The sequence below is a fragment of the Pinus tabuliformis genome, chromosome 6 (genome assembly GCF_031772625.1).
Source record: "Pinus tabuliformis cultivar Carrire ecotype Pingquan chromosome 6, CPIR1, whole genome shotgun sequence".
NCBI lineage: Eukaryota > Viridiplantae > Streptophyta > Pinopsida > Pinales > Pinaceae > Pinus > Pinus tabuliformis.
This window is the reverse complement of record NC_142292.1, coordinates 848271236-848343324: the sequence shown is the minus strand read 5'-3', so window position 1 is coordinate 848343324 and position 72089 is coordinate 848271236. Positions and strand designations below refer to the sequence as shown.

Genomic DNA, 72089 nt, shown 5'->3' with positions numbered 1-72089 from the left:
TATTCTACATAGATTGTGAAGAGGAAGAAGAAAAGGAGCAAGAAAGGTCAAAAGAAGAGATATACTCCAGGAACAAAGCCTAGATGAAGAACAAATAAATCCGACCATATCTTGTAATGCAATGGCGGGAATTACCACTCCTCAAACCATCAAGATAGAAGGACAAATCAAGAAGAAAAAGGTAATAGTGTTGATTGATTCAGGAAGCACCCACAATTTTATTCATTGTAGGGTAGCAAAAGAATTGAATTGCTTCCTATATCCAGCACCAGAGTGTCAAGTGATGATTGCAAATGGAGGAACAATAAATTGTTCTGGAAGGTGCCATAATATCAAGCTATCCATGGGAGAATATGTATTGACTAGCCCAATGCTTGCCATTCCAATGGGAGGTGCTGATGTTGTACTAGGAGTCCAATGGCTACAATCCTTGGGTACAATAGCTTTTAATTTTCAAGAACTTTTCATCAAATTTTCTACGAAAGGAAAGGAAGTTGAATTAAGGGGTATTGCAGGGAAACTAGGAAAGATAATTAGCTCTAATGGTATGACAAAGCTTCTAAAAAATGAGCAAAGAGGTGTAATTGCACAATTATGTTCGCTAGATGTTTCCACATCGGAATCATCTATTTCTCCAGATCTCCAAAAAGTCTTGTACAATCATTCCAAGGTATTTGAGACTCCCAAAGGTCTCCCACCTATGCGTGATCATGATCATGCTATCCATCTGATTCCAGGAAGTGTTCCTCCAAACATCAGGCCGTATAGATATCCCTATGTCCAAAAAAGTGAAATTGAACGTATGGTTGCAGAAATGCTAGAGGCTGGTATAATTCAACCAAGTCAAAGTTCTTTCTCTGCTCCAGTAGTATTGGTGCACAAGAAGGATGGATCATGGCGCATGTGTCCGGATTATAGGGAGCTCAACAAGCTCACTATTAAAGATAAGTTCCCCATTCCTGTCATTGATGAATTACTGGATGAATTGCATGGATCAATTTACTTCACCAAGTTGGATCTTCGTTCGGGATATCATCAAATCAGAATGAAAATTGAAGACATTCCGAAAACGGCATTTAGAACTCATGAGGGTCATTATGAATTTTTGGTCATGCCTTTTGGCCTTACCAATGCACCTTCAACATTTCAAGGTTTGATGAATTCAATTTTCAAACCATTCCTTAGAAAATTTGTGTTAGTATTTTTTCATGATATACTAATCTACAGCAAGTCTTGGAAGGATCATGTTGAACATGTTGACAAGGTGCTACAACTATTGGAGGAGAAACAATTATATGCGAAAATATCCAAATGTTTCTTTGGAGTCCAAGAGGTGGAATATTTGGGTCATATTGTTAAGGTAGACCCTAGCAAAATTAAAGCCATTAAGGAATGGAAAATCCCCACATCCATAAAGCATCTACGAGGATTTCTTGGGTTGTGTTTAGTCAATTTAATGTCTTAAATTGCTCTACATAAATTATCAATCCGGGTATCGTAAGCTGATGAAGTGTGGTGCACTATATGTGCTTAGTTAACCTTTCTCTTACTTCGTTGTTTTATAGTTTATGTTGTTTTTGGGGTTTTGTTCTTACATGCAATAATCAAATAATGAGAGAATGACTATGAGACCCAGTATCCATGTTGCTGCAGCAAAAGGACAAGATGATTCTATCACGTCATTAGTTCATTAGAAGGCTATGTGCATCATTAATCTACAATCAACTTGAAAGCATGCAGTAATTCAAACTGTACATTAAACTTGCAAAGAAAGAGCTTGAAAGAAATAACTTGAAATGAAACTGAAAGCAAAGCATAAAAACCACTTTCTAATGGCACTAGTCACTACTCATGCTGCTGCAAAAAAGGTAAGAAAAACCACTTTAAAGACCAATTATAATGTTCATCTCTTCCTAACTCTCTGCTTCCAACATATAGTACTATGTGAAACACGATTAAGAAGTAGTTAGAAATAAGTCTAAAAAGTAATCAAGCTCTAAGATGACAAATTATAACACCACTTTGCCTTTCTCCAACATTCTGCTTCCAACATACATTGTAATGTGTAACAAGTGAAGAAAGAGTTAGTGATATAAGTCAAAAACTACTCAAAGCAAGCTGTGATTTATTAGTATTCTGATCTCTTAAAGATGAACAACTTATGATAAGGAGACCATCAATATGTTAGCATACAACTTGAGAAACTAAAATTAGAAATCAAGCTAGAAAAACAAAATAAAGGCAGCAACTTATGAATATGACAACTGAAAATACCATTAGAGATAAAGCAAATACAACAAAGACACACAATCCCGGGAGAAAATAAAATGCAGTAATTCAAACTGTACAAGGCAGGGGCCCCCTACTACCTATGAAATCAAAGCAAAATTAAACACACTTGCATAAATTAAAATTGCATGAATGAAAATCTAATCTACCTTACATTCTACAAAGCAATATTTACAAAATGAAATCTAATCTACTTACATCCTAATATGCTCCATGACATCTACTTCACATCTCCTTCCATGTTGAGAACATCAAAGCTTTATTCAATTTCTTCAAAAGTGCAAAGTACAACAAAGCTCTCCAAAGCTTTCAAAAGCCATGGGACTAACAAACTAAAAGGACTAAGAAAAAGACTAAAGGAAAAACCAGCAAATGAAGGAGAGAGATCTCCTATTTATACAAAAAGATGAGAGTCATCTCATTAATGAGAGTCCATGAATCTCTCCCTCTACCTCTAGAGTCCTAATCAAAATAGGAACTGATAAGACACATGTCTTTTTAGAGTTACAATACAATTAGGAGATGTGACACATATCCTCATGATCCCATGATTCTTTCCAACCAAATTCGAATTTTGCCTTAGAGTGCCACATAAGGGTCTTCTAGAAGCCTCCTTTCAACCTACACATGTCAACAATCTCAACCCATTTGTTAGGTATAAGCATATGCACATTATTTTCTAATGTTTAACCACAAATTCACTTCAAAGGCTTAGAAATAATAAATATTGGAAAAACATAAAGGTGGCCCAATGATAATGAAAGTGGGATGAATGTGGTGACATAGTAGTGAAATGGAGGTGAAATGGAGGTGATATAATGGACATAATAGTGAAAGTGTAATAGAAATGAATGACATTTTCAAGACTCAACATACCCCCCAACTGAAGCTATTGCATGTCCTCATGCAATATATATTACATTAACTCTTTTGATCCTTGAGCTTTGGCTTAACTTTGCATGATATCATTTGATAACTTCATATTTCTGCAAAGTGTTTCACTTGATTTGCAACATGGTTGGTTCTTGTGTTACAACCATTTTTTTTTCTTTTGTTGCCTTCTATTTTGATCTTTGAACTTTGCATAATGATATTTTGATTATTGTTGCAAAGTATATCTTTATTGGATTGCATGATGGTTGGTTCTTGTGTGACAACCATGATTGTTTTTTGTATCCAATTTATCCTTTAAGCACTTTTTCAAAAGCCATTGTATGCTCATAATAGCAATGTAATAATTAATATATGTTGGAAGTATGTGAGCTCCTGAATATGATATGGATATGGAAAGATATGAATATGAATGTATTCCCCCCCCCCCCCCAACTGATGGTATTGGCAATTTTATGAAATGAAGAAGAGAAATGTTTTTCCAACAATTATCATTCTACCTTTTTATAGAATTCTATGGTTAAAAGTTAGAAAATGCCGTACCTTCACTTACCCTTTGGAATGGATGAGTTGTATGTGTGGTGGCTGAAAACTTCTGATCATATTCTTCTTCAAGTGGCTGAACAAGAGGAGTCATGGATAGAGAGATAAGATGGCTTTTTATTGCTTCTACTAAAACTTGCTGAATCTGCTCCAAAATGTTGAAAATAATAGTCTTCATGTCTTCAAAACTCATTGGCACAATTCCTACTATGTGAAAAGATGTTCTGATGTCGAACATAGTAGGAAATTGTTGGCTTAGTGGCCATTAATGGATGCCACTAGTCAACACGAGAACTCTCACCATTGATGACAATGAGAGTCAAGATGCCCAAACACATCTTGCTAGGTACGAATGAATTTGCTGATGTCGAGTCACCTAGAAGATCTAAAGAACAAGGGACATTAATGTATTCCCATTGTTTGTCAGCATGAGGACTTGCCATTAAGGCATGCAAGCCTCAAGGTGTTTTTACAAAGAACTTAGGCTCAAAGGACTATGGACTCAATAATTTGCATTGAAGCAGGGCTTATTTGCAGAATGAAAATGACAAGGAATGGAAAATGGAAATGGAAAATGGCAATGGAGAACAGAAATGGCAATGGTAATAAGCATGTGAATGAGCCTCTTGCTTTTATTTGTGGGTTATGAATGGACAAAAAGAGATGGAAAGTGTATGTGAATGAAAATGGAAAATATGGAGTGGAATGAGGTGAATGGTTTATTATGAAGTATGGATGTGATGGATGGATGTGATGGAGACAATAGTATCTGAAAGTTTTTCAAGTGTTTGGATCTGATTTTGCATCAATCATATTTCCTCTTTGTTGCTGATCATCCTCTTATGAAACAAATTGGTCTCTTAGAGAGACACCATTCTCTTGTAGTCATTTGTCCTTCCTCCTGAAACCTGCAAAAAAACCTAATACTTCTTCTGCAATGGAATGTAAGATTATCAAAGGAGAGAGGTGATCAATCTCTCTAGTTATGATATTCACACACAAAACAAAGAATTTGTATTAATGAAACAAGTTCTCAAAGGAAAAATCAAAAGAATTTATACCTGCTTTGGAATTAGTGCCTCAAGTTGATGTTGCTTCTTTTCAGCAATTTATTTCATTATTTGCCATTTCAAACTCTAATGATATATTTCTCATTGTATAGATCTTGTTGAGATCTTTCCAATGGTACTTAAATCATCAAAATCTGATTTTGTATGAGAAAGATAGGCTGATTTGAACAATGAGGTTTTTCTGGCTGCGGAATTGGGGAACAACTCTGTAGCTAAAAATCTTGAATAAAAAGTTAGCCATTCATCTTTCATTATCAGTCCAAAATTAATCAATACCTTCAGAAAAGTGAGAAAATAACTTGTTCATTTCATTGATTCAAAATTATTATTTTTTTCTTGACATGCAGCGACTTAGTGTGGCGACTCAGTGTGGCGACTTTGTGATAACACCCAATTTGACTTCCCTTTGACCGGGGTCTTTTTCATCAAATTTGACCGAATGAATAGGACACCATCCATGTACTGACATTTCCCTAGCTACCCATGTGACTTGTTTTGCCTGATGACACCTGCAACCTAGAGTTTAACAAAACAGCTGCGGAATCTGGGATTGGCTGCGGAAACGCTGTATTGGCTGCGGAAAGTGCAGAGTGTAGAAAGTACTGTGAAATGGAGTGGCTTGAAACAGAGTGTAGTAATTACAACAAAAACCTCAGATCATATCAGGGGATCATATGACAAAAAGTCCATAGCAAAATTATTTTGATCCTTTGGAGTCCAAATCTTAATGTTTTGTTGTTTTTTTTTTTTGTGACATGAATTTCTTGTATGGGAAGATGACTGCATCATTCTCTGCTCTCTCAAGGGCAGCAACAACAGAGTATATCTCTCAAGGGCAGCAACAACAGATTTTGTAACAGCAAAAGCAGCAGCACATGGTGAAGAGGCAGGCATTATGGACATGGCTTTTCGTCAATAATATTGATGCAAGATTAATTTAGTAGGATAGCCCTAAACAGGTTGCCCATATGTAGCAGAGCCATAACCAAAAAAATTCATGTGAAGTGGCTATAAGATGGTTACAAATGACGGCATGTACAAGTTCAACCTGTTCTCGAACTTCATTTGACAATTCAAGTTCTACATAAGCCAATTCACTTAAAGCCTGCTCCAACTGAGGAGTTATATTGTGAAATTTGCCTGCGGCTTGCTATGAACAGCTTGCTGCTCTCGTGGCCAAACTTGAGGGTCTCCACAACATGTTTAAGAGCCAAGCGCAGAGATGTCAAGGCCTGCAGGGTATTATCCTTAAGCAGGGGATCCTTCAAACATGATTTTCTCCAAACATCTAACCGACAACGACTTCATGGGATTTAATGGCAGAGAGTCGTGTTCAATTGGAACACGTCTCTAAACAGGTTTGAATTGAATAAGAGGGAAGGCGTGTAAAGGCGTGTAATTGGTGTTATATGCCAGCTTGTAATTGATCCCAATTAGAATTCCTTCCCTCAGGCACGCGGAGTTAATCCATTAATCAAACTATCAGTTTAATAATTCAATTTTTTCACGCGGCGGCAAAAAAAGAGGCTCCAAAGAACCGAAGATTTCTCCCAGACTGCCATGAATTTTCTCAAACGGTTTCTGGGTTATCTAATTAACCCAACTGGAAAAAAAACCCATGTTTTATTTTTTTTAAATTCATCTCCATTTGGGCAAATCGAATGTTTGAAGTTTGACGTTTTTCCTGTGTTTACGCATTTTCCCTGAGTTAACAGTTCTGCATTCGGCTGTGCAATTGATTTTGAAAATTTTTTTATATGGAATACTTGGAAGAGAGGCGGCTGAAGGTTCTGATCAAGAAGCATTCCGAGTTCATTAGCTACCCCATTTATTTGTGGACTGAGAAGACCACCGAGAAGGAGGTCAGTGACGACGAAGAGGAGACAGAGGAGAAGAAGGAAGATGAAGGGGTGAGATGGGAATGAGAGGCTGAAGAAGATGGTGGTTGATCTGAAACGTTTCCAAACAATTGCTGTAGTGATTGTTTTTAATAATGATACCTTGCATTTTTTTTTTTTTAAAACAACGACTTAAGAATTTTGTTGAACTTACAGCTCAGGTTGTTTATATCACAGGTTTTGTAGGTGGCAGAAATCTAAGTGGCAGCAATTGAGCTTATTGATTCATTCTAACTCAGGTCAATCTCCAAATAATTATGGTGAATGCTGAACTCATCTCATGAAGTAGACCTGTAATCTGATGGATGTAATGGCAGAGGAAATTGGCTCCAACAGTAAGAGGATTTGACCCCTGAAATAAGATAAAATTCAGCTAACAAATTTGTCCTTTTGTCAGCAAATGTAATCAGCTTACATGCTCTTGCCTTTGGAGAAAAATGACTACTCTACCCTTAATAATTTAATGGATCACCAGAAGCTACCTTCAAGAATTCAACCCTCTGTTTCTAATCGATAATGTAGCTATCCAAAGGTGCAATCAACTCAGAAATCTGCCACTAAATGATGAATGCCTCCTATAGGAATCAACAGGTCAAAGCTTGAACAGGGAGGCATATTTTTTTATTGAAGCCACAGCGAAAACTAGGAATGGAGATAGCCATAGATTGTTTTTCTCTTTTTTTCTTCTCTGAAATTGTAAAATTTTATAAAAAGGATTAATGATTTTCAATTTCAGGCAGCAAATACTTCAAGAAAAATATGCTAAAAACAAGACTTTGACTGAGGTCCTAGGCTGGTTTTTCATCGATCTGAGCTGGGTGACTAGGATAGGATCCATGTCGGGACAATTCTGGAGATGCCCATGTGGTCGGTTTTTTCATTGGATGCCTGTAACCTGCTAAACCTTGAAACAGCTGCGGAATTGTCAGCTAGCTGCGGAATCAGGGCAGTTTCTACAGCTAAGTTGCAAAACCTTATTTAAACAGGATACAGTGTTTTGAAGACCACTACAAAGCAAAACCAGACAATTTTGGACAATTTGAACCTATCAAAGCAGTTGAGTTTTATTTTTTCATCATTTTTTTTTATTTTTTTTTTTGAATCAATTGAAATGTTTAAGTTTATTTTGTCTCCTTTATTTTTTATTTTTTTTTAACAATTCTTTTTCTGATCCTCCAGATCACACAAAGTGCAAGAGGAGAGCATACTCAAGAATTATTATTTTTCTTTTTTTTTTTTACTTAACAATCCTTTTTCTGATCCTCTAGATCACACAAAGTGTAAGAGGAGAGCATACTCAAGAATTATTAACCTTTTTTTTTTTTTCAGATGTAAGAAATAAGGTCTCCTAATTACACTTCCCCGGCAACGGCGCCAAAATGTTTAGTCAATTTAATGTCTTAAATTGCTCTACATAAATTATCAATCCGGGTATCGTAAGCTGATGAAGTGTGGTGCACTATATGTGCTTAGTTAACCTTTCTCTTACTTCGTTGTTTTATAGTTTATGTTGTTTTTGGGGTTTTGTTCTTACATGCAATAATCAAATAATGAGAGAATGACTATGAGACCCAGTATCCTTGTTGCTGCAGCAAAAGGACAAGATGATTCTATCACGTCATTAGTTCATTAGAAGGCTATGTGCATCATTAATCTACAATCAACTTGAAAGCATGCAGTAATTCAAATTGTACATTAAACTTGCAAAGAAAGAGCTTGAAAGAAATAACTTGAAATGAAACTGAAAGCAAAGCATAAAAACCACTTTCTAATGGCACTAGTCACTACTCATGCTGCTGCAAAAAAGGTAAGAAAAACCACTTTAAAGACCAATTATAATGTTCATCTCTTCCTAACTCTCTGCTTCCAACATATAGTACTATGTGAAACACGATTAAGAAGTAGTTAGAAATAAGTCTAAAAAGTAATCAAGCTCTAAGATGACAAATTATAACACCACTTTGCCTTTCTCCAACATTCTGCTTCCAACATACATTGTAATGTGTAACAAGTGAAGAAAGAGTTAGTGATATAAGTCAAAAACTACTCAAAGCAAGCTGTGATTTATTAGTATTCTGATCTCTTAAAGATGAACAACTTATGATAAGGAGACCATCAATATGTTAGCATACAACTTGAGAAACTAAAATTAGAAATCAAGCTAGAAAAACAAAATAAAGGCAGCAACTTATGAATATGACAACTGAAAATACCATTAGAGATAAAGCAAATACAACAAAGACACACAATCCCGGAGAAAATAAAATGCAGTAATTCAAACTGTACAAGGCAGGGGCCCCCTACTACCTATGAAATCAAAGCAAAATTAAACACACTTGCATAAATTAAAATTGCATGAATGAAAATCTAATCTACCTTACATTCTACAAAGCAATATTTACAAAATGAAATCTAATCTACTTACATCCTAATATGCTCCATGACATCTACTTCACATCTCCTTCCATGTTGAGAACATCAAAGCTTTATTCAATTTCTTCAAAAGTGCAAAGTACAACAAAGCTCTCCAAAGCTTTCAAAAGCCATGGGACTAACAAACTAAAAGGACTAAGAAAAAGACTAAAGGAAAAACCAGCAAATGAAGGAGAGAGATCTCCTATTTATACAAAAAGATGAGAGCCATCTCATTAATGAGAGTCCATGAATCTCTCCCTCTACCTCTAGAGTCCTAATCAAAATAGGAACTGATAAGACACATGTCTTTTTAGAGTTACAATACAATTAGGAGATGTGACACATATCCTCATGATCCCATGATTCTTTCCAACCAAATTCGAATTTTGCCTTAGAGTGCCACATAAGGGTCTTCTAGAAGCCTCCTTTCAACCTACACATGTCAACAATCTCAACCCATTTGTTAGGTATAAGCATATGCACATTATTTTCTAATGTTTAACCACAAATTCACTTCAAAGGCTTAGAAATAATAAATATTGGAAAAACATAAAGGTGGCCCAATGATAATGAAAGTGGGATGAATGTGGTGACATAGTAGTGAAATGGAGGTGATATAATGGACATAATAGTGAAAGTGTAATAGAAATGAATGACATTTTCAAGACTCAACAGGTTGACAGGGTATTATCGCAAATTTGTTAAGAATTATGGGAGAATAGCAGCACCTCTAACAACATTATTGAAGAAATATGCATTTTCATGGACTCCGGAGTCAACAAAGGCCTTTGAACATGTTAAAGAGGCAATGTGCCAAGCACCGGTCTTAGCTACACTGGACTTCACAAAAACCTTTATTGTGGAATGTGATGCTTCAGGAAATGGAATTGGTGCTGTTCTAATGCAAGATGAAAGACCCATTGCTTTTGAAAGTCATCCAATCAAGGGAAAGTTTTTAAGCAAAGCTATTTATGAGAAGGAAATATTGGCAATACTCCATGCACTTAAGAAATGGCAACCCTACCTAATGGGAAGACACTTCAAGGTAAAAACGGATCATGATAGCCTTAAATACTTTTTAGAACAAAGATTATCCTCTGAAGAGCAACAAAAGTGGGTCACAAAGATGTTGGGTTAAGACTTTGAAATCATCTACAAAAAGGGAAGAAAAATGTGGTGGCAAATGCACTCTCAAGAAAGGATGAGGATGTTGAAGCATTGTTGTGTGCCATTTCTATTATCCAACCAGATTGGATAAACGAAGCAAGGGAGGAATGGAAGAATGATGAAGAGGTGTGGGCACTTATTCGAAAGCTACAACAAGATTCCAGTACGTCTGGTACATTTAGCTGAAAAAATGATTCGTTATGGTACAAAGATCGATTATACCTCTGTAAGAATTCCCAGCTAAAACAAAAGATTCTTGTGGAATTGCACACTTCTCCCTTAGGAGGGCACTTAGGATTTTTAAAAACTTACCACAGGGTTAAGAAGGAATTTTTTTGGGATGGCCTTAAATCAGATATTCAAAAGTTTGTGGCGGAATGTTTGGTTTGCCAACAAAATAAAGTTGAAACAATTAAGACATCGGGTCTATTACAACCTTTATCCATTCCAAGCCAACATTGGGAGGAGGTTTAATGGATTTTATCACAGGTTTACCCAAGTCTGAGGGAAAGAGTGTAATCATGGTGGTAATTGACAGACTTACCAAGTATGCACACTTTTGTGCATTATCACATCCATTTAAAGCCAGTACAGTTTCTACTGCATTTATGGAAACAATTCAAAAGCTACATGGAAACCCAAAGATTATTGTAAGTGACAGAGATCCCATTTTCACTGGAAATTTTTGGATAGAATTATTTTCTTGTCTTGGTACTCAATTAGCTCATAGCTCATCTTATCATCCTCAATCTGACGGGCAAACTGAGATAGTAAACAAATGTTTGGAAGGATATCTTCGTTGCTTTGTATCTGATAAACAGACACAATGGGTCAAATAGTTGCCTCTGGCTAAATGGTGGTATAACACTTCCTTCCATACAGCAACAAAAATGACCCCATTTATGGCACTTTATGGGTATCGACCACCATCCATCAGATCATATTTAAGAGAAAATTCTAAGGTTCAGGCAGTGGAACATCACATCGAACATCAACAACAAGTCCTCCAACTCTTAAAGGATAACCTCGTGTTGGCAAAAAATAGAATGAAACAACAGGCAGATCAACATCGCAGTGAAAGAAGTTTTGATGTAGGTGATTGGGTATTCCTATGGCTACAACCATACAAGCAAATGTCCCTAAAGCAAGCTAAGAAGGATAATAAATTATCACCAAAGTATTATGGTCTGTACAAGGTGTTGCAAAAGATTGGTACTATGGCATACAAATTGGAGCTTCCTGCAGCTTCTCGATTGCACCTAGTTTTCCATGTTTCATGTTTAAAGAAGGTTATAGGTGACAAGCTCCCAGTTCAAACAATATTTCCAGAACTTGACGAGGAAGGAAAAATTATATTGGAACCGGAAGCAGTCACAGAAACAAGAACTCGATAGCTACGAAATCGATCAATTTCAGAGTATCTTATCAAGTGGAAGAACTTATCCGCTGAAGATTCCACATGGGAGGATGAGAATTTTATGCAGAAGTATCCAAAACTACTCAAGCGTTGAGGACAACTCTTTTTTGAAGGAGAGGGGCATGTTGGGTCCCTATAATACTAGTGATTAGCCCATTACTATTGTAGTTATACCCCTTATTTATATTGTTGTGCCCCTATTACCCCCATGTTGTTATTTCTGTGCCCCATGGAATCCCTCTATTGTTATTTTTGTGGCTTTATATTATTATTGTTAGGTCGTCTGGATTATATTGTGACTCCTTAGACTCCTATATATAGAAAGGAGGTTTTGTCATTTGAATCATCGAAGAATTGTTCATTTATGTAATGTAAAGGAGGTTGCCCCCTCGAAGAGGCTGAATTCTAAGGCGTTGATCTATCTTTTCTATCTTTTCTTGAGCTAGTTTCATAACAGAATGCTTCAAGTTCCAACATGATTTTTCCTTCCTTGTCAAGTTCTAGAAATATTGTTGGAACTGGGATCTTCAGCAACTTTTGAATTTGTTCGCATCCTTCTTCGCCATTCTTCCATTCATCCCTTGCTTTGTTTATCAAATTCGGTTGGATAATTATACCAACCTCTATTAGTTGTGCAACCAAATGTTCAATTTCACTCCTTTGGGCATAAGGATATCTATAAGGCCTAATGTTTGGAGGAACACTTCTTGGAATCAAATGAATAACATGATCATGATCACGAATACGTGGGAGCCCTTTGGAGTCTCAAATATCTTGGAATGATTGTATAAGAATTTTTGGAGACCTGGAGAAATAGATGATTTCGATGTGGGAACCATTAGCGAACATAATTGTGCAATTACGCGTCATTGTTATTTCTTTAGAAGCTTTGTCATTCCGTTAGAGCTTATTATCTTTCTTGGTTTCCCTGTGATAACCCTTAATTCAACTTCCTTTCCTTTCGAAGAAAATTTCATGAAAAGTTCTTGAAAATTAAAAGATATTATACCCAAGGATTGTAGCCATTGGACTCCTAGTACAACATCAGTACCACCCATTGGAATAGAAATCATTACGCTATTCAATACATATTCTCCCATGGATAGCTTGATATTATGGCACTTTCGAGAGCAATTTATGGTTCCTCCACTTACAACCATCACTTGACACTCTGGTGTTGGATATAGGAAGAAATTCAACTCCTTGGCTATCTTACAATGAATAAATTATGGGTACTACCCTAATCAATCAACACTATTACCTTTTTCTTCTTGATATGTCCTTCTATCTTTATAGTTTGAAGAGTGGTAATTTTGACCAACGCATTGCAAGATATGGTCGGATTCATTTCTTCTTTCTCTAGCATTGGTTCCTGGTGAGTATCCTTTTCTTTTGATGTTTCTTGATACTTTTCTTCCTGATATTTCACTACTTGAACCTTCTTCAACTTGATATGTTCTTCTATCTTGAGAGTCTGAGGAGTGGTAATTCCTAGCATTGCAATACCATATATGGTTGGATTCATTTCTTCTTTCTTTGGGGTTGGTTCCTAGTGTATATCCTCTTCTTTTGATGTTTCTTGATTCTTTTCTTCCTCCTCTTCATAATCTATGTAAAATAATTTCTTCTCAGCACACTTATGACCTTTAATGTATTTTTTATCACAATTGTAACAAAACCCTTTTGCTCTTTTTTCTTCCAATAATTGTGGTGTCAACCTTGTAGGTTGTGGAATGCTAGGAGAAACAACACTTCCATCTTTATATTTTTGAGGGGTGTACTTCCTTGTTTCCATAATTTTTCTTTCCACTTTTCTTGCCAACCTGAATGCCCTCTCCAATGGATTAGGTTCCCAAAGATGAACCTCATGTTGAATGTTATCCTTTAAGGTCCCTATGGAGACATCAATCCTCTGCTTCTCTGGAATATAATTTTCCCTTGTATTTAATTTTTAAAAGTCCTCAACGTGCTCCGCCATTGAACACTTTTGTTTGAGATTTATCAATTGGCTAAAGAAGGTGTTTCTCTTTGTATTCTCATAATGCGCTATCATTTCCTTCATGAAAATTGACCACGTAACAAGTTGTTTATGAGAACAAAGCCCTTTATACCATGAAAATTGATCCAGTTCTAAATAATTAGATGTAATACGTACCTTTTGTAACAATGGTACACCATGTAGATCAAAATATATCTCCATCTATACTATCCAATTTATCGGATCCTTGCCATCAAACTTCCTCATCTTGCTTTTTCTTGATTTTAGGAGCCAGATCTTGAAACGAATGTAGCTCTGTAATTTTGGATCTTTAAGTTCTGAATTTTTAGCTTGTAATAGCCCTCTAAGTCCTCTTTCTAACTCCACAAGTATGATTGCAATTGGATTCCCGAAGAAACATTTATTTCCAATATCCCGTGATGACCTAATTATAGACTATTTCAGTAGAGTGAACTTGTACAACATGCCACGTGTCACGGTTTCAACCTTAGGATCTGAAAATGGTACCCCAAAAGCTACAGTCTGTCCTGTTTCTGTAAATTCTTAAGAAAATTCAATTTGATGCTCAAAGAGAAAGTTAAGACGATTTCCCAAGGTGACCTGTTTGGAATGTAATTCTGGGGTATCCAAAAACCCTAACTTCCTCAGATTATATCTCCGAAAATATAGTGAGACAGGATCTGAAATTTGGATTCATGGTTCAAACCGATTTCTTCTCAAATGGGTTTATTTTTTAGCTTCTGAAACTTTGTATCAAAATAGTTATAGTGCAAATTCTACGATGACCTGTTTTAGATGAAATTCTTGAGCTTATAAAAGCCCTAACTTCCTGAGATCATATCTCCGAAAATATAGTGAGACAAGATATGAAACTTGGATCCAAGGTTCAGTGAGATTTCTTCTCAAATGGGTTTTTTTGTTAGCTTCTGGAATGTCACAGAAAATAAGTTATAGAAAAAAATCCATGATGACCTGTTTGGAGCAGCGAAACCTTAGAATCCAAAGCTCTGATACCAAATGTTATGAAACTAGCTCACAAAAAGATAGAAAAGATAGATCAACGCCTTATAAATAAGCCTCTTCAAGGGGGAAACCTCCTTTACATTACACAAATGAAATTTTTTTTGATGATACAAATGACAAGACCTCCTTTATATATATAGGAGTCTAAGGGGTCATAATATAATCAGAGTCGACATAACAATAATAATGTAAAGGCACAATAATAACAATAGTGGGCTTCTATGGGGAACAGTAATAAAAATATGGGGACTACATGGGCACAACAATATACACTAGTAGTATAGGGACCTAACAGTAACAGGAGAATCATCCTAGAGGAACAACACAAGGAATAGGAGCTTGGAGGGTAGAGAGGAAGGCTGGAGAGAAGCCAAGATTGCCTGTGAGCATCTATGAGTATTGTACTGAGAGCTGGTTAGTTGTGAGAGCTAAGGCTTTGTATAATTCCCATGTATTTCCACCTTGTATGATAATATAGATAGTGGGGTTTTTAGCTGAGGCTTTTCCGAAAGTATTTTCATGTGTGTTGTGCCATTAATTATTCTTCTTCTGGTTATATTATTCAGCTCGATCTTTAAGATTTCACAAATTGATAGTAGAAGTAGGTTATAGTATTCTACTTTGATTTATATTGCATTATCGGGTTAACCTATCACAGATTTTCTACATAGAGAAGCAGGACACATGCAAAGGGTGTACCTTGGGGAAGTACACAAAATCCACTTTCCATGGTTGATACAACATAGCACATGCGGGCCTTGAAAGGATCCACTATGATGTTTTTGTACCTTTCTTGATAGCCTCCACTATCAAGCAGAAGTATTTTGTCATCTTTATTGATGACTACTCGTGGAAGTGCAAGATCTTATTCATGTGGAAGAAGGATGAGACTTTCCTCAACTTCTTAGAGTTCAAGGAACTGGTGGAGAAAGAAACAGGAAAGAAGGTGAAGGCTCTCATGAGCGATAATGGAGGTGAGTACATGTCGAATGAGTTTAAAAATTTATGTGAGAAAGAAGGCATTCGATGAGAGTTGATAGCACCCCACAACCCAGAGCAGAATGGTGTGGCTAAGAGGAAGAACAAAATCATTGTGGGAGCAACACGGGAAATGTTGCGTGAGAAAAGCCGAGGGAAAATTTTAAGGATTGAAATTTATCTTAAAGTTTAAAAAGCTTGGCGAATATTTCTAGTCCCTAAGATGAAAATTGTAAAATATTTGATCATATATTTGTAAAATTATTAAAATTTATAATGATATTATATATAGTATCTATATAATTTTTGTGATATTTTAGGTAAAATAATTTTATACTATAAAAATTGGGTGAATACTTTTTAGAAAAAAATTGAAATTAAAGAATTTTTTTGGGAAAGCCATGGAAAATCAACCCACTTGCAAATGTTAGCCGCTAAAAGTTTCCTTTACAAAGCCTACCTCTAAACTTGTGGGTTGAAGCATGAAATACAATGGTCTATTTGTAGAACAGGAGTCTGCATCAGATTCTTGGCATGATCACACAAGAGGAGGATTTTGTAACTGCCCTAGTCAAAGTTCCATGTAATAAAGTTAAAAAGGAAAAATAATAACCAAGGTCATGGGACATGTATTCCAAATTGAGTGTAGGGAAAAACATCCTTAGTGTGGGTGTTCATTTGGCTTTTTATGGATAAGAAAATTGGCAAAGGCAATGGCAAAGACTTTGGAAAGGCTTGAGGCATTAACTAGCATTTTATTAATGAAAATAATGGAAACTAGGAGAAAAGGAAGGTGAAAGGTCATAGGTTGCATGTGAGGAGGAAAATGAAGGAAAATAATGGAAAATTGAAGAAATTATAGGCCTCATTAACAAAAAGGTTTCTGAGGATCAATTGGTACATTTTTGTGAGTTTAGTTTTGAGAGCTCTCTCTATTCTCTCTCTCATACTGTTGAACATTTAGAGAATTATTGGATCACTCTAGCATTGGATCAAGGAAATCAAAGGAAGGATAAAGAAGGAAAAGGGAAGTAACAATCAAGCAAGGAAGAGAAGGATCAAGCACCTCCAATGGGATTACTTGCAAGTGTGATAGTGATGTTTAGACTTGCCTTTCCATTTCCAGATAGCCATGGTGTGATAGGTTCTCTTTTATTTGGTTAAGATGTATTATCAGATGGTTTCAAAACCGAGTGAGGTGGTCTCTAAAGAAGAACACAAGGCCTAGGAATCCCTGGATCAAAGAAGGTGGGATTGCAGTAAAGCCGTATTTTTTTCCTCAATGGGCCTAGGAATCCTTGACTAGTGAATGGAGGGATATACGGTAAATCCTAGAGTTTTGTACCCTCATTAATGCCTAGGATATATGGTATATCCTAGAGGGTGGAGTCCAATTAGGCCTAGGAATCCTCCAGTGGTGAATGGCGGGATATGCGGTAAATCCTAGAGACTAGGAGGAAGACAAATTCCCCACAGTGTAGGTGGATAAATCTAGTGGCATCCATGCTTGGTTAGGGCCTAGCGATCTGGTAGGGATTGTGCTAAATGCTGAGAAAACTTGGATTGGTTTTGTTGTCAGTCCCACATTCATGCTTTGAATATGGCACGGAGGTTGCTAAATGAAATATTTGGTTAAGCCAATCTATGGTTGGGTGGTTCACGGAAGTCCCAGTCCTGGTTGGCTTATGCCTTCATTAACAAGAGCTCTTTCCTATTGGTATTTCATGTGTAAATATATGGCTTCGTATGTGATTATTATGGTTGCTATATCCTTGTTATTTATGTTGGTTATATGTTGCTTATGAGTATGTTTGATGACAAATTTAATGTATGGCTCTCATCATGTTTTGACTTGAAAATGAATGTATAATAAATATATGAACTAAGAGATGATAATGGAGCTATTGTGATAAGGCAACAATGCTTCCTTACGAATCTCAGATAAGTATGAGACCCCTATGCTCAAATATGTAGTTATGACTTGTAGATTACATATTTGTGACATGTTTGATGAAATTCCTATCATGGATAGTAGGGCCTAGATCAACTACTTGTACCAATGATTGCATTAGTAGCCTTATTCCATTTTTATTTATCATTTATGAAAATTTCATGAAGCTTTGGGCAGTGGCCTGAATCCTAGCCCTGAAAAAGTGGCATACAATCTAGGGTTGCTCGCTCAGAATTAGCTAAAAAAGTCCACAGTCACTTGCATGCCTTTCTGTGGGAGCGACTAGAAGGCCTAAACACATGCATGGATTGTCATGGGAGTAGCTAGGGGTCCATATTAGTGAAATGTCAAGTTGTCTCAGTGGTTGGTCACCTGGAAAGGTTTGTTGGCTCCTGAAGTTTCTATAACATGTGTGGAAGGTCAGAATGGTTTTGTTTTATCGGTTCCACTTCCTTGGGTATGGTTCACCCCTTGGACTGGATGGGCAGTGTGTGTTGGACATGCATACATATGAGTTTCATATGTGTTCTTCATGCTTGTGGTCTATGTGTTTGTGTATTCATGGTGTTGGTCATGGTTGCATTTGTGTTTCCATCTGAAATTTGATGGTGTTGTTTTTGGATGTCTTTGTCATGAGTGTACATCGATCATGCATTGGTTATGCATGCCAGTACTTATATGTTGTTATGCATACATTGACATGGTTATAATTGTGCATGAGATCAAGGTATGTGGTTTGTATGTTCATGCATGGTAATTGGATGATGGTTGAAATGATGTTTATGTATGGATATGGTTATGATTATGCATGTACTGTGATGATCTGGTTGATCTTGCGGATGAAATATCAGCTCCTAAACTATACTGAGGCATGTTTATTATGTTATATTTTGGTTTAAGCTGACATGGTATGCTTGCAAGAAGAATATCAAACATGACTAGCAAGATGGTAGACTACAGTTCATGAGACTCTCCCTATGGATCAAATGAGCAACGTGGTGTTGGGCACTCTTCTGACTTAGAAAACACATTGAGAAGTTTGAAGGCAAAAATAAGAAGTTGCAATGAAGATAATGATAGAATCATGCAGACACAAGAGAAACAAGCAGAACTTAATGTAGTAATTCTTCAAAGTTTGTCAAAAATTGCAGAGACAAGGACAACTTAGGATCATCCATGGGTAGGAAGACATAACTAATGGGGAATATGGTAGTAGGTCTCATGGTGGGCATAGGTCAAATGGAGATAGCGCAATCTAAGATTGCAGGCTCTTGGACACTCCAGATAGGAGAGGTGATGGACATAGGTTCTATTCTAGTTATGGTTTTGACATGAACTATGATCATCATCATTATCATCCTTACAGTAGGAGTGACAGAGGATATTTTCCATATGAGTTCAAGAAATCCAAGCCACCTACCTTTGATGGAGACTTGAATCAGCCAGAAGATGCATAGGCCTGCATAATTGGATGAAGAAATTATTTGAGCTGCATGAGTACATCAATAATTTGAAGGCAATAGTAGCTATCTTCAACCTCAAAGGGAAGGAAGACATATGGTGGGAAGATGTGAAGCACGTTAGAGAAATTAGAACAAAAGAGTTGAGTTGGCATGAATTCAAGAGACTTTTCAGGAAGAAGTACTTGTTAGCGAGGTACTATCACAGTAAATCCAAGGAATTCTATGAGTTGAAGATGGGATCAATGACATATGAGGAGTACATGACTAAATTACTAAATTTATTGAGGTATGTACCATATCTTAAGGATGAGGAGGCCAAAGTTCAGATATTTTTTAGTGGATTTACATTAGCATTTAGAGATCGAATTGAGTATGATGAGCCTCGATCAATTGAACAAGACATTGGAAAATTGAAGCATTTTTATGAGAAATAAAAGCACAAGACAAAATCTAAGCAAGGTTGGAAAGGGAAAGAAAAATTTAAAGGTAAATGGAAGTCGAAAAGAACAAGGCCTCAAGATGCAGGTGAGACAGAAAATGTTGCACCTTAGAAGAAGTTTAATGGGTCACAACATGGAGGGCAGCAGAATAAAGGTGATGGTACAAGACGGTTGCAGTGATGGACAGTGGTAAGGAGCATATTAAAAGGGATTGTCTACAGAATCAGGGTGGTAGGAATCATATTTACAGTGTAAAGGAAGCATAGATAGTTGGGGATATTGGGAAGAGCATTCCACATATCTATGCAGCACTAGATAACAGGCAAGAAGATCACCATGCATCAATTATCGAGACAAATGGTAAGCTTTGTGATCAATTTATATCTATTTTGATTGACCCTGGATCTAATTATAGTTATGTTAGTCCTAACTTGATGGATAAGTGTGGTTTTAATAAAGAAGTGCATGAAAAATCCTAGTTAGTGTAGCTGGATAGAGGTACAAAGAAGATAGTTCATCATTGGGTAAGAGCTTGTGCATTCGAGTTGAATGGTATGCCTACCTTAGCACATTTGGATGTCTTGCCGTTGGGGTCATAAAGTATGCTTTTGGGTATGCAATGGTTGTACCTTCATAAGACTAAGGTGGACAATTATGAAAAATATATTGAGTGTTTGGATGAAAATGGAGAACAAAGAATCTTGCAGGGTAAGAAGAAGGCAACATCAGTTAGGATGGTGACAACTATGTAGGAAAAGTACGGACATAGAAAAGGGTGTGTGTTATTTGGATTGTATATTTTTAGTGATAAAAGTAAGGATGTTGAGGACGTATAGGTATTGAGCAGGTACCTGATCTTGCAGTAGTTCTAGGATGTGTTTCTAGTAGAGATTTAAGAGTTTCCACCTCACAGGGAAGTGGAATTTTCCATTGGCTTGTTACTAAGGGAAACACCAATATCAAAGGCACCTTACAGGATGAGCTCTCCAGATTTAGTAGAGATGAAGTTGTAGTTTAAGGAAATTCTTGACAAAGGATACATTAGGCCAATTGTATCACCGTTGGGTGAACCAATATTGTTTTTGAAGAAGAAGGATGGTACTCTCAAACTGGGCATTGATTATAGGCAGTTGAAAAGGGTAACCATCAAGAACATGTGTCCATAGCCGAGGATTAATGACTTGCTTGATTAGTTGAAGGGAGTGATAGTGTAATGAAAGATCAATCTAATATTTGGATATCATCAGGTACATATCAAAGAAGAGGACATATATAAGACAACTTTCATGACCAGGGATGGGCATTATGAGTTTGTGGTAGTTCCATTTGGTTTGCCTAATGGTCTAACTATGTTTATGTGCCTGATGAATAGTTTATTAGGTCATTATCTGGACAACTTTGTTATTGTATTCATTGTTGACATCTTGATATATTCTAAAAATAAGAAAGATCATGTCAAGCACTTAATATCAGTGTTGAGATTACTGAGAGAGCATCAATTCTATACCAAGCTTAGCAAATGCAATTTCTTTCAGATAGAGGTACATTACTTGGGACTGTTGTTTCCAAGGAAGGCATAGCAGTGGATCCAGAGAAGATAAGGGATATCATGGAGTGGGCATCTCCTACAAATGGGGATGATTTAAGATCATTTATGGGGCTAACATGTTATTATAGGAGGTTCATCAGGAACTTCTCTCACATTGCATATCCTATTATGTCATTGCAGAGCCACAGTAGGAATTTTGAATGGATAGAGAAATGTGCATCTAGTTTTGAGAAATTGAAACAGTTGTTGACCAATTATTTAGTGTTAAAGATTGTAGATACAGACAAAGAGTTTTTGGTGTGTACATACGCTTGCAAGAGAGGACTTGGTGGAGTAACAATGAAGGAAGAATAGGTAGTAAGCTATGAGTCATGAAAACTGAATGAGCATGAGAAGAATTATCTGACATGTGATATTGAGTTGGAAGTGATCATCCATGCATTGAAGATGTGGAGACGCTATCTTCTTAGCAAGAGGTTTGTATTGATGAGCGATCAAAGTGGATTGAGATACTTATTTTACCAACCAAATCTAAATGTCATGCAATCTAAATGGTTATCCATGATCAGTGAGTTCAACTTTGAGATCAGGTACATCAAGGGGAAAGAGAAAAGGGTTGTAGATTCTCTTAGGAGGAGGACACAAGTAAATCATGTAGTACCTATGAGCTCTTATGCGATAGACTTACAAGATCATATTTTATAGGCACGATAGAAAGATGCAAGTACATGGATCTTATGCACAGATTACAATAGGGTACAGGTGAGAAGGATGTGGACTATCATCTTACAACAAATGGTTTAATCATATTTAGGGACAATATATATGTGCCTGAAAAACACTAAGCTCAATAATAATATCTTGTAATATTTAGGACACCCAGGATACTAGAAGACATTGACAGTAGTGAAAACGTTTATCATTGGCCAATTTTAAAGAAGGACATGGTGGAATTTGTGGCTATATGTTTGGACTATAAACGGGTGAAAGCGGAATGTAGACATTCAGGTGGACTACTACAACCGATTCTAATTCCAGAGTGGAAGTGGGAGGTAATTTACATGAACTTCATCACAGGTTTGTCGAGGACATCTAGACAACATGATTCCATCCTGATTTTGGTAGACAGGTTGACAAAGGTGGCACACTTCATTCCAATGAAGTATACTTATTCATGTTATGATGTAACAAAAGTATTCATGAGATATGTAGTGAGGATACATGGTGCTCCAAGAAATATTGTGTCATATAGGGATGCTAAGTTCACTTCCAGGTTTTGGAAGGAGTTTTTGTAGGTTTGGGGATAGAGTTGACCTTCAGCACAACTTATCATCCGTAGATAGATGGACATACAGAGAGGGTCAACAAGATGTTGGAGGACATGTTGAGGATGTATGTGATGCATCAACAAAGGAGATGGGAGGAGTATCATTTGTTAGTTGAGTTTGCTTATAATAATGGATATCAGGAGTCACTGAGGATGAGTTTGTTTGGGGAACGATATGGATGAAGTTGTAGTACTCCCATCTGTTGGAATGATTCAATGAACAGGATGTTGAAAGGACCGAATACGTTGGTAGAGATGGAACGGGAAATGTAGGTAATCAAGAAGAATCTGAAGGCAACACATGATAGACATAAATTTATGCAAATTGGAACAAGATGTTTATGAAGTTTCAGGTTGGGTAAGAGGTGTATTTGCACATCAAGCCTAAGAAGATATCCTTGAGAATTGGGTCGTGTGTCAAGCTAGCACCTCAGTTTTGTGGACCTTTCAAGATTCTTGAAAGGATTGGACCAATAACATATCAACTTGCACTTCCTCCGACAATGAAATTACATGATGTTTTCATGTGGACCTTTTAAGATTATTGTAAGGATTGGACCAACAACATATCGACTTGCACTGCCTCCGACAGCGAAATTCCATTATGTTTTCCATGTGTCATTTCTTAAGAATCATGTTAAAGATGTTGAAATTGTGATTGACTAGTCTATATTGCAGGTGGAGGCATATGGAGAATTCCATCCAAAACCTCAATGTATATTGCAGAAAAATATGCTCATGCTCTAGAATTGAGCAATCAAGGAAGTTAAAGCGCAGTGGAAGCACTTTGGGCTCGACGAAGCTACATGGGATATGGCGGATCAAATGCAGGCTATGTATCCTTCTCTATTCATTGGTTGAGTGAATGTTTTTGGTATATGTTTTGGTGTGATATTTTGGTATTGTACATATGTATATGGATGTAAATACTGATATGAGCTTTGTTATAAAGCTCTAATAAACGGTATGGGTGTCATTTCATTACGGTTATCATGTTGTTATGTGTCACATTGGTTTACTTCTTAGCAGGTTGATCATTATAAATACTACATCGAGCTAAGTTATAAAGCTCCATAGGCAATATGTTTTTCTTACAATAGTCTTGTTGGTTGTAGGTTTCATTGAACACCGAGGACAGTGTTCCCCCAAGGGGGAGGGTTTTGTGATAGCCATGGTGGAAATTCCATGTAATAAAGTTAATAAAGGAAAAATAATAACCAAGGTCATGGGAGACATATTCCAAGCTGAGTTTTGGGCAAAACATCCTAGTGTGGGTGTTCATTTTGTTTATTATGTCTAAGGAAATTGCCAAAGGTAATGGCAAAGGATTTGGAAAGGCATGGGGCATTAATTAGCATTTTATTTATGAAAATAATGGAAATTAGCAGAAAAGGAAGGTGAAAGGTCATAGATTTCATGTGAGGAGGAAAATAATGAAAAATTGAAGAAATTAGAGGCCTCATTAATAAAATGTCTTATGAGGATTAGTTGGTACCTTTTTGTTAGTTTAATTTTGGGTATTCTCTCCCTTTCATACTCTTGGAAACTTAGAGAACTATTGGAGAACTCTAGCATTGGATCAAGGAAAGAAAAGGAAGGACCAAGAAGGGAAAGGGAAGCAAAGATAAAGCAAGGAAGATCAGGATCAATCAACTACAGTTAGAATACTTGCAGGTGTGACATTGATTTACAGCCTTACCTTGCCATTTTCGGATAACCATGGTGTGACAGGTTCTCTTTTATTTCATGGATTTCTAAATGGTTTCAAGAAGAACAAAAGGCCTAGGAATCCCTGGACTAGTGAAGGTGGGATTGTGGTGAAGCCAGATTTTGTGTACCTCAGTGGGACTAGGAATCATTGGCTGGTGAATGGGGGGGATATATAGTAAATCCTAGAGGTTTTTTCCCTCGATCAGGACTAGGAATCCTCGACCGGTGAATGGCAGGATATACAATAAATCCTAGAGGGTGGAGTCTCGATTAGGACTAGGAATCCTCAACCAGTGAATGGTGGGATATGCGGTAAAGCCTAGAGACTAGGAGGTAGAAACGTTTCTCACGATGTAGGCAGAGGAATTCAGTGGCATCCATTCTTGTTTAGGGCCTAGTGATTTGGTGGTGATTACAATAAATTATGAGAAAAAATGGATTGGTTTTGTTGTGAGTCCCACATTCATGATTGGAATATGGAACGGGAGTGATTGGATGAAAGAAAGATTTGTTTCATCCAATATATGGTCGGGTGGTTTGTGGAAGTCCTAGACTTGGTTGGCTTATTCATTCATTAATACGAGCTCTTTCTCCTTGGTATTTCATGTGTAAATATATGGGTTCGTATGTAATTCTTAAAGTTGTTATATCCTTGTTATTTATGTTCGTTATATGTTGGATATGAGTATGTTTTATGATAGATTTGATATGTTTCTGTCATCATGTTTTGATTTGCAAATGAATGTACAATGAATATATGACCTAATAGATGATAATTCACTATTGTGATAAGGTAAGAATGATTCTTTATGAATCTCAGATAAGTATGATACAACTATGCTTAGGTCTGTTGTTATGACCTGTAAATTACATATTTGTGACATGTTTAAAGAAATGTATATCATGTCTAGTAGGGTTAGATCAAGTACTTGTACCAATTATTGCATTAGTAGCCTTATTCCATTATTATTTATCATTTCTAAAAGTTTCATGAAGTTCTCGGCAGTGGCCTGAGTGGAGCCCCTAAAAAAGTGGCACATAATCCACGGTCGCTAACTCAGAACTGGCTAAAAAATTCCACATTCACTAGCCTGCCTTCCTGTGGGAGTGGTTAGAAGGCCTCATTTGTATGCATTGCTTGTCATGGGAGCGACTGACAGTCTAGATCAATGAAATGTCAAGTTTTCTAAGGAGTTGGTCACCTAGAAAGGTTGGTTGGCCCCTGAAGGTTCTATAGCATGTGTGGAAGGTTAGAATGGTTTTTTTTCGTTGGTTCCACTTCCTTGACTGTACATGGGGATTTGAATCATATCATAATAGCCTCTCATCACATGTTTACCCCAGCGGAGTGGTTAACTTGGGTAAATGTGGGAGGAGGGTATTACAACTTTCTCAGGGAGGAAGCAGGATGTGTCACACTTTGGGATATTTGTATCCTATGCCTATTTCCATGTCTCGAAAGAATCAAGGAAGAATCTAGAGCTGACAACAGAGTTGGGGTATTTGTGGGTTACACAGAGACTCCCCACAACTACCATCTTTATTTTCCATTCCTCAGAATCCCAGTTGTGCAACGGGATGTCAAATTTGATGAAGACAAAGCCATTCAGTGCTCTCTTGAGAGGGAGCTTTAGATCTCACAAGAGGAGGAGATTTTAGCTCCAAAGGAGGACCCTCAGGATGTTGTGGATCAGTCACAATTTGAGGAGCAGAGAGTGGAGACAGCCACTCAAGTAGAACCATCCAGAGAAAGAAGGAAGAGAACCAGAGAGACTGAGAGACTTGTACAAGATGTGAGGGAGAATGTGGGTTCTCCTTCAAATCAGTGAAAGAAGGGAAGGTCACCTAATCGGTACACTAGCTACATGGATATTATGACTAAGCTAGTAGAGACTGAGCCATCATTTCATGAGGAAGAAGTAGAGCAACCAATATGGATTGATGCAATGGTGGAGGAGTACGAACCCATTATGAAGAATAGAGTTTGGGAAGTCATCCCAAGCCTAGAAGACAGATCGATTGTGGGTTCTATATGGACCTTTAAGGTGAAGCAAGCAACATACGAAATCATAGAAAAGTACAAGTCTAGATTCATGGCCAAGGGGTACTCTTAGGTGGAGGAGATTGACTATGAGGAGATCTCTGCTCCTATAGAAATGTACTCATCCATCATATCAATCCTTGCTTTGGTTGCAGAGATGGGGTGAAAGATTCACCAAATGGACATGATAACAACATTCTTCAATGGAGTTATTAAGGAGGAGGAGTATATTGAGCAACCAAAAGGCTTCGAGGCTTTTGAGGAAGAGTCTCATGTCTGTAGACGCAAGTGATCATTGTATTGTCTCAAGCAAGAACCTTGTGCTTGGTACACTAGGATTGATATCTATCTCACTGGTTTGGGCTTCACCAAAAGTGAAGCGGATGCAAACCTATATCAAATTTTGGTAGAAGATAAATTGTTTATTATTGTTTTATATGTTGATGACTTGATCTTGACTAGTGATAAGATGTTGATCAGATTTTGCCAGGAGGACCTTGAAAGAGAGTTCGAGATGAAGGACATGGGTCTCATGCACTACTTCCTTGGATTGGAAATATGCCAAGGTGATGGGGAATTTTTTGTCTCTCGGGGAAAGTATGCTAATGAGATACTTTAGATATTCCACATGGATAGGTGCAAACCCATGGAGACTCCTCTAGTGACCAACTAGAGGAAAGAGGATGCCACCTCAGGTGAGGAAGTGGAGGCGATTGTTTATTGACAGTTGGCGGGTTCACTCATGTATCTTGTGAATACATGACCAGACATGTGTTACGAAGTCAACCAGCTAAGTCAAGCTATGATTAGGCCAACCAAAATGTTTTGGAGGGCAACTAAGCATGTTCTATGGTACCTTAGAGGCACTACCCAGATTGGACTTTGGTATAGACAGATAGAGGGAGTGAAGTTGTGTGGCTTCACATATGTAGATTGGGGGAGAAGTCCATCAGACTAGAATAGTACAACAAGTGGAATTTTTAATGTTCAGTCTGTAGAAGTTTCTTCATACAACCGAAAAGATATTAGTGGCACTCAACTCAACAAAAGCATAATACATGGCTACAAGTCAAACAACATGTGAGGCAATCTAGATGAGAAATATACTTGTTGGCTTGTTTGGTCAGATGATGGATCCTACTGTGATTTACTGTGATAATGAGAGTTGTATCAAACTCTCTTAAAATCTTTTTTCTCACAATCAATCCAAGCATATTGATATCTGGTATCACCATCTACAGGATTGTGTGTAGAGGTAGATTATGTTGTTGCAATACATTCTAATAGAGGAACACGATGCAAATATTTTGACAAAGGCCTTGAGGGAATTTAAAGTTCCACAAGTGCAATATAGGGGTGGTTGATAATCCCTTTCTAACTAAGAGGAAGTGTTCAAAATACAACAAGAAAATTTCAGTTTTACTTTTCCTTGGTCAAACTAGAGAAAATTCGAATTTTTATTTCAACATAAATATTGGAGGTAGTTAACTGAGGTGACATGCAACATGTCACTCAGTTAACTTAGTTAATTTGAGTTTGGGAAGATTGAGTTCAATTCAAAATGATTGATTCCTAATTTGTAGCAATTTATTTCAAATTATTTGATTTATTGTCAGTTTAACTAGTTCTAATTGCCAGAAGAAGTAGTGGAGGTCATGTTGTGGAAGAGGAACTTCAACCACACTCACTGATCAACCCAGAATTATTGTTGCATGCAGAGAATTCGAGTTACCCAAATGAGATGGAGATTCCAAGGTAGGGTACTATCAATTGTCGCATATTCCAATTTGTATAGGTGGTGCATGCAGTCAAAGGAAGGACCTAAGGAAATTCTGCAATTCCATCGTGTGAAATTCCTAAAAGATAGGGGTAATTTTCCAAGGGAACAACAAAAGGAAATTGGAGCTTGGAGGGCTTGAAAATTGGTTGTGTTGGCCAAAGTTAGTCATTCAGGTAGATGGATAGACTATACACATGCAGGGTGTGCTCAAGCTTGAGCAAGCATATGTATTTCATCTCTATTCTATGATTAATGCAATATAGATAGTGAGGGGTTTTAGGTAGCTTCTTTCCCCTAGATAAATATTTGTGGATGTGTGATTTTTCCTTTTGCATGTATATGATTCTTATTTTAGATGGTGAATTAATTTCCATAGATCTCTAGAGTAGCTTCAAGTCTTGTGATTTAGTAAATTTCATGAGCAGTATTGAATCTACACATTAATTTATACAGGGATTGAGTCACATGGCATAGTCACATGGTCGATAGTGGTGGTTATATGGTTTTTGAAATCTAGGATCGATAGTATAAATTGTGGCTCAAAGGTCGACCCTCATGAGTCTCGCGACCACGTAAACAAATATATATAGCAGACATCTGTGACTCTGAGACATATTTGAAAATAAAAAGAACAATTTTGAGGTTTGTAGTTGGGTGAATTTTGTTCGAGTTTCGATTTGGTATGATTTTTGTTGTTTGGGGCAGTTGGTCTGAGCTTCATTGTTGGCATGGTTAGTCTGAGTTTTCCTTATTAACTCAATTAATCTAAGTTTCATTGTTGGCTCAGTTGATTTGAGTTTCATTATTGGCTCAAGTTGGTTTGTGTTCCATTTTTGGTGCAATTGGTTTGAGTTTAGTTGTTAGCTTGAGTTGGAATAAATTTTATGTTTGCTTGGGTGGTTTGAGTTACATTGTTGGTGTAGTTAATCTGACTTTCAATGTTGGCTTGGTTGCTTTGATTTTTGTTGTTAGCTCGAGTTGGTCTGAGTTTAATTGTTGGTGTAGTTGGATTGAGTTTCATTATTGGTGCAGTTAGAATAAGTTTCATATTGGCTCTGTTGGTATGAGTTTCATTGTTGGCTCAGTTGGTGTAAGTTTCACTCGAGTTGGTCTGAGTTTCATTATTGGCATAGTTTATTCGAGTTTCATGTGGGAAAAAATGGACTGAGTTTCATGTTTGCTCGATTGGTATGAATTCATTGTTGGCTCAATTGGTCTGAGTTCATCATTGGTTCAAATCTTTTGGAAATATTTGTTATGCATAGGAGCAAGATGCATGTTGAGAATTCTTGATTACATGCGTAGGTTATACATTAACATTTGGTGGTTTATTGTTCTAGAATGAAGTTTGGTCCATGGTTGCAATTTCAAGTCGACTCTCTCATAACATAATCATTTTGGGTAGATGCTATTATAAGCAACAATATGGAGCAAAGTTTGTATGACACTTGGATAGGTGAGGTCACATGTTTAAACCCCATGAGCTGAGAGGTTAGAAAATTTATTTTTATTTTCCCTCATTATTTACGTTTTGTCAAATAAAAAAGTGACCAGAGGAGTACATTTTGTATAACATTGTTATAAAAGTGTTATTTTTTAGAACATGCCTTGAAAGGACCATTTTTTCAAATGGTTAATCTTTTATATGGTTTTTGGGGGTCTCTAGGCTCATTTCAAAGCAATTTAATTCCAAAAGAAGCATGATGATCAAGATTCAGCTGTGAACATTTCTAAAGGTATGAAAATCCTTGATGATGCATTTTTTATGTTTAGAATCAATGTTATGTATTTTGAGGGCTTATGAGCAGGTTGCAGTTATTGTTGTGTATATGGCCAAAATGGGTTCCAAGAAGAGTTTTATGTGACCATATTGATGAAAAAATTCTAACATGGTATGGATGGGATATGACAAGTTGATAGCATCATTGTGACAACAACAACATGATCAATTTCAAAGACGTGTTTTGAAGAGAATGTGGATCTAGTTTGAAATACTCTAAAAAGTCATCCACACAAAGTTGAAGAAAAAGGTGGGTGCCTCCACTGAGGTTGGTGCCTCAATCAAGTTGAATCCTACTACAAGTCAAAGCTTTCACATATGTGAGGTTGGTGCCTCAACCAGGCCATATCATATTGCAAGTGGGTGCTTTCACATTTCTAGGTCAATGCCTTAGTCAAGTCATAGCCTATTGCAAGTGGGTGCTTGCACATTTTGAGGTTGGTGCCTCAATCAAGTTCCAACATATTTCAAGTATTTTCTTGCAAATCTCAGGGGTCGGTTCCTCCAGTAGGTCGGTGCCTGCAAAGCTATGTAATGAATTGAAGAATAAGAAGGAAAAGAATTTGTGTTTTTCTCCCGCAATGCTTTCCACATAAAATCTTGTGTCCTATTGTGTCGATGACTTCTTCTTGCATGGTTTCATTTATCGTTATTATGAAAAAATGTTATCTTACACTACTACATGATTAATTATTGATGAAATATCTTGAAATGATAAATATTCCACTGCACTGAACCACCAACCCCCCCCAACCTTCTCTCTTAGTGTGATATTTGGTATAACACTGAACTTCAAAATTAGTTTCTAAATAATAATAATAATGATATACACACTTTTCGATCATGTTTACAAAAATAAAATAAAAAACATAAGCGTATATAATTTCAAAAACTAGATTGGAAATGGATAGAAGTGTATGGAATAAAAAATAAATATATGGACTTTTATGTTACAATATAATATCTATAACAAAAAACTAACTATACCTCGAATGGGGGTGAGTAGTGGAGAGAATTGCAGGGGGGGGGGGGGGGGGGGGGCGCCAGAGGGGGTGGTGGTTTCTGACACCCCACCTGATCAATAGGTAGGGAGATGTGGCTACACGCCCAATGCAAATGTCATAACATGTAATTAACCTTGAAATTTTCCAACTATGTGATAAATGCAAGGATGTTGACTCAACGATGAGGGTGGCTTCGAGTGTGTGAGGAAGCGAATTTTGAAATCAAGCATGGTTGAGTTAATGTAGAAGGGGTATTATGTAACCCAAAATACAATGGAATTAATATGTAATGAATACCTTATTGAGGCCAGCATAAGGAAATAATGGGAAAAAGTAAAGGATATAATTACAAATTTTGACAGAGAGCAGTGGCACTCCTTGTCTAAGACCCCTGTGCAAAGGCGGAGTGGAGTTTTTTGTTTATGGGGGCGACTAAAATATGAAAATTCATCCTCATAGTGAGTGTGAGAAAGAGGGAGGCCACCTTGGGACTCATTTTAAATGTGAAAAATGGGAGCTTGAAAAGCAAAGGGACGAACAACATAGGAAACTAATGTAAAATTCCCTCTCTTAAGGAGATGTCCACTTTTATGTTTAGAATATTTATGTTATGTCTACTTGTTATTCACTCTTTCTCTATTCCTTTCGAGGGACAACCTCATCTAATATTTCTTTAGGGGGAGATGGTAATTTTAATTCTTTTATTTATACTCTTTCAAGTCAAAAGGGGAGTAGAGTGCACTATCTAGAAAGAATTGGTCTTGATATTTATGTGGTGGGAAGTATATACTATGGAATTGTGTTGGTATTCATGCTTTGTGATTTATTGGGTTTCTATTTCTTCTATATGTTAGTGCAATTCTTTTGGTGTGTTCATGTCCATAAGTTATTAGCGAAACTACGTCTAGCTTGTATGTTGGCTAGGTGAAAAGGGAAATGTGTTGTGATGGACAACCCATGATATTGACCAATATAATGAGCTTCATATGTTGGCATGGGTTTGATGCCATTTATGGTTAAGTTCTCTTGTAGCTGTGGGGGTAGGTGTTATCTCTTTTATACTTCTCTAGTCCATGGTTAAAAGGAAGTTTAGTGCAACTCGTAGCTGAATATAAAACTAGGAGAAATTGGGGCCGAGAATTTGGTGGAGTTTAGAGCTTGCAACATAACTTAGTCATTGTTTGTCTTTCTGGACAAGGTGTCCTATTGGCCAGAGTAAGGCTAAGTGTCGAGCAACATTTGATCAATCACATGCATGATCAACTAGGGGGAAAGGGGCTCTTCCATTTTAGAACAGATGACATTGTCTAGTCCAGGTTATTACGGTTGCATTCATCATGTCGAGGGAGAGAGGTAGGATGAGGAGAAGGCCTGCATACTACGAGGAGAGAGCTCGCAGAGGAAATTCAAGGTTACAAAACATAGTGTTAGGATTTGTAGAAAGGTATAGGGAACAAATCCTTGTGCATGTGCAGGAAGAATTCACTCGGTCTGAAGGGGAACCTTCTTCTAAAAGAACTTCTCTTTCAAACGTTGAAGTGGTGGTAGAGTGGATAGGATGTGTCCCGAATACGGGGAATATACACGACAGAGCCAATCAACATTTGAGAGTAGTAAATATGTACTAGTATATGAAATTCCACTTGGGACACACGCTACTCGACAACTAGGTGTCTAGAAGGGACTTACTACAATCCCTAGATCATATGCATGGCCATATGAAACCTTATGATTGCATGTTGGAAAAGATAAATCACAAGCTAACAAGGAACGAAAAACACCTCGACATCCCTCCAATGGTTGCTGACACAATGTACCCTATTTTAGCTACGGGCTTAGACTTTGAACCACTCCCTTCACTCTATGATGGAAAAATTTTATGCTTTCTTTTTGTAGCAAATTATGTACATGGCTAGATAAGTCAATGCCTTAGCATAGGTTTGTTTGGTGTCAATCCTTTCAATTTTGATCTATCCCTTATATCCATTCAAAAAGTACAATTTTGGTTGTAATCCGGCCTCCAATATAAATATGACTTTTGATAACTCCTAATGTAATTTCCCATTTTTCAATGAATAAAATTTACGTTAAAAAATATTAAACTATCTATAATAATAAATACTACCTAATATATACATAATATCTTCACTCATATATATATATATATATATATATATATATATATATATATATATATATATATGATAACTCGTTAAAATAATCTAAACAAAGCTAAAAATCAAACCTAACAAAAAAAGTGGCCGGGCAAAAAAATTTCAAAAAGTCTTGTAGAGCCGGTGTTTGAATCGTGTTTTTGATGGTGGAAATGAATTCAGCACCATCAAAAACATCTAAAGCACCTAAAATTATGAATTTAGATAGCTTTTACTTAGATTTACAAAAATCCCTGCTAAATTTTTTCAAAATATAATGAGAATTTCCATAACTTTTAAAGACAAAAAACATAATTATTAAACTGCGGATTGGAGATATATCATATCTTCCATCTTTCGATCACGTGTATATCATATCTTCCATATATATATATACAACAAATTTCAACTTGATTTTGCAGGTATGGTAAGAGTAGAACGGATGAGTGAGCGGAGCAGCCATTAATTCGAAGCAATACATCTTTGGGTTACTTATGAGTTGAAAAATTTAATGAATATATAAAATTTATTCCTATGGAAGTTAGCACCGGTCAAACTTCTTTACCATTAATATTCTTCAAAATAATATAGCGAAAGCATTACGATTTCTTCATCGTATTATATTTCGAAATAATTGCAATCAATCAACATCATCTTAGAGAGGGCTTTAATAAATATATATAAAATTCATTCTTATGGAGACAGTTAGTTTTCAGTATCCATTGTTCGAAACAATCTGGTCAAAGCATTACAATATAATATTATATTTTGAAATAATTAGAATCATAGACATATATTACTTTTAATTGATGTAAATAAATTTAAAAATGCTTTATAAAATATAATTTTGTAGGTGGTGCATACGTTACACACTCCATGACCACACATAAGATGGATTTACATAATTCACCGGTCCTTGATATAATTCACTCCCCACGTGCTTTTGGCTCTCCCAAAAGGGAGGCAGGCCATGGTAAGTAAACCGTTATCTATAACATTTTAGAAATTTCAAAATTTATTTAACCTTTTTTTATTCAAGTTGGCAAAACTAATTATCTTCTAATTATACTTTTACATATGTGTAATTATACTTTTAAATATTTGTATTAGATTTGTTATTTAAATTAGAAACCTTAATTATTTTTAAAATATTAAAAATACAAATACTCATTATATATATATATATATATATATAATGGTTTAAATTACTTAAATTAAGTATAATTTGTACATTGTTTAAAATTAAGACTTAGAGAGGTGTCACAAGAAGATGACTTAATTATTAATTTGGATAATATTAATTTAACATTTTATAAGGTTTAAAGATAAGATATTGAATAATAATGAAATTATTAGTAACTTGAAGTTAAAATACTATAAAGAAAATAAATATCTAAATACATATGAAACTAGTAAGTAGGGTAAATTAAAAAAAGCTAAGAAGAGTGAACCTATAAAATTTGTGATACAATGAAATTAAGGATAAACATCATTTACATTGTCTTACCATACAATGAGTCATATGAGGCATACTTTAATATTGGAAGTAATACGTCCATGTGTTGTCATGACTTGTCATTGAGAGTTTCTAAGTGTTGTCATGAATTGTCATTGAGAGTTCTTAAGCATCAATCTAGAAGTTGTAGTTTCTTATGTATGAGTTGAAGTTTCCTATGTATGAGTTGTAGTTATGATCTAGATGTGTGGAAGTCAAAGATTTATGTCCTATATATGTGTAACTATTGTGATCAATAAATATATCACAATGTGTCTTTTGTATTGTGTGTAATCACTCTTTGATCTCTCTGTTTTCCAACACTTATTTATTCAAAACCTTCTTGTATGTATTGAAATCCCAATGACTTTGTCATTTTCACCATTTTTAATATAAAAATGCCATTCTAAAGCATATTTAGTGTAATTTTCTTTATTTGTTGCATTAATATTTTCAGGACATCTTAATTTATATGAAAATCTTAATGAATTTGGTGCTTCCATTTTCACTATTTTTAAAAATTGAAATGACATTTGAGAAAGAAAGCAATCATTCCCAATTTTGTTAATCTTAAAAACAATAAATATCAACATTATAATGTCCTATTCTTCTTATACTATATTTATATTTCTATTTTATAACATAAATCTTTAAACATTTATTATACCAAGTCTTGTGTTGACTGGGTATTAGTTTGTCTTTGACCAAAAATTTATGACACTTATCCATAGTTTAACATTAGGAAATCAAATTTTATTATATTTTATTATTAGAAATTTATTTATTTATAAGGTCATTGGTTGAGGTCTTATTATGGGTTGTTTAGTAACTTCCATTTCTATTAGTTGCTATTTTTTTTTTTTTTTTTTTTTTATTTCCTTTTTATTTAACTTTTTGATTTTTTTTTTCTATTATTTCTATTTTCATTTTCCTGAATTATAATTTTTTGACAATATTTTCAATTTAAGGTGACATATGATTATATTAAAAATATATTTTAATAAATTTAATTATAGACAATTATATATATTAATAAAAATAAAACACACACATTGATATATGTATTTTAATATAAACAATATTAGTTAATAGTATTTCTATATTTTGGTGATGACATTCAACAATATAATATTTTATTAGTTATTTTATTTTTGTGATGAATTTTTTGTCTATGTTATTTCTTTTTGTTTCATTAAACTATACATATTTTAATAAATTTATTTATAAAAATTATATATATTAATTAAAAAACAAAACACACACATATAAAATAAATATGTATATTAAAGTGTATATATGTTAATATAGATAATATTAGTTAATCATATTTCTTAATTTTTGGTCATGGCATTTAACAATATAGTATAATATTTTTATTAGTTATTTTATTTTTGTGATGAAATCTTTGGTTTTATTATTTTTTGTTTAATTAAACTATATTTAAGCTAAGCAGAATGTACTAGCTACTATGTAGCCCTTGTTATAAATATATTTGATTTTTAATTAATTTTATATTTGATATAGTTTGAGTGAGCCTAATGGTTAAGAACATGTGTTTTCTCCTAAGTGGTCACAAGTTCAAAATAAGAGGGAAGTAGAGTATGTATACTTTCGTAGGCTTAACAGTCAAATAGTTAAGGGGAAGTGGGTCCCTTATTCCACAAACAAAGAGATCTCATACACCAATTTGATATCTCACTTAGCCATGACCTTAAAATTAGATAATAATAATAATTTATTTTATTCAAGCTTAAATTTAAAAAAAAAAAAAAAACAAAACAAACAAACAAACTATCTCTCATTAAATTAAGAACCAGGACCAAGGTCAAAGCGAAAGCCAAATCCAAATCCAAATCCAAATTTTGATTATCCTCCTCCATATAAAGGAAAATCATAATAATATATTGTTTATTAGAAGGGTCTTCATCCAAGAGCTTTCCTAATATATTCCCTCTTCCCATCTATTACAACAAGAATATTATCTCATTACCTGCTTTCATTATAAACATACTACGACTTCATAAATTACGGTTCTCTTTCATTCTCATTAAGTTGCGTGAATTATCTCTCTGTGTAGGACCACTTATTTCGGAATATGCAGGTATTAGGCGGCCGGCTATGTTTCTCGGATTATGTGGGTCATGGGATTTTGTTTACCGGATTATTATAAACGCGTTTTTGTTATAAAAAACCAAAAAAGAAAAGACGAGAAGAAAGCAAGATCCGACGGATCTATAAATTGAGGCTTGCAAGGATTACAATTCAGCTGAGAGCTGAGAGGCAAAATGGCTAAAACTCAAGGTCTAAAGGCACTCTGCATCTTTTTTATTTCAATCTATCTAATGATCTTCGGAGTTGCAGGAGCTTCTCCAAAACTAGGAAGAAGCGATTTCCCAAAGGGTTTCAAATTTGGTGCCGCTTCATCTGCTTATCAGGTTCCACTTTTATCACTGCTCCCTTCCACTAATTCATTCATTGGATTAGGTAACCTTGTGGTTTTTTTGTTTCACTGATAATATTCTGGACTTGCAAATTCCAATTGTGTAACAGGTGGAAGGAGCTGCACATGAGGGTGGGAAAGGCCCCAGCATTTGGGATACATACTCCCATATTCCAGGTTAATTAGTGCATACCACGAGGTGGGTATCTTAATTTGGTGGCATTTATTATGTATTTATTGGTGGTTATTGAACGTTAATGCAGGTAAAATTGCGGATGGAACGAATGGGGATGTTGCAGTGGATGAATACCACCGCTATAAGGTACAAACTAAAACTATTTTGAAAATGGAAGCATTCTATTTTAGAACTTGAGCTTAATTAGAATATTCGAACCATGGGAGCATTTTATTATAAAACTTGCTTAATTGATCATAAATTTGTGAATATTTTAAAATTTTGGAGTGTAATTTATTAAAATTTTGAAAATGTTTTAAAAATCTGGCGATATGAATGAATGAGGACATCGCTCATGTCTTGAATTATATTAGATTGTGCAAAAGAACATATCAAATCTTGCAAAAGATTTTCAAATCTACAAGGTATATGAGAAGGATCCTGAAATTTTTCGAAATCTAGCGTTCAAGCTCCGTCGCTCCCTCCGATTCTGTCACTTCCGTTGTCGACCTTCCCTTTACCCGCACTGCGTATGCGCAGGCTCCTCCTCTCCTCCTCCTTCCGGATTCTCGAATCAGCGTTCAACCTCCGTCGCTCCGTCTGATTCTGTCAACCCTTTATCCGATAACCCTTTAGTTTTCTCGTTCAATTCCCCTTGTATTCTCTATAAGCAGTGTTCCATTTCGTTTCATAGTGTTTTTAATAATAATAATAATAATATTCTTAGATATTTTTAAGAATAATGTTGAGGATTTAATAAATAATAATATTGTTAATGATTATTATTTTTCTCAGTGATAAGTTTGTTAATTTGTTTAGTTTTTTTAATCTTTTTTCTGTTGTTAACCTGTCTAGTTTTTCTTATCATTTTTCTGTTTTTAGGATTTTTGAGAAGGGATTAAATTTTGCCCTTGTTCTTAAGAAAATTCACGTAAATGATATTATGTAACATTAAATTTGAGATAAAAAAAACTTACTAGATAATACTAAATAAATTATTAGACAAAATTTCCCTATTATTCTTAAGAAAGCTAAGTCCCCCTAAAAATAACATCCACGAAGATGAGTTTGATGTCCTCAAATCTTTGAACAAGAACCAAGACATTGTCATCTTGAAGGCTCATAAAGGTGGGGCACCTGTAATCCTTGATAAGGTGGATTATCAGAAGAAGATGTTGGATCACCTTGAGAACAATGGCACATACAAAACTCTTGACAATAATCCATTGAAAATGATCTCTAGAGCGGTTGCTCTTGCTATAAAATCCACTAGCACAGTTTGCTCTTTTAGACACAAACTTATTGAAAGTAGCCCCATCACTCCTTGGATCTATGGACTTCCGAAAATCCATAAGGAGAGAGTCCCCCTTAGACCCATTGTCAACACCATAGGACCGCCACCATATCTTCTAGCTAAATATCTAGCCTCGAAGCTTAAATCCCTTGTTGGCCTCACAGTCTTTTGTCAAAGACTCCTCGTCGTTTGTCAATGAATTAAGGGATGTGAAATTTGATCCCAGAGACAATCTAGTCAGCTTTGATGTAGTCTCCCTGTACACTAATATCCCCATCAAGGAATCCATGGAGGTCATATTTCGACTCACTGATCCCGACACTGCTAGATTAGTCGAGATCTGCCTCACTTCTACTTTTTTTTGTTTCGAAGGGAAGTTCTATGAACAAACTTGTGGTGTGGCCAAGGGCTCCCCCCTATCCCCTATTGTTGTTAACCTATTTATGAAAGCCTTTAAATCCAAGGCTTTGGTCTCAGCTATTTTTAAACCCAAGATTTGGAAAAGAATTATAGACGACACCTATGCTATCTGGCAGCATGGTCAGGATAAGTTAGATATCTTCTTTGAGGATCTTAATAATAAATCTAACTCCATAAAGTTTACCATGGAAAAGGAAGTTAATGGTTGTCTTCCTTTCCTAGATATCCTCATTTCAAAGAAAGATGATGGCCTGTTCTCCCATTAGGTGTTTTGGAAGAAAACTCATACTGAGGAGTATCTTCATGCCAAGTCCCATCATTTCACTACTAAGAAGTTAGGGGTTCTCTGCACTTTAGCTACTCATGCTTTGAGGGTTTCTGATGAAGACCATTTTTCCAAGGAGAATGGTTTCTGATGAAGACCATTTTTCCAAGGAGAAATCCCATCTCGTGAAGGTTTTCGCTAATAATGGTTACAGTAGGCAACAAGGGCTTAAAACTTTCCTCAAAGCTAGCAAGGGTGCTAAGGTTAAGAGAGACCCTAGTGATTGTAATTATGGATTTCACCTACCATTCATGCAAGGGATGATAGGCAAGATTACGAGAATCCTTAAGAAGCATAATGTTCCCTCTAGACCCCTCAACACAATCAAAAGTTCCTTAAAATTAGTAAAAGACCCTGTAGACCCTAAGTATATGAAAGGTGTTTATATCATCTCGTGTTCTCATAGAACATCTTACATTGGTGAAACGGGGTGGTCTATCAATCAAAGGATTAAAGAACACACTGTTGATATTAAGCACAGGATGACTCACTCTTCAGCCTTAACAGAGCATAGAAAGAAGACAAAGCATCTTATATGCCTGGAGGAGACTAAGGTCATTGCAGAGATTTCTCATTTTCATCATCGTAAATTTAGGGAAGCCATAGAAATTGAGAAAAAGCCACCATAAATTTAGGGAAGCCATAGAAATTGAGAAAAAGCCATGTAATCTTAATAGGGATGATGGTTGGAAGATTAGTAGCTGTTGGGTTCTTGCCTTTTCCTCTTAGTTTTTTTACATTTTATTTACACTTTTTCATCTTTTAGTTTTTTATTTCATATAATTTCCCTAGATTTATTAATCCCCTTTTCTCCCTCGTAATTTTATTTTTCTCTTTTTATTCCCTTTCATATTTAAAGATCATTTAGTTATTTTTCTTATAGGTTAATATTTTCACTACTTTAATAGTATGATTCAAATTATATATATATATATATATACTTACTTTCTCCTTTCTATGTCTACATTGGAATCTTCTTAAAACTATTAAAAAAATAAGAATTACACAAATTAAATATATATTTTATAACCAAATTAATTTATAATTAGTTATTGAATGTATTTAGTCTATAATATTTAAATCCACTTTTGACTAATGAAATGATTTTTCTCAAAATAATGTTTACTATATTTATGAGTTTGTTTTTTATTCTTTGTTTAGTTATATTTATATTCTTGGCTATATTATTTTTATATAATAATCATATAATTAAGAAATTTAAATAAATTACCTAAATTATTTTAAAACTAATTAAAAATGAGTTTTCAATATATTTATATTATTTCTTCACAGTTCTTCTCACCAAGCCGTTTTTTATAGCCATTAGAGTCTTATCTCTCTATTTAATTTGCCAATATAATTTCATTCTTCATTTTATCCCAATAATAAATCATACAGGTTCCACCTAAATTTTCCAATATAATTTCTTCCTATTTATTTTTTCAGATATTCACCCAGATTGAATTGATTTATTTGTAATCTGCATACAGGAAGATGTACAGCTTCTCAAAGACATTGGATTGGACGTCTATCGCTTTTCTATTTCCTGGTCACGCATATTTACCAGTGAGTTGAATTAAAGAACACTGATATCTTTATAGCGTATTCTAACCAGTCGAAAATTTAGCTTAGAAAATTATGAAAATTAAGACACAATTTCAATCAAATCGGGTTAAAATATTAACAAATATTAGTTATAACGGTCTAGGTTCAAAAAAATTTGGGTATTTTGGTGATTTCTAGTTATTAATCCATTTCCACGATTAGGAAAAAACAAAAAAAATAGAATTCAAAGACTCTCACTCTCTAGATTCAGACCTAACTCCTGGTTAGACCACGCATAGCATATCTTTATACAATGGATTTTGGATGTTAAGTTACCGGTCTAATGTTTTTTTTTTAATTAACAGATGGCTCTCCCAGACACGGAGTCAATGAAGAGGGCATCGGTTATTACAATAATCTTATCAACGAGCTGGTCAAGAATGGTATTTCAAAAACAAATGTTAGCTACCCATGTGAAGAGCTTTATGTAAAGAAGGCCTTTTACATCGACCTGAGTTTTGATGCAGGTATAGAGCCTTTTATTACACTGTTCAACTGGGACTCGCCACAAGCTCTGGAGGACGAGTATGGAGGATTTCTTAGCAAAAGAGTCGTGTAAGATTCACTGTCTGAATTTTCTTCAAAGTCTTCTGAAAAATCGAGACATTTGATTCTGATATATATTGATCACTCTTTCAGGGAGGATTTTGGCTTCTTCGCAGATCAATGTTTTCGAGCCTTTGGAGACCGTGTGAAGTATTGGCTTACTCTACAAGAACCATTCATCTACTCGGCATATGGCTACGATTTAGGGATTCTCGCACCCGGCCGCTGTTCATCTCCATTTGGAAACTGTACAGCAGGAAATTCTACAACGGAGCCTTACATTGTGGCCCATAATATGCTTCTTGCACATAGCGCCGCCGTAAAAATATATCGGACTAACTATCAGGTGAGAGATTATGTTCTGTTTTAGATATGAAAACTGAAGACAGACATATATATATCTCTGAATATCTCTTGAAAATAAAATGCAGGCGAAGCAGAAAGGTTCTATCGGCATAGCGCTTGCATTGCCCTGGATAGTGCCTTATTCAAATCTGGATCAAGAGGCTGCTCAGAGAGCACTTGACTTCAGAATAGGGTGGTATGCATTCGTTTTATTTTATCTGTATGAGCTTGTCTTTTGGATAAGTATACATTTTGTGTCACGGTACATAATAGAAAAGCCAAATTGGTCATTTTACTTTTTCTTTTATCTTGATTAGGGAATACAAGCAAAGTCAAATAGTTGGTTGATTTTGATCAATTTGAGTCAATCTTTTCTCCCTTTCATCAAATTTTCAAAATAACCTACAACCTAAATAAGAATAGCCCTTAAAATAGACTAAACATGATAACTTGTAATCATGAACTAGGCTAATAAGCACAATAGTCATTAACTATAAAATTGTTTTCTAAATAAATATACATTTTATATGTGTAAATAAAAATATTGCACATAAAAATAGGAGTAGTCAAACAGGAGGAGGAATAGCCTAGATGGTCAAAAGTGGCCCGAATCCAGGCAAAAAAATTTCAAAAAAAAAAGAAATTGAAATTTAACAACTATAACTTCGATTTACAAAAATCCTTACCGAATTTTCTCTAAATATACCAAGAATTTCCATAACTTTCGGCTCCCCTACCTCATTACACTAGGGAATAAAAATATAGTAAAACCGTTGACCTGACATTGGTCTAGCTGAATTCTAATTCTCTTCCTTAATAAATGGGCATAGTAATCAATGATCTAATTCTATTTTGAAACTTGATTTGATTCGTCTCTTCTCCCAGCCGTAAAGTGTTTTTTTTGCATTACAGGATTTTAGATCCATTGACCTCTTGGAAAATACCCTGAGTCTATGAACAGGCTGGTGGGAGAACGTTTGCCAATATTTAGTGGCGAAGAGGCGAAAGAATTAAGTGGCTCATTTGACTTTCTTGGTTATAATTACTATATAACACAGTTTGCGGTGAATAATCCAATTCCACCAAATGCCCTGCAGACAGACTATATTCTGGATACCCGCGCTAATGTGACATGTAAGTAGAATCTGCATTCAGGAAAGAATGGTTCTAATCTTTATTGGCTAGAAAATGGTTACTCACAGAGTTGTTATTAGTGTGGTTTTTTAAATTTTCAGGTGTTAAAATCTGGTTATAAATTTTGAGGTGAAATTTTGATTTATATTAGTTAAATTGGTTTTTTGATTGTATATATAAATTAAGTATATTGAATAATTAAGGCACTTGGATTGGGCAAGAGTTACTTATTAAATTTGTAATTTCAATAAATTTTTATCAGATTTTAGAAAAATTAAAACAAAAAAACACACCCAAAAAAAACAACTTAGTTACTCATAGTTTCACCATCTTAATTATATTCTCCTCTCGATACCAGGTTAATGTAAGATGTAAAGTTAAATTTGTGTTCAGACAATAATTGAATTGAAATGTCAAAATTAGGATGCTTAATTATTTTTATACTTGTTTTCATTGTAGAATTGAAAATATTATTTAACAGAGTTAAATGAATCGTGTTTTTATAGATTAAATTTATTAAGTACTTCAAAATTTACCAAGTAAAATAAATTTTCTAAATATTTAGAATCTAATTAATTTCAAACGCACATCAACTTTTATTGTGTATTGCTATATTTACCATGTATTGTATAAATTTTGACGTTCGCATATTTGTTGGTGGTTCAGTTGAAGTAAATGGACATTTCATTGGAGAAGAGGTAAGTGTGTTGTTAATATATTTAACTTGATTATAGATTTTATTATAATTTATATATAAATATATGAATATCCGTGTGCAGGAAGAGCTGAGCACTTTCAGATCTTATCCAGAGGGAATAAAGTATGCAATAAATTATACGAAGCATCGCTATAACAACCCTCCCGTTTACATCACACAGAATGGTACGTGAAAGTTCAATGATTGAGTAACAATTTTATAAAAAGGTGTGAATTTCATGGTTATTCTGTTAGAAAATCATAAACTTAAGCAGCGATTCTGCATGCGGAAGGAACTGAAAAGAATCGTTGAAATTTAATGTCCAGGGATACGAATTACCTCCAGCCATTGGTGAAACTCTTGATGCAGCTTCTTTCTGAAAAACCACGCTCCAGTTGTCCAAGCAAAAAGAAAAGAATGCAGCTGATCTGAAGGCACTTCCAAGCTCTGCTATCTCAGCTAGATGGTGTAAAACTGAAGGGGATTGAGATATGAGCTTGGGGACCAAACAGATGAACATATAGCTAAGCTTCCATCAAGCTTCTAATAGCTATGTGTTATATGTCCACAAATCAAGACAGAGAACTCGAATCAAAGTGATGGACCACTTTAGTAGCTCCTAATTATAAATTTAGTAATTGCAGTTGCCTTTCTTAACTTAAGGAAACTACTGCAGTTGGTTTCCATAAGTTAAGGAAAGACTGCAATTCCATAATTGTAGGCAGCAATATGTGCAAGATTAATGGAGCTTAACATTCTCCCACTTGGTCCATACTTCCAAACTTAATGTCTCAACTTAAAAACTATTGATAATCTGTATTAAGTAATAGATACATGAATCATGGCGATAAGTCCTCTAATGACGAGTATTATCTTCCATGTATTACTATGTATTTATTCTTATTATAATTTATGTGGCAACAATTTCTTAATGAATAAACCTTATGTTTATTCTTGGTCCTTCTTAAATGAATTTTCTCAAATCAACTTAAGGTGCACATAAATATGAGAAAAAACATCACAATAATTAAGAATTTCATTAAAATAAAATTGTCCATACAATGAAAAACTACATAATGGAACCAAGTCCCATATTCAATACATGATCCTTGAATTTAAACGGTGGCATGCCCTTAGTCAAAGGATCAGCAATCATTAACTCAGTGCTGACGTGCTCAATGACCACTTTCTTTTCTTTAACACGTTCCCTTATAGCTAAATACTTAATGTCGATGTGTTTATTTCGACTCCCACTTTTATTGTTTTTAGCCATAAAAACAGCAGCTGAATTATCACAATATATTCTCAATGGCTTAGAGATAGAATCCATAATTCTAAGCCCAGAAATGAAACTCCTAAGCCATACACCATGTAAAGTAGCCTCAAAACAGGAGACGAACTCGGCTTCCATAGTGGAAGTGGCAATCAAGGTCTGCTTGGCACTCCTCCACGATACAGCTCCACCGGCCATCATAAAAATGTATCCTGATGTTGATTTGTGTGAATCAACACATCCAGCAAAGTCAGAATCTGAGTAGCCAATTACTTCCAAGTTGTCCGTCCGTCTATACATAAGCATGTAGTCTTTGGTTCCTTGAAGGTACCTCATTACTTTCTTTGCAGCTCTCCAGTGGTCTAAACCTGGATCACTCTGATATCGTCCCAACATTCCCACAACAAATGCAATGTCAGGTCTTGTGCAGACTTGAGCATACATTAGGCTTCCGACAGCAGAAGCATATGGAATTTTCTTCATTTGTTCCCTTTCAAAGTCGTTCTTCGGGCATTGGTTCAAATTGAACCTATCACCCTTCACAATGGGAGCTACACTTGGTGAACAATCCTTCATCCGAAATCTCTCTAAAATTTTATTAATATAGGTTTCCTGTGACAGACCCAAGATGCCTCGAAATCTGTCTCTATGGATCTTAATGCCAATGACATAAGATGCCTCACCCATATCCTTCATATCAAAATTTTTAGAGAGGAATTGTTTCACCTCATGTAGCAAACCCTTATCATTGGTTGCTAGCAAAAGGTCATCCACATATAAAACAAGAAAACAAATTTTACTCCCACTAACTTTCAGGTATATACATTGATCCATAATGTTTTCTACAAAACCAAAAGAAGAAATTACATTATGGAATTTCAAATACCATTGGCGGGATGCTTGTTTTAAACCATATAATGACTTCTTGAGCTTGCAAACCAATTGCTCACCATCACTAGAGGGGAATCCTTCAGGTTGTTTCATGTAAACCTCCTCCTCTAGATCTCCATTAAGAAAAGTCGTTTTCACGTCCATTTGATGCAACTCCAAGTCAAAATGGGCTACTAATGCCATAATAACGCGCAAGGAATCTTTCTTAGATACAGGAGAAAAAGTCTTTGTGTAGTCGATTCCTTCTTTCTGAGTGAATCCCTTAGCAACAAGTCTTGCCTTGTATCTCTCAATGTTGCCCAATGAGTCTTTCTTTGTCTTAAAGACCCATTTACATCCAATGGATTTTGCACCATTAGGCAACTCAACAAGATCCCAGACTTCGTTACTCTTTATGGAATTCATCTCTTCCTTCATGGCATTGTACCATAGTTCTGATTCTTTGCAACTCATGGCTTGTGAAAATGACTCAGGATCATTTTCGGCTGCAATGTTGTAGTCAGATTCTTGTAGATACACAACATAATCATTAGGAATTGCTAATCTCTTAGGTCTAGTAGATCTTCTTAATGTTGTACCATCATCTTCCTGAGAAGTATGTGGTTCAACTTGTTGTTCAAAAGTTCCTTGCAACTCTTGAACTCCTTGATCTACTGGAATATCGTCAGCAGCTTATGGAACTTCAACAATTGGTTGTTCAACACCAGTTTGTACTTGAGGGGTGCTATGAACAATAACCAATCTATCACTTGAAGTGGAAGGTTGAGACTCTGAATGATCCTTCTCAGAAACTATGTTTCTGGTTTGATCGCTCCTACTGATCAAGTCATTTTCAAGAAACTTTGCATTTCTTGATTCCACAATCCTAGTGCTGTGAGATGGACAATAAAATCTGTAACCTTTAGACCTTTCAGCATATCCAATGAAATACCCACTAATGGTCCTTGGGTCCAGCTTCTTCTCTTGTGGATTATAAATTCTCACTTCAGACGGGCATCCCCAAACGCGCATATGTCGCAAACTCGGTTTCCAACCTTTCCATAATTCAAATGGCGTTTTAGGAACCGCCTTGGTTGGAACTCGGTTTAATATATACACTGACGTCTTAAGTGCTTCAGTCCACAAGGATTTAGGAAGATTGGAGCTGCTAAGCATACTCCGCACCATGTCCAATAATGTTCGATTTCTTCTTTCTGCTACACCATTCTGGTCGGGTGAACCAGACATGGTGTATTGGGTAACAATCCCATGCTCTTGAAGAAACTTAGCAAATGGCCCAGGTGCTTGTCCATCTTCTGTGTATCTACCATAATATTCTCCACCTCTATCTGATCTCACGATCTTAATTTGCTTGCCGCATTGTTTCTCTACTTCAGCCTTAAAGATCTTAAAGGCATCTAATGCTTCGCTCTTTTTATGAAGCATGTAGAGATACATATATCGTGAGTAATCATCTATAAAGGAGATGAAGTATCTCTGACCATGTGAGTCCATGTCTGGACTACATATATCAGTATGTATGATCTCTAATATGTCCAAACTCCTATTGGCACCTTTCTTTGACTTGTTGGTCTGCTTTCCCTTTATGCAGTCCACACAAGTCTCAAAATCAGTAAAATCTAGAGTATTAAGTATTTCTTCATTTACCAATCTTTTAATTCTATCTATGGAGATATGACCTAGTCTCCGGTGCCATAATGTAGAGGAATCTTCATTGATAACACATCTTTTACTGCCAGTGTGAACATGCATTGAATCATAAGTGACATTGTTTTGTAAATTAATGCAGTAAAGACCGTTAGACAAAATACCATTCCCAACATAATCAGATTTATAGAATAGACTGAAAGATTTTTCTGAAAAGTTTAAGGAATATCCAAAAGGTACAAGCCTTGAAACTGAAATCAAGTTTCTAGAAAAACTTGGAACATAAAAGGTCTTTTCTAATTCCAAAACAAAGCCACTACTTAAAGTTAAATAACATGTTCCTATAGCTTCCACATGCGAGCCCATCTTGTTTCCTGATAAGATGCTTTGCTCACTTCCCACTGGCTTCCTTAGGTTTTGCAAACCTTGCAAGGAATTCGAAATGTGAATTGTTGATCCAGAATCAATCCACCATGTGTTAATATTAACGTTAACCATATTAGATTCATAACAAACAAATGAGATTATTTCCTTAAGTTTGGGAATGTCACAACGAATTTCAGAGAAATTTGCAGGTTGTACTACTGCATCAAAATAAAGAATCACATGCTTATGTTAAAATTGAGGCTTAATAAACTTTCATGTTTTACCAATTTAAATCATGCTAAAAAGAATTGAATCAAATGACATAAAAATTGCCTGTGGGCTAAATTTTTAATTCAAACAGATTCAATAAAAATTTATGATAAAACTTATTAATTCATAACTCATGTGGGTAGGTTATGAAATTTTATCCTAATTAATTACATAAATATAATAAAGATTCCTGTGGGATAAAATTTATTATATTCAGTGTAATTAATTACAATTTAATGTCTAAATAATCTTTATGTGATCTAACCAATCAAAATATATAATTTTATTTAATTAAAGATGCTGTGGCTATTCTCTAATTAATTAAAATTATATGGATCACTAGACATTATTTTGCTGCATAAACAAAACTTAACCAAAGAGAAAAATAACGTTTACTGAAAGGAGTAAAGTCAAAATGACATTTTAATAAACTCCATATAACTATAATAATTTTCGAGCAAAATCAAAATTAAGGTTAAAGCAGTCAGCATTACCGAAAATGACTACAAATTGATTGTTCAATTTATAAACTTAACCTGGAGATTGACTAAAGCAGCGTTGATCTACTTTGCACTTGCATAGCAAATGCAGTTCGAAGGCTAGCTGGCTTGACTTCAGGCTCACAAGATAAATAAAATTAAAATCAAATTTACATTCCTTAGTCTAACTGTCCCATAATTTATTTAAGATTAATTCTTAAATTAATTACAAAATGGGCTCTAAACAATTTGCAAACAAAACTGCAAATTTGAAATATTCAAAACAAAAGACTAAACCATTTCAAATATCGAAATATTGAAATATTTAAGAATGCATAAACCATTTCCTTTAACATGACTCATATCAAAAGGGATAGACTTCACAAAACATTTCATGTTCATACCCGAGACTTTGGTGAGAGCCTTCATGTCATGTGTATGTTCTTGAATGAATCAGGTCATATATTGACCTTGCCATTTACTTTAAACATATACATTTATAAAATAATCAGCTTGTCGACATGTATGCCTATCATGTAATTCACGAGAGGGCATTTTGACAAACAAAATAACATGTTTCAAATAATGCAAAAGATCACATCGATTGCATTTGCATAATAAGGCCCAAAAAAAAAATAACCAATAAAAAAAAACTTCAAAAATAAAATTAAAATAATACCAAAATATTTTATTTTCTTTTATAACGTTACTATATACGTTTCATTTTTTAGTCAACGTTCAATTAATTTAATGGTCAACGCAAATCGAATGCGTTATATCCTTATGTACGTGATTACCCATATATCTTATCATGGATGTCTTTCCTCACAAGATTCCAGAATCATTAATCATGGATTTAACATCTTATTCTAAGTTGATTTACTCCTCCATATTTTGATTTCTATAAACTTGCCAGCAAATGCTTGTTAAAATATAAAAGGCAGAGCGACCTGTGTAGAGATCCATGAAGTGATTCCTCGAAGTTTCTCAATAAAAATCCGCCAACACAGTATGGAGTTTCTAATGAGATCTGTAGTGTTACAAAACTTCAGGATTGAATGCCTAACACAACGAGATAGTGATAATTCACATGGTATGAAAACCTTCGACCAGGGATATGCCGCTTTTTATTAGTAACTTTCTTATGGAAATCTTCAATCAAAAGTGTACTACTTTGCTGGGATAATTGCAATTAAGAAACAATCACACATGAGTGTTACGTTTAATAGAAGGCTTTCATGAGTTTTAAGATTTATATGTGCATATATATGTAGTGGCATCTCCATTAGATGGGAATGAGACAATTCCGTTAGAACAAGAGAATGCCAAGAAATTACGACCACCAAAATGCCCAAATGAATTGAACCACATCATTTCAACGCAATGGGCGGAAGGAGCAATTGTGATATATTCTAGGATCATATTGATGTCTGATAGCAATCCAATCGTCCACGGTCTTTGATAAATCTATTTTATGGGAGCAGGAGGAACATGCACAGGATTGGGATGAGGATGGATGGATGTGGGTTCGATCCGGTAGAAGCCCACTTAATTTGGGCAAAACAAAGCGAGCACTGTCTCTGTAGTTCTCCAAATGAACCGGAAGCCAGAGAAAGTTTGGAACACAGTATTTGACATGTGAGAATATCCAGTTACTGGATTCTTATCGTGCCTGAAACACCGTTGTATACTGTTGTGTGCAAAACACCCATAAGCATTTCTAAATAAATGGGCCTCTTAAAGTGATGTTTGAATCCACTACGGAGTTCTTCCAGGGATAAATTAGATAGCAGAAATGTGCCCTTTTTTTCGTATTTTTTTCTTGAGATCGGGTACGCTTTCCTTGAGAACAAAATGATATGGGGATTTGCCCAAATGCATAACTATGAATTGTATTTTGACCTAATATGGTTAACGCATACTTCAATTAGTCAAATGCACAGGAAGCGCTCCTCCAAATGCATGACGGGCTCGAAACCACTCAATATTTTAGCCAACACACAGCAAGGCAGAGGTAAAAGGGCTCCGATACCAAATGTTAGAAAATCATAAACTTAAGTAGCGATTCTGCATGCGGAAGGAACTGAAAAGAATCGTTGAAATTTAATGTCCAGGGATACGAATTACCTCTAGCCATTGGTGAAACTCTTGATGCAGCTTCTTTCTGAAAAACCATGCTCCAGCTGTCCAAGCAAAAGGAAAAGAATGCAGCTGATCTGAAGGCACTTCCAAGCTCTGCTATCTCAGCTAGATGGTGTAAAATTGAAGGGGATTGAGATATGAGCTTGGGGACCAAACAGATGAACATATAGCTAAGCTTCCATCAAGCTTCTAATAGCTATGTGTTAGATGTCCACAAATCAAGGCAGAGAACTTGAATCAAAGTGATGGACCACTTTAGTAGCTCCTAATTATAAATTTAGTAATTGCAGTTGCCTTTCTTAACTTAAGGAAACTACTGCAGTTGATTTCCATAAGTTAAGGAAAGACTGCAATTCCATAATTGTAGGCAGCAATATGTGCAAGATTAATGGAGCTTAACATATTCAAAATATGCATGGATTTCAACAGGATATGGGGGTTTAGACAATGGCACAACCCCACTGGAAAAGGCGTTAAATGATTCGAATCGAGTGAAGTACCATTCTGAACATCTATCAAACTTACTGGAGGCCATAAGGTGAGTTGCGTTCAGTATATAGTTTACATGTTACTATTTGAGAATGGTTACTGACGAGGCTCTGCAACTTTGCAATGTCATAAAATGAATGACAGGGACGGCGCTGATGTCCGAGGTTATTTTCTCTGGGCTCTTACGGACAATTTCGAATGGACCAGTGGATCTAGTGGCCGATTTGGTTTACATTATGTGGATTACAGGCACAATTTAAAGCGATATGCGAGGGCATCTGCATATTGGTTTAAAGAATTTCTCAAGATTTAAAATACTTGTGCTTTAAATTTGGAGGTAATAAATAAATAATTATGTTGAGACTGTCTCATCGGCATTTTGTGTTAATAAATATATAATTAAGTTGACATTGTCTTTCTGCTTTATTGGCATTTTATATTTCATTAGTGGTGGGAGATTATTATAGTTTTTCATATTGTTAGATATTTTTCGAATAAAACTGTGTAACATGTGTTATCTGTCTAACTTTTCAGATGGTGACTCCATCCATTATCATCAAGAACCACAAAAAACTTTATGAGTTAAGTGTCAGATAATTTTTTTTATAAATAATTGAATATTTAACAAATAATAATTATGAAAATTTCCATTTAAAATTATTTTTTGTTTTTTAATATTGAAAAAATCTATCCTAACTTAATCGTTTATTGGTTTTAAAGATAATTGTTTGTAAATATTTGTTTGTTCATCCCCTAATGTTTATTATTAGTTTTAAAATAACATAATTGTTTGTAAATATTTATTCTTTCATCCCATAATCTTTATTATTAGTTTTTTTTTTTTTTTAAATCAACTCTATGTTTTAAGAATAGTTGTTTGTAAATGTTTGTTGGTTCATTCATTAATGTTAATTATTAATTTTAAAATAATCAATTTGTTAGTTTTTTTTTTCCCTTTTCCGAAAAATAAACTTTATATTTTCAATAGAAAATATATATGCTGAGGTTTGTTTATAAAATTTGTTTAAAAAATGAATTTTAGCGTTATATTAGAATCATTGTATGACAAACAAAATTCTAAGCTTCTAAGTCTGAAACTTCATGGTTATTTTCTGGTGGCTATCTACATATTCATAGATATCAAGAGTGCTAGGGTGACACTGCAACTTCCTTGGATAGTTCATCAACATTCATATTGAATTCCTTGTTGATATGTTTTCATGTGAACCATTCCAATGAGCTCATTTAATCTTTTATATTGTGTGAAATATGCTCAAGAGAAGGTACAACAATGCTGATCTAAAGCAATTTTATATACTTCAAATTTGCAACACATATTAGTGTCCAAACTGTTGTAAACTTCACTTTGTTGTTTGATCCCCTATCAATGGAGTACTTGATATGTGTATAATGATGTTTATAAACTATTCCAACTCCAGAGGGGTAGAGTGTCTTTGGCTAGCACCATCAAATAATCTCCATGCAATTTCTTGATAAATGGCTAGCATTTTGTTTCTTTTTCCCTTTCTATTTTAGTTTTGAATACTTTGCAAGTCGAATCAATCATCCTCATAACAATCTCGACTAGTATCACTTTGCCTTGTAAAATAGCTAAGTTTCGAGCCCACTAAAAAGAATGAATGAAAGAAGCAAGGAAAAATGGGAACTCAATAATACATTGGTATGAAACTTAATCTAGGATGCACCCACTCAGAGTATTCTTATCCCAAGAAGTAGTAGAAGGAGTAAAACTAGTTTTTTCGAAAGACCATACCCAAACAAAGAAAGTGCATGTAATAAATAAGTGATATATAGTCAAAGGGTCTTAGCTCGAGTGGTTGGGATGGTAGATTTCTATCCCATGCACCTGGGTTCAAGTATTCGGCCACATGGTTTGTTATAGTAAAGCTCAAACGATAGGCATCCTGTTGGAGTATGGTAGGTTATAGGCATATCCGGACATCTCGGTCCTGGGTTGAGCTATGAGTTTCGCATATATGTGACTTGCCGGTTGTTGCATATATTTGGGGAGGTTTCCAATTCCCTTGTTTAAATAAATAAATAAATAAATAAATAATATATGGTTTCCTCCTCAGATCTATAGAGAGAACACCTGTGAGGTCCACTCCATCCCATATTCATTCCATTGTGCCATGTAAGCATTTTATTGTTAAGATTTATACATAAGGCTAGCTTACATTTTACTGAACCATTGTGTTTCTAAATATATTTCCACCACCAACAAATTTCACCAATGAAAGAGGCTTCAACCTGTGCCTATTATCCCAACTTTTCCATTAAACTTCCAAAAGTTGGATTTTTTGACCAAATCATGTATGAAACAAGAAAACCTGATATATGATTCCAATTCTTAGGTCTCCTCCTTTGAGCATAATAATTCCATAGCTAATTTCCAACCATGTTTACCCCATTCTTGGGCTTGCTAAGCATGAGAATTTGTTTAGGAAAAAACACTAGCCTCATAAAGAGAAGCTATATTTCCTTCTGAAATACTATAATTATGTCCAATTCCTTACCAAAAATCCAGTCCTACTCTAATATTTTTCCCATTTCCAATATTTCATGCTATCTAACTACCAATAAAGAGGAATGTGTTAGCCAATGCCTTCCAAAAAAATGGAAAAGTTTGAAACAAATTTCTTTGGATTCCAGATGCAATTCATTAATGATTTTCCAGCAAAATATGTGTCCTTCATGGCCCTACCCCATAGGGATATGTTGTTCAAAAGGATGTCCATTTGACTAAAGGAATACCTTTACCTCACAAGGATTTGTTGCTAGCCCATAAGAATCTAAAGTTGAATTTACGACTTTTCTAAATTATACTTTTTGATATGGCAATAATGGAGGTCCAATAAACTAGGATGATTTCTAGCATCATTTTAACTAGGACTAACTAACCTCTCCTAAATAAAAGTTTTTTCACATAGTTTGATATTGTATCTTTAATCTTCTTAATAAGCCGAATCCAATCCACCACCTTCTATACATTAGGCTTAACGAAGAAGCCTAAATATTTGAGGCCTTGTTGCAAATCTTTATACTAAAAAGAGAACGGTTGATCAAGAAAACTCTTGACAGGAGTAGATAGGGTTACATGAGGTAGTAGTAGAATTCATTTCATTAGTTTCCATTCTTGTGACTAGTTCAAATCAAGAGTATTATTTTTAGATGTGAAATATTAGAACATGAAGATGTAATAAAAACAAGCATATCATTAAAGAATAAGAGAGGTGAAGTTGACACCATATTAGTGATCTTAATGCCCCTTACATCATCTAAAGATATAACATTTTTAATCAACTTACTCAAGGCTTCCACAACTAGAATAAAAAGAATACGCAATAGCAGACATCCTTGTTTGAGGCCTTTTGTTGCCCTGAAAAAAGTAGAATGTCGCTTGCTTATGAGAACTATGAAATTGACCAAACATATACATCCCATAATCTAGTTAATAGTTTTTAGACTCATCCCAACTAAATGAGACATAGCCTAGTAAAATTCTAACTTACACGATCATAGGCCTTGGATAATTCTATCTTTAATTCTATGGAAGGGATGTTCTGATATTTTATTAAATGTATACATTATTATGCTAGGGCCACAACATCATAAATATGCATATTCTAAAAGAAACCAAACTATTCTTCTAAGATAATAGATCTCAAAATTGGATTTAATCTATTTGAAATTATTTTTGTGACCAACTTGTAGATAACATTGCAACATGATATAGGGTGGTAATATTTAAAATATTGAGTTTCATTCTTTCTTGAAATGAGGCATATAAATGTTGAATTTGTGGAACCATGCATGGAATCAACGATATACATCCCATAATCCAGTTAATAGTTTTTATGCTCATGCCCAACTAAATGAAACATAGTATGGTAAAAGTCCAACTTACTGGATCATAGGCCTTGGATAAGTCTACCTTTAATGTTGTGGCAAGGATGTTCTGAATTTTTATTAAACGTAAATATTTCTAGGCTAGGGCCACTGCATCACGATTTTCCTATTTTGAAGGAGGCCAAATATTCTTTTGAGATGATAGAAGTCATAATGGGATTTAATCTATTTGAAATGATTTCTATGACCAACTTGTAGATAACATTACAACAAGCTATAAGGCGATAATTTTTTAAAGATTGTTTTTTGGATTGAGAGATATAAATGTTGAATTTAAGAAACCATGCATGCAACCCATAGGCAAATACTCTCTCACCACCATAAGATTTGTTCCATTAATAGTCCATAAAATCCCAAATGGAATTCAATAGTATATCCATCGGGCTCAAGTCTCTTACATTTTTTCATGGAGGATAACATCCCCAAGACCTATAATTTAGTTAGTTCCACATCCATAAATTCATTCATTTCATCTTAAATAGACCAAGGCAATAGCTTCAACACATCCAAAGTTTCGAGGATAGGGCATATTGGATATTTTTCAAATATATTTTTGAAGTAATGGGAACCTGCTTCCACTTTCCCTTTGAAGGACTTCAACATATTCCCTCTTCTATCTTCAATTTCCCATATAGAACTTATAGTTTTCCAAAAATTTTGCAAATTGATGGAAGACTTTGGTGTTATTGTCCCCCTTTCAATCCATATGGCTTTTATTTTCAATCGCCATAACTCCTCTTCCTGAACCAACAATTTTCCTTTGGAAAGTTCTAGTGATCTTAAGGATTCAAGTGCTTCCTTTGAAAAGACATTTGATACAATTGAATGAAAAAAGGAACTTATTTTAGATTTAGATTCTTTTCGAGAAACATCTTGTTTCTCTTTAAAATATTTTCTCCAATTTTTCATTTTCCTCTTTAAAAAATTAAGATTTTAGGAGAATTGTTGCATGTATGAGCTAGACTCATCATCAATAAGGTGATTATAATTTCCCTCAACTAAATTAATGAAATCATCTTCTATTAACCAAGAAAAGCTGAATTTGAATGGTGTGGGGGGATCTCCTCGTCAGTTTCAATTCTAAGGAGAATTGGTTAGTAGTCCAATATCCCACCCAAATCCACCCTTAATGTAAGGAGAAAATTGGTGGAGATAATGGATTTTGAGATGAAAAATTTGTGTCTTTCGGAGACTACCTCCTCAAGGGATCAAAGATTCTGCTAGGTGTGAGCCAATTTGATGGGATTTACATTGATTAGATGGAGGGCTTAAAAATAATAAATGAAATAAGATTCCAAAGGGCACGATCTTGAGTTTCCCCTAGATTTATGGAAGAAATGAAATTCAAGTCACCTCTAAGGATGAAAGGAGAGTGAGGTGTGATACCAGAGATTAACATGTCTTCCCAAAAATAATTCTTCTCCATGTTTGGACCATAAACATTTAAAACCTTTCAAGTTGTCTTGAACTCTCTAATTTCTAGTTTCATTGATATAAAAAAAAAAAAAAAAAAAATGTATGCGATGGAAGTAATTGATTTTAAAGAAGGCTTCTAAGAAGAGAGAAATCCTCTAGAAAATCCATCTAAATCAAGAGAAAAAAAAGACTATTTTTTAAACCCTTGTTCAATAACAAACCAAGCTTTTTCACTTGATGTCATTATCTCTTACTTTAGAACAATGTCAAGATTGGGGGCTCTCAAGAGCCTCATGAGGGACACCTTTTTCTTTAATTTTTTTTTTGGGAGGGGGGTCGGGGGGGAGGGTTGGTTACCAAAACCTCTTACATTTAGTGATAGTATTTTCATTTTTGAACCCATAGAGGGGATTGTTTGTCTCCAAGGACCTCAATAATTGTATTTTTAATACCTAGTTTTATGTCGTCTTTTTCTCTTTATCATGCCCTATATAGGAAATATTCTCTTCCAACATGTCCAATAGAAGGGGCATCTTCCACCAACCTTCCTTTTGAAATATCATCTTGGGAGGATTTGATCCTTGATTGAGGCTTATAATCCTTTTTGATGTCCACCTTTTAATGACAAATATCCTTTGTCCTTTCTGTTGGATCTACTTTTTGGGATGAAAAGGAACCTGACTCAAAACAAGTGGATTTTGAATAAGGCTTTTAATAAACGTGGGGGAGGGGGAATTTTGAAAATCGAGGTAGGATGAAAGGTGATTTGGGACATGGGGGAGGGAGAGAATTATCTAGGGTAGTGCTAGCAGCCGAAGTAGGTTTAGAAATTGTTGGTAGCATGATTTTGGCATTGATGTCAACCTTGTGTGACAGTTAGCCACTTGAGGTTGGCATTGATGTCAACGGGATTTTGAAGCTTGAATTGATGATTAGATGGGCTGAGTTTCTTGGTAGTTACAACTATTGTAGAGGTACCTAAGGAAGTCTTGAAGTAAGTGGCAGAAGGTTTGAGCAGAGGTTTTTTAGTTTCATTGAGTTAGTGTATGGACAAAGTTAAAGGATTGCATAAAAACATTTGTAAGGTCTACAACCCATATTTTCTTATAAAATTCACAGACTCATCCCAGATTAATAGTGAAAAATTGGTGTTCTCCCCTATAAATGCGCAAAGGAAAAATCACATGCATTAACCAATGAAATCACCCATGGTAAAGCTGAAAAGGTCTAATTGAAGAGTTGTTGACTTGGATTACAACAAACATATTGATTTGGATCTCCAAGTGAGTATGAATGCATTAATTAATTAAGTGATGAAGTAGAGATTATCGTAGTGAAATGGATTTGGTCCTCCAATTGGTGTAAACACAATTAATTAAAGTCCTGGTTTGAGTGATTGATTGATTTGGTCACCTACACGTGTGGATCTAGTAATGGAGTTAATGAGGATCTAGTCCAATGTGTGTTATCTAACGTTGTTTTATATATACCCAAGTAGTAGATCACAACAAGACTTAAATGCAATGAGAAAGATGTGTTGAGCATTGGTTATTAAGTATTAATTATGTGTGGATCAACCATATTCAGAAATGATAGTGATTACAGCCATAAAAATACCAATGCACAAGTCCTATAGGGTATGATGAATTTGTAGAGGGTTTATGCGTTGTATTGAGGTATCAAGGTCTGATTGGGTAAGTATGTGCATGCATTGTGTGAATAGTGAGAATGATGTGAATGTTATGTGCATAAAATATCAGATAATCTGAGGGTGAAAATGTTCTGATGTAATATGAGCATGAATATAGTGTTAAAATATACTTGTGTACATGTGGAATATTGGTTGTAAGGTGAAGCGTGTACTAGTAGAGACAATGTGATGCATGAAACTGTGTGAGAGATCAATTACCCCTAGAGTGTGATGTAAAATGAAAATGTGTGATCTATATCTATAATATGTGGTAAGCACACATTGAGGTTGGTCAATGGTTTTATTTGGAGCTGTAGAATTGTGTGCCCTATGATGGTGCGTTGTTGTTGAGATGAAAGGTAGTGAGGGTGAGTTTGTTTGTCCAAAGATCGATACCAGTAGCTGAGTGATTGCAGTGATAGAGTTTTGCATCATTTTTGTGATATATGGCTAACATTGTGTTTTTTAGGGTTTATGGTTGATTATCTTTATGAAAGATATATATTCCACTATGTTTTATTGTATATATGCCTTGTAATGTTTATATCTTCGTTATTCTGTTAGTCAGGCTTTGAGTGTGCATGTTGTGGTTAGTCAGTTTGATGAGAAGAGTTGAGCTGTTGAGTTGAGAGAGGTTGATGTATTTTGTTGTGAGAGTAGGGTGTGCCTTATGTATCATAGATTGTGATGATGTGTTTTAGCAGGAAATTATGTGTTGGGTCTAGCGTGAAAATGGAGGAAACATGGCCCACAGTTTGTTGAGTTGATTTAGGTGGATCCTAATATGACATATTGTGAAAAGTCGTCCACAAGAGAGCTTTAAGATAGGGGTGTTCAATCATAGCAAGTGGTGGTTTGCAAATTCATGGTGTAGCGACATCCTTCAGGTAGTGGCCTGAGAGCTTGTGAGTAGAGGCTTTCGTCCAATGGTTTTTGGATAGACTATTGGGTGTTGGGGCATCTAACAGGTAGTGGCCTACAAATTTGTGGGAGTAGTGGCTTCCAGAAGATGGTGGCCTACAAAGTTCAGGAACTGGTGGGTTATGACAAGTAGTGGCCTGGAGAGAGTGTTTTTCACATGATTGGAAAGTGGTGGATTTCACATTGGTGGTGTCTAGTGCCTTTATGTAAATAAATATTTTGATATTATAAGAAGAGAGAAAGAGAGCAAAAGAAAATGGTGGTTTTATCCCTTTTGGTATCCATCTAACATACGATGTTCACGTGTTGATGGTTTCTCTCATGCTTATATATTTATGTGTTTATTCTTTGAATATTTTATGTTGTTTATGGTTTACTTCTGCATGTTTCTTATATGTTTAGATTTGCTCATGTGTTATGCTTCCAATGAATGAATGATTAAGTAATTATGTAAAGAAAGGAAAAAACTAATAAAGTTTGATCAACAATGTACAATACAGGTTCACCCATCCCTCTCTATATTTTCAAGATTCCAATGATTGGTATCAAAGTGGGGTTCTTAGTTTTATCTTAATCATTGATAGTAGACCCATGCAGATCTAGTAAAAAATGAATTTTTATTTTTTATTTTATTTTTTATCCTTTTTTTTTTGGAATGAATCCTCCAAGAGTATCGCTCCTCATTGCTGCAAATTTTAAGGTATGGAATGAAAAGGTTAAATCTCAATTATTAGCTTGTAGATCTAACATTTGGAAGCTAGTATGTGAAGGATTTGGCGAGGATCCATTCTCACCTAAAGTGATGCAGTATAATGCCCAAGTGAGATGCATTATTTATAAAAATCTTAACGACATAGATTTGGAGAGAATAGTAGATATGAAATCTGCCAAAGAGTTTTGTGACATATTGCAGGTATTATATGGAGGCAACAACAACAACAATAGTGGAGATAAATAGGTTGAGAAGTAGATCAAGAAGAAGATAAAGAATAAGTCCTTGTAAAACAAAGAATCTCAGACCAAGAAGACTAGTCCTCTTAGTTTGAATGATTTAGCTAAACATGAAAAGAAATCAGAAAATCAAAAACCACAAGTATTGCAGCATAATGGATCTAAAGGTAAAAATACTAGTGAGTTTCTTTTGAGTTATGCTTTGGATGGTTCTAATGGTAGTCATGTTGATGTGCATAGTGAATTTAAGGATGATGTTATGCTCCTTGAGGCTAAATATTAATCATCTATGTTTGTTATCGAAAAGCTCTTTATTGATGTTAGTATACCGATAGTTGCATGTAGGAAGCCTAATATTCGATGCAGTTTTTTGATAAAAAGGAAAATAATCTGAGCGAAGAGGTTGTTAGCCTAAAGATCCAACTTGAAGAAGCCAAAAGGATCAAGGATGTTATTGCTAGCTAGCTAAAAGAAAAAGAGGGACGAGTTGAAAATCTTGAAGTTGAAGTTATCACATTGAGGGAGAAGCTAGAAGAGAAAGAAAAGCAACTAAAGTTGGAGAAGAGCATTATAGCCTTGGAAAACATGCTAAAAGGCCAAATATCTCCATTGAATAGATCTGATCTTGGTTTTCAAAAGGGAGAGTCCAGCTCGCATGCAGGAAAAAAAATAATGCAGAACCCAAAAGTCCTATAGAAAACAGTCGCAACAATAAGGGAAGAAAAGAAGGAAAGAAGCAACAGATCCAACAATAGCCTAGAAGAGTCCCTTAAGGACCACCTACTACTAAAATATATTTAACTCCTAGAGTTGAAGTGAGTAGATCTTGCAGATTTCAGAAGAGACAAAACCCCTTTTCTCTTTTGATGGAAGAGATCGAGTGTTATGCCTACCACAACTTTGGACATGTTGCAACCAACTGTAGAAGGAACATATCTAATAAGAAATATGGGCAACTTGGGACTTCAACCATCAAGTATACTTGTGATTTTAATGGTTATTGTTACTCATGAAACTTGTTTTGCCATAAGGAAATTGATTGTAGATCTAGTCCATGGAATAGAGGCATGTTGTATGGAAGGAAAAGATATGTCATGATGAGAAAAAGGTTTTACCTTCTAGCCACATATCTCAACCATGTGAGGTTTTTACCTATGACAAATTTGGTCACATGGCTAAAGATTTCCAATTGTTCAGGTCTTCAAAGCATATTCGACAAAATGAGCAGTTGGCTCACAAAAAACCTAGCAAAAAGCAAGAGGAGAAAGCATATGTTAACAAGAATCCTACTAATGTTTGGGTGAAGAAGAAGGAGTAGAATACCGTGAAGTAAAGAGATCAATCCCCACTGTTTTCTATTGTTACTTGATAAAGTCATTTACAAGCAGGACTATAGAAGTACGAGTGATTCTTGCATGGTATCAAGGGGGGCATATGGAAACAATATGGCAACATGGTCTATGTACGAGTTGTAGCAGTGGAATTGTGTTGTGTATGATATTCCTCATGCATGATCAGGTCGGCAGGATCAACCTTCCCATTGGAGGTATAATGGGCTTAGGGGGATCAGTGCATGCATCTATAATTTCAAGGCTTATACTCTATTTTCTTTATGCTTTCACTCATTTGTTTTGTTGTAGCTTCATCTATTGTTTCTATGAGTGAAAGAGCTAATGTCAGAGTTGCATGGGTTTTGTGTGTCAGATATTATGCTAATGTGTTTAAGAAGGAAAGTATGAAATATTATGAAAATGGATGAAACATTTCCCATAGTTTGCTAAGTTGAGTAAATTGGATCCTAGTATGAAATATTGTGAAATGCGGTGCATAAGAGAGGGGCCTTTAGTGATAGTAAGTGGTGGCTTGCAGATTTAGGGTGTAGTGGCATACTTTAGGTAGTGGTTTGAGTGATCCAAAGCTGAGGCTTCCATCGAGTGGTGGCTAGAGACTATTGGGTGTTGGCTTATCTAGTAGGTGGTGGCTTGCAAAGTCATGGGAGTAGTGGCTTCCAACATATGGAAATTTATAGAGTTCAAGAAGTAGTGGGTTCTAGTAGGTAGTGGCCTGGAGCGAGTATTTCTCACATGATTGGAAAGTGGAGGGTTGCATGCTAGTGGTGGCGAGCGAATTTATGTAAAGAATTATTTTGATAATAGAATAAGAGCGAAGCATAGGAGAAGTAGATGGTGGTTTTCTCCCTTTGGTTTTCCACCTTATGTATGGTGTTCAGGTGTTGATGGTTGCTCTCATGCTTATCTGCTTATGTGCTTATGATTTGATGATTATATGTTGCTTATATTTTACTTGTGCATGTTTCTTATATGTTTAAGTTTGCTCATGTTCTATGCACCAATGAATAAATGATTCAATAATTATGTAAAGAAAGGAAAAAGCAGGGAAAGGTTGATCAACAATGTACTATATTGTTTACCCCACTCTCAGTATTTTCGTGCTTCGAACAAAACTGGAGAGACAAGTTACCATGTTTTTTACATTATTCAATAATGCAACATTTTCCATTAACAATATAGAATCAATTAAGTTCATATTGAGATGGGTTTCAGACTTCAGACCTCTAGGCGTTGGTGTCAATGGGGAAGTGTTGGCATCCATTTTTTCTATTGGTAATGAAACCAAACTCTTTTCCTCTTGAGCTGACATCTTAATATTATATGGGGGGTATGTTCAAGCCCGAGTCTATTTTTGTAACTTCAAACCCTAAGGGTTCCTACCACATTGATCTAAGAGGTGTCCTACTTGCTTCCATGCATAAAAACAGAAATGAATCCACCTATAATTAGAAATATGCATTAATTTGTGCCCAGAAAATACAAACTCAACCTCCTACACCATACCATCTATAAAATCAACTTCAACATTCACAAATTTGAAATTTTTTAAGACAATTCTCTTCTAACTCATAAAATATTTCACTTTTGTTCCCAATAGCTTCTAGAAATTCTTTTGATCAAAACATGAAAGGAAAACTAGGGAGGATGATCCATATGCTTTGAGTAGACATTGGCTCCCTAACTAGGTCAAAAACCATATGCCATTTATGCAATACCGAACCTAATTTTCCTCATGACTAATCTTGGATGAGAATAATTGAAACCTCTTTCATAGAATGAACTACCACATAAAACTAGCCTTGAGTTATGTATGTGGAAATCTATTGAGTATCCTAGAAAAAGGCATTAGCTTGTCTCCAACCAATGTCTAAAAGACACAACACTGATAAGCTTCCCACAAAATATCCCCAACAACCCCCTTTCTAAAAGAAATAGATTCTCCATAGGGACCACATCTTCTCCAACCGCCATGGAAATATTTTTTCTAGCCTTCGATATTTTGGGGGACCATATCTTCTCCAACCTTCTAGCTCATTTATTGTTACTTCATCCCTATAGTCAAGATCTATGGATGTATCAGTATCTATATTACTATGTGCAAATTCTTCTTCTAAAGTTAAGAAGTTGTTTATCTGTCTATCATTTGAAAATACTTGCCAGTTCTACACATTATGTGGGATTGAAGGTCTGTGTTTGACCTCAGCAGTGTATTGATGGTTAGGTTGGAAGGGTAGCCTGCAGGTACTTGCAATCATTTCTAAACTATGGGGTTGCATATTGTGCTTCCTAGGAACTACTGCCAGTTGTGTTTCTAGAAAAGTCTTGAGTATTTCTACAATGGTTCCTTTGTAATAACCTAATCTAGTGTCTTTAGTCATATATACACCCTTAATCTAATTTACAACTAGCTCTGAGTCTCCTATGACTGAAACTCTTTGAGCACCTAAATTCCTAACTACCTTGAGACCTAGAATCAAAGCCTCATACTCGGCCATATTATTGGTACATCTGAAATTTAACCTATAGGCATGGCCCTCTGAGTGATTGTTTTCTAAATTATAAATCCATACTCCTACTCCTACTCCTAACTTATTTACAGAGCCATCAAATTCTAAATGCCATAAGTTTTCATGTACATAGTTCTCATCATTAGTATCCCATTTATTTTTATTTCTAGCAACCTAACTACTTTCTTCATTGCACAATTCGATAGTCTCTTTAGATTCATTAGCAGTGGAAACTGTAATTTATTTTGGTTCTACAACAACATTGCTAGGAGTTTCGTTTGGTGTTTGATTAGTGTTGAACATAATAAAAGAGTCTACATCTGAATGCATGGAGTAGATGGGATAGTTTTGAGGTCTATCTTGGCTGCTTACCATGTATTTCATGAAAGATTCTCTGTACAGTTTCTTGGGTTGTCCAAACACAGAAATTGTGGCATATGACATATCCATTTGGAGAGATCCTTGAAGCTTGGCTCCCCAAGATCTGGATAATAGCATCCCATATTTTGGTGGGATGTCAGCCACTACAATGTCCATAAGGATGCTCTTGGCAGGATATTCGACTAAAGTAACACACAAATCTTTGATTAACCCTATACATTCTACTTGACTTGAATCAAAGGAGAACAAGTCTTTGTAAGGTCTAGTAATGTCTAGATTCAATTTTTCCATTACTGATTTTGGCATTAGGTTGTGAGAAGCCCCAGAATCTAACATGGCATTGTGTAGTATTTTGTCATGAATATTAAGGCTAATGTAAAATGGTGGAACTCCTCCTTCTTGTGGTTTGCCATTAACATCTGGTCCAAATATTAATTTTGGTTTATCATCAAATAAGTTAACTGAGTCTTCGTTTTTATTAATGTTCAGGGTCTGAGTTACCTGTGATTTGTAAGTTTCGTTTTTAACTAATTCAGTCAACGGGACTGAAATTTTCAGCTTGGATATCTCTGCTCCCAAATTAAATGATGAGGAAGGGTTTTAGAAATTTGAAACAGGGTTTTGAGTGGAATTATCTTCCTTTTGTTTACTTGGGATTTCCTTATGGGGAATTTCAGATCTGACATTATAGGTGTTTTTCTCTTGTTCTTTAAGTGGAACTGATGTGGATGGTTGCTCAACAAAGGGTTGATTGGCAGTTATTTCTTCAATGATGGGACTAGGGGGATTTTGGCTTGGTCTAGGGAGGATTTGAAGTACCTCCGAAGCAAGAACATTATTTTTTATTTTGGGTTGATTTTTTATTGCTTTGTTAGTTTGGTCAGGAGGACCAGCATTCTTTTTACTTCTCAAGTTATATTATTTGTGCACTTCAAATATGGCAGAGTCATATCCTTGTTTATAGTCAAAGGACTCTCCAGACTGGGTTTGAAGTTGTTGTAACATATGCAATTCTTCCTCATCCTAGGAGAGGAATACAGGGTTTTGATCATCTAATCCCATTAGATTGATTTGGGTATCTTGTGTTGGATCATCAGGATCAAATGATTCTACCTAGTTTTCTTGAAAAGGGGGCCTAATGTCTTGATCAAGTACATTCTTTCCTGTGTTTTGGTTTTGATTTTGGCTTTTTCTGAAGTTAGCATTCCTAACTAGGGGTGCTTGTTGATTATCCCATGTTTTTCTATCTAGGTTTTCAAGTCTATCCATGATTCTTTCTACAGTTTTGGCCAAAAGATCTACTTTACCATCAAAAGTTGAAGCTTCATCAGCAAATCCTACTCTCCTTTCTAACTTTGCTCGGGCTTTTTTGGCTAAAAGATTAGCCTCTACTTTTACTGCATTGGTTTGGCTTTTCTCTAGGGTTGCAGGCTCTCTTTCCCTAAGTTGGTATGCCATATATAGATCAAAACCATCAGGGAATTTCATCATTGCGAGATCAGGAGGAGGCTTAAGGTTGGCCGGGATGGCATTGTAAGTGCTATTAAACCTGGTGCAGTAGTCTTGAACTGATTCTTTAGGACCTCTCCTAATGTTCTCATACTCATAAAGTATCTACAATGGGTTTTTCTTCCTCTCCCATCTCTCAATGAACATCATATGAAAGTTTGTCATATCTGCAATACTACCAGCAGCTAAGTATCTAAACCAAGTTCTAACTTCCCCAGCTAATGCTTGGGAAAAAAATCCTAATTCCTACATCTACATCATCTATCTCATGTAACTCAAAATAATCGTTCATTCTGTTAACATGTTGTTGAGTAGTGTATAGGCCTGTAGCATCAAATAGTTGAATTTTTCTTTGATAGTCCTGAGGTAAGTCATGTAACTGAAATATTAACAGACTAAAGACTTGGCTTGGCTCGAGGATAAGGGAGGATTACTTTGGGTTGAGGTGGAGATGGATGAGCTAGTAGTGCTTACAGTTGAAAATGGAAGATTTCCAATTGAAACTGGAGTATTAACAGTGGAATTTGGAATATTAATAGCTGAAGTTAGAATATCTACAAATGAAACTAAAATATTAACAGTGGATGAAGGGGTTTCTATAACGGAAATTGGGATAAAAGGGACAATTGTGTGTATAGGGGAGATGGAAGTATCTATAAGTGAACTTGAAGGGATGGTGGGTGAAGTGTGAGTGTCTATAGGTGGAAACATGATTCTAGGTTCTATAGAGAGTTGTGGAATGAATGGGCCAGTGGAATGAACTGTAGTAGAAATAATAGATGGTGTGGTAGTGATGGAAGGGGTATTAATAACGTTGGAGGATTGAGAAGAAAGTTCAGCAGTCAGAGTAGTATTAATGGATGATAGTGGAGTGTTCAGAATATATTCATCAATTGATCTATTAGCTCTTTGAACTTCAAGGTCTACAATAAAATCAAGATCTAGAACAGTTTCATTAAGCACACTTTTAGATTTTGTTCTAAACAATGAGAGATCAAATTGCACATCAAAAGATAAATCTTCTAAAAACAACCACTCATCAGGACATGAATTAGCTTTAACTAATAGTGTTTTATCAGTTGAACTTTCTTTTTCTTTGGATTTTATTATAATTCTGTCTCGATCATCCACAATAGCAACAAGGTTTGGATCTGGGTTAGCCCTGGTATAATGAGTTTTCCTAGTAGCGAGAATTATAAATTTTTAAATGTTTTTTAGTGTAAATTTTAAAACTTCTGTAAAAACTGACTTTAAGGGGCTCAAGATGATGATTAAGATTTCCTTAAAGATTTAGGAAACTGAGGTTTGCTTCCCCAGTATGGTCGTCACTATGTTATTGCTCAAAACTTTTCCTTAGAAGTTTGGAAGAAGGGAAGGCTTCGAGGTAACCACAAACCAACTTATAAGCATAGGCTCTAGCCAACCTATGGCTCAGAGAGGGCTCTGTTTATATAATTTAGCTATGTTTGCTTAGATATTAGGCTAGTTCTAGAGTTCAGAGGGTTTTTTATTTGTATAAAGATTTGGTGGTGGAATCCTTAAAACAGGAAGATAGGTTGATGCCTTTAGACCATTGGGAAATGGAGTCAAAGAAGGGGCAACAAAACTAAAGTTAACTCGCTAAATGGAATGTTCAAGGGGCAAGATAGCAGAGTGAAGTACAAATCCTTGGACTAAATGGTGAAATGAGTCTTAACGGAGGTGAGAGGGCAATCAAGAATCCTCGGACCGAGGCTAAGATTGGGGAACAACAGTAAGTCATGAGTAAAGGGAAAATTAATAACCCTTTACTATAGACCAAAGGAGAAACTATAGAAGCTAAGGAGCAATTAAGAATTCCCTAGCTAAGATAATTTAAGAGAAAACATTAAGAATGCATAGCAGTAAGACAGAGTGCATTTAAGAAAATTATGAAATAATATTCAAGTTAAAACATTCAGACTTCTGAAACATTTAAGATTATGAAACAACTTTAAGAGAGATAAAACAACACATGAGAATTACTCATTTGTACTCCACTTTACACATGAATCCCTTAAAATATCTGATCTTTCTTCATCAATCCAGAATGCTGGCCCAGTCACTGATACAAAAGCTTTTACCATCTTTGAACAAAATTCTATTAAAAGAATCCACCCTACATACTTCAATTTATGAAGTATTTATACAAAAAAAAATTAAAAATATCCCAAACTAACTTAGGAATTAATCTAGGAAATTCAGAACATCTTCTCACAGGAAGATAGAGAAAACTATTGAACTGTTTTCTTGTTGTCCCTTTAATTGTGGTTTAGTTGGAAGTTTATGGTTGCTATGCTATGTGATGGCCAAAGGCTGTTGTCTTCTATACTGATACTCTTTGACACAGATACTCTTTGACCCTATAACCTTTGACTTTTATGCCCTTTTACCTCGTGGACTATGTGTTTGAGTTTTAACTGTGTTCTGCTATAGTAAGTTAGTCAATTTTTCCCATTATTGATCTGTTGGTAACCGAATACTCAACATTATTCAGTAAGTTTCATCTGCCTCAGTGTATTTGGCAAATGAAGGCTTATTTACAAATAGATGTTTTACCTCATGCTCGAGGTAAAATAGATTTTCAAAAGCACTGTACAGTACCTTTCCTAATAGTACTCCTGAAACCTGTGAAGTAGCCACTTGCTGTCTTGCTACATCCCTGAGTTTGTCGTTGTAATCTCCTTGTTCCATAAGTTTATCATGAATGACTAAGGGATTAGGTAATCCCTTTTCCTTTAGCTTATCCAACTTAGCCATGAACCTGTCAATGGCTACCTGCATTTCCTTGCTTTTTTCCTCTAACTTATGCATAAGGTCCCTCTTGGTGAGGACTTTCTTTACCTCCAAAATAGTAGCAGTCCAGTCTTCAATTTCCAGTTCCTGTAGCTGGTACTTGTTCTTTGAATTTAAGAATTGGATGACTCTGGTAGCATCTATAGGCTTGTTGCCTAATTCTATCTTTACTTTCTCAATAGCATATGTTATTAATCTTACGAGATCAATCTGCTTGAATATGACTTGTATGGATGGCCAAATATCATTAACAGAGTCAATGATATTGGCCCACAGTTTTTCCTTGGCTTGTCCAAGTGGCTCCTTTAGTGTCAAGTCTCTTTCCATTAACTTGAGCTTTTCCTTTATCCTTGCAGCCTTCTATTCCTCCACTTTCTACATAATCTTGGCAAGCTTATCGTCTATTTCTAAGATTGCCACCTATTCATTTAGCTTGTTTATCTCATTTGTCTGAATAGACATTTCTTCCATGGCATGAACAAGCTTCATTGCTTCATCTGTTGTTGTACTTGTTGTTGTTGTAGAAGTTGCTGATGTAGATGTTGTAGTGTTGATGGGCAAGGCAGTGCCTATAGGAGTTTTTGGAGCCAATGTAGCTGCCAATGTAGATGGTACTGCAATAGTCACTATAGGGATTACAGTTCCTAGTGTGGTCCCTACTTCAGCTTGCTTTAATTGGATAAATGCATCCAATTACTTCTTTGTGCTCCTCAACTGATCATTTAGCTTGAGGACTAAATCCATTAAGTCCTCATGCTGAGTTTGAGACTGTAACACCTCTTGTGATTATGGATGATGCAAGGAGGGTATCTTTAGTTGCTCCTTCAGTGAAGCAATGTCCCTGTTCTTCTGTTTTATTAACTCCTCTATTTCTTTGATATATTTGGGATCATGTCCCATCTCTGTGATCAAGTCTTCCAAAGACTTGATTCTGTTATCCTTGGTTTGTGATGAAGCTTGTTCAAGCAGATATTGAGCTGAGATGTTGTTCAGGGAACTTTGCAGTTGATGAACAACTATGGACTTCCCCGTCAGGGTGGAGTAGATCATTTCTCCAGCCTGCTTGTGAAACTCTATTTGGTCCACAAGGTGAATATCCCTGGCCAACACCTCAAAATCAACTTTCTTATAGTCAGTGGGTGCCCTTGGTTGCTGCATAGTTAGTTGAATGAAGGACACCTGCATCTTCCCCTCTTTGATGTCAAAGGCTGACATCAATCTACTCTGCCTGGAGTAGAAATTTTGAAAAGCTGAGCATATGTCTCAGCTTTCAACCTTTCATTCCTCATTTTTATCTCTTTCAATCTGTCTTTGATACTTTTATCCTGGTCTATTGGCCTGTTGAAGGATGAGGCCTCTACACTCATCTATCTCTGTATCATCTAGGTTCCTGAGGATGATGGGGGTTGTGTTTCCTCTGAAGGAACAATACCTTTACTCCTTTCTGGCTCAGAATCAGTTATTTCAACTAAGCCATCGGTGTCTTCCTGCTCTGACATAGGATTGAGTCTAGGCCTTTTTCTTTGGCCTCTTTCATATTGAACATTGAAGGCTTGTGTCCCTGAACTTGATCCTTCCTCCCTGCCCCTTTTGGGATTTTTCTCCTCATTCAAAGGAGTCTACATGATAGGGGGAGTGCTCATTGTCCCTTCCTGAGGTGGTACCTGCAGAAATGAATTTTCATCAAGTTGCTTTTCTAGATCTAATAATGTGTTTTCCACAGCAACTTCAGTATTGTCCCTATCCTCTAAAGTGTTTTCCAACCATTGCAATTGGTTGGCATACTTTTCTATCTCAGGGATGCGGTGATGGATATAGGGAGCCATCTTGTTTTTCTGCCTTCTTTTGTAGATGAAATCCAAGGGATCATATCTCAATATGAAGCTTTGTTTTAATTTTAATCTCTGAAGGATCAAGTCCGCCTCCTTTCCATCTTCTCTGCTATTACAAATAAAAAGACCCAATTGGTCTTTGATCTTGAACTAGGCTTTTCTTTTGGCTGATACAAAGTTTACCTCATCTGAATTTATTATCTTCCTGTAGTACTATAGGGCAAATAACCTCATTTGGAGGTATTTAGGTAGTTTTTATGGGGCAAGCTGGCACCCATAAATCCTGATTCCGGTGTGGTTTTGGTACAAGTACCAATCTCCCACCTGATGATTGATGTTTAGATGAAGGACTTTCCTGATCTCAGGACTGATTCTTGGTGGAGGGGTTCCACTAAGCGTGGCCATCACAAGATGGACAAAGGAATCTATGAATTCATTGTATGAATAGGGGGAGGAATATTGATGAATCAATGGGGTCCAGAAGATGACTGATCTTGGTTGGCCCTTGGTGTCCAACTTTCACAAGGTAAGTGGGAATTTATATACTTGAAAGTATAGGAACATGTGGTATAGTACTGAGGAGTACTTAAAAACTCTTTCATTTCCCATTCTTGTGAACTGCTAATGCATTTTGTTAGCTATTAATGTGGCAAAGTCATAAATGGTTACAAGAGGTTGTCTTGGGATATAGATGGACATGAAAGACAGGATGATTTCATCAATGTACTCACTTGTGGAGTAACCCAAAATACAAGATATCATGTATACAATATTTCAGCTCCAAGGAGAAAATATAGTTGCTACATATGGATGGGGGTCTTTGGGGGTATACTTCTCTTCTATGATGAAGGTTTGGATCAATTGGGCCAATTTTGCAGCGCTGAGTTTGGGATAGAAGTCTAACAGGTCTGTAATTGAGAGGTGAGTTAGGTTTGGCCCTGGTTGGAGCTGCAGAATCTCATTTATGGACTTAGGAGTGATGGTGAAAAGGACTTTCTGGTCATGATACATGATGGTTCTATGACTGGGGACGTAGCAAGCATAGCACATATATACAATTTTAGGAAAAATGTGGACTTGGGGGAACTGGTACTTGGGAAAATTTGACTCCCAAAGGCCAATTTCATCAACATGGTTCAGGAACTTGTCCCTACTTTGGCAATGTATTTTGAGCAGGAGCTCTATTACAGTGGTATATTTTATCTGGAAATCTCTATTAGCTAAGGGAAGGTGGTCCAGGTCCAAATGGGGCGTGGAGATGGGTTTCACGTTCAATGCAGTAGGGGCAGCCATAATTCGATTCTTGTGGATTTGAATTAGGCTTACTCAAGGTTGAATTTGGGTTTTCAAAGGTAGCTTGGTAGTTTTGGGGTTTGAGTATTCAACAAGGTACAGTATGGAGTCTATTGGAGTAATTTCAATTAATTTTTAAGTTTAACAAAATACTCAATGACCGATCTAACTTGAAGTTGACAGGGCACTTGGTGAATTCAGGATTAAATACCTGAAACTAAAGCAAATTGACTCTAAGCAGGGTAATTGGTAGCTGCAGTTGGTCGAAGGATGCTTATGGAGGCTGCATGGTTGACTGGGTGGTCTGTGGCATTCTCTGGAGTGAAATTTTCACGTGGGTTGATGGCTTTGATGTTTTGCAGGTGTCGTGCATGTGTACAGAAGCTTGCAAGCAAAAATTTAGTGAAAAGGACATTTTTGGGGCTTTTTGGCTTTTATATGGAAAAAATGTTTTTTGGCAGATACAAGTTAATAGTGACTGATTTGTCATGTAGCGGGGAGGCGGTAAGCGGTTAATTTCGCACTGCTTATGGCTGTCGAGTGGTATTTGGAAGGGGCCACCCGATTCCACT

The 72089-nt window shown here is 35.5% G+C and overlaps 1 pseudogene; it reads left to right on the top strand.

Annotated features, from left to right (window-relative positions):
• Positions 1 to 36668: 36668 nt before the first annotated feature.
• On the top strand, positions 36669 to 51234 carry LOC149261537 (beta-glucosidase 13-like; annotated as a pseudogene).
• Positions 51235 to 72089: the final 20855 nt, after the last annotated feature.